Source organism: Carcharodon carcharias, chromosome 20 (assembly GCF_017639515.1).
Source record: "Carcharodon carcharias isolate sCarCar2 chromosome 20, sCarCar2.pri, whole genome shotgun sequence".
Lineage (NCBI taxonomy): Eukaryota > Metazoa > Chordata > Chondrichthyes > Lamniformes > Lamnidae > Carcharodon > Carcharodon carcharias.
The window spans coordinates 86,686,832-86,758,920 of NC_054486.1; the positions used below are offsets into that span (position 1 = coordinate 86,686,832).

Consider the following 72,089-nt stretch of genomic DNA (forward strand, 5'->3'; position numbering starts at 1 on the left):
CCGTACCTTTGGACCCTTCATTCAAGTAATTTATATAAATTGTAAGAAGTTGAGGGCCCAGCACTGATCCCTTTGGCACACCACTTGTTAAATCCTATCAACCAGAAAAAGTCCCAGTTATGCCTACTCACTGTTTCCTGTTCTATCCGTGCCAATATGTTCCCTCTACAACACGAGCTTTCATTTTCTGCAACTATTCTAACTAAATAGTTTAGGGTAGACCAGGGGTCAAAATTTCAATTTATTTAAGGCCAGATCCAGGTTCGATGTCAGGAGGTGGCTCTGGACCTCTGGAACATGTTGCCTTCTCATGTGATACATGCTGATTTGAAGAATACCTTCAGGTGAGAGCTGGACCTGTTTCTGGCTGGTGTAGCAATTACCTTGCACAAAATGTAGAATTGCAAAGAATTATCAGAGCCACAGTGATTTCCTAGATTAATTTTGATAACCTAGATGTGTTAGGGAGGAACTTTCAAGATTTTTTGTCGCCCTTCTCCCCCCCCCCCCCCATTCCTCCCCTCAAATTAGCTTGGGTTTTTACCTTGTTTATCATCTCTCCCAGGATATCACGGGGAGGGGATGTGGGGTGGAGAGTTTGTATATTGTGATGCACAAGGCATCACAGTTATATGGGGCAAACTGGCTTGAGTGGAATGACTTTTCTTGTCTGTCATTGTTTGTCTGTTTGTATCTGGAGGAAGAATCTTGGCTGATCTTCCTTGCTCTAGCTCCAGGTCACCAAGTCAATTATCGAATAATGATTGATGGTTTGGCAAATGTAATCCGAATAATCACATACCAGTGATCTATCCTGGGATCTTTTTGGTCTGTATGAATCACTTCCGCACCGGTCAGCATAAATTATCAACTGAACCCCTTTAGGGAAGGAACCCAAGGGGTCTTCATATAATTAATTTTAATAGGTAGCCAAACTTAAAAAAAAATCTAAATCGCTGATTAATCACAATTCCAGCTGCAACCAGCCTTTTTACACATAAATAAAACCAGAAAATTCTGGAAAATCTCAGTAGGTCAGGAAGCATCTGTGGAGAGAAACAGAGTTAATGTTTCAAATCTGTATGACACTTCTTCAGAGCTGAAGACGGGGAGAAATGTGATGGGTTTTATAATATTGTAGAGAGAGGGTGGAGCAAAATAGAAGTTCATGGATAGGTAGGTGCTCAGGAGAGATTTAACAAAGATATTATGGACACAAGACAAAGGGAGTGTCGGTCATTCAGTGCCACTCAGTTGTAACAAACTGCTACAAAGACACAGAAAAGGAATGAAACCGGACGGACCACCCAGCATTGACCTAGGCACCGGAAACGACAACAGCAATCTCAGTCCTGTCGGTCCTGCAAAACGCTCCTTACTAACATCTGGGGTTTGTGCCAAAAGCGGGAGAGCTATCTCACAGGCTAGTCAAGCAACTGCGTAACATAGTCATCCTCGGAATCATACCTTACAGATAATGCCCCAGATTCCACCATAATCATCCCTGGGTATGTCCTGTCCCACCGACAGGACAGGACCTGCAGGGGTGGCAGCACAGTGGTATACAGTCGGGAGGGAGTTGCCCTGGGAGTCCTCATCGACTCTGGACCCCATAAAGTCTCATTGCATCAGGTCAAACATATGCAAGGAAACCTCCTGCTGATTACCACAGTCCCCCCTCAGCTGATGAATCAATGCTGCTCCATGTTGAACATCACTTGGAGGAAGCACTGAGGGTGGCAAGGGCGCAAAATGTACTCCAGGTGGGGGATTTCAATGTCCATCACCAAGAGTGTCTCAGTGACACCACTACTGATTGAGCTGGCCAAGTCCTAAATGACATAGCTGCTACACTAGGTCTGCGACAGTTGGTGAGGGAAACAACAAGAAGGAAAAACATACTTGACCTCATCTTCACCAACCTGCCTGCCACAGATGCATCTGCCCATGACAGTATCCGTAGGAGTATCCGCAGCACAGTCATTGTGGAGACGCAGTACCGCCTTCACATTGAGGATACCCTCCATCGTGTTGTGTGGCACTACCTCCGTGCTAAATGGGATAGATTTCGAACAGATCTAGCAACTCAAGACTGGGCATCCATGAAGTGCTGTGGACCATCAGCAGCAGCAGAATTGTACTTGAACACAATCTGTAACATCATGGCCCGGCATATCCCTCACTCTACCATTACCATCAAGCCAGGGGATCAGCCCTGGTTCAATGAAAAATGCAGGAGGGCATACCAGGAGCAGCACCAGCTATACCTAAAAATGAGGTGTCCACCATGTGAAGCTATAAAATGGGACTACTTGCATGCCAACAGCATGTGCAACAAGTGATAGACAGAAGTAGGGATGTTCGCTGATGATTGCACAATGTTCAGCGCCATTCGCAATTCCTCAGATACTGAAGCAGTCCATGTCTAAACGCAGCAAGACCTGGACAATATTCAGGATTGGGCTGACAAGTGGCAAGTAACATTCGCGCCACACAAGTGCCAGGCAATGACCATCTCCAACAAGAGAGAATCCAACCATTACCCCTTGATGTTCAATGGCATTACCAACACTGAATCCCCCACTATTAACATCCTGGGGGTTACCATTGACCAGGAACTGAACTGGACCAACCATATAAAAACTGTGGCTACAAGAGCAGGTCAGAGGCTAGGAATTGTGCGACAAGTAACTCACCTCCTGACTCCCCAAAACCTGTCCACCATCTACAAGGCACAAGTCAGGAGTGTAATGGAATACTCTCCACTTGCCTGGATGAGTGCAGCTCCCACAATACTGAAAGAGCTGGACACCGTCCAGGACAAAGCAGCCCACTTGATTGGGACCACATCCACAAACATTCACTCCCTCCACCACCGACGCACAGTAGCAGCAGTCTGTACCATCTACAAGATGCACTGCAGGAATTCACTGAGGCTCCTTAGACAGCACCTTCCAAACCCACGACCACTACCAGCTAGAACGACAAGGGCAGCAGATAGATGGGAACACCACCACCTGGAAATTCCCATCCAAGTCACTCACCATCCTGACTTGGAAATATATCACCGTTCCTTCACTGTCACTGGGTCAAAATCCTAGAAATCCCTTCCGAGCAGACAGCACCCTGGGTGCTCACCACCACTTTCTCAAGAGGAACTAGGGATGGGCAATAAATGCTGGCCCAGCCAGCGAAGCCCACATCCCGTGAATAAAAAAAAAAATGAATGATAATGTTAAAGACTAAGGCAGATGTTAACAGTGGCGTAAAGATCAGTTAGCAAAATGTGTTAATAGCAGAACAAGGGTCAGCATTCTCTGAAAGCAAAACATGAGAACAAATTACCGATGGCCTTTGTGTGGGGAGGAGGTTGAAAAAAAAAATTAAAATATCAAAAGAGTTCGTGCCTGAAGCTGTTGAACTCAATGTTAAGCCCAGAAGGCATTAAAGTGTCTAGTCGAAAGGTGAGGTGCTGTTCCTCCAGTTTGCTTTGGGTTTCACTGGAACGTTGTAGCAGGCTGAGGACAGAAATGTGAGGATGAGAGCAAGCTGGTGAATTGAAATGGCAAGCAACAGGAAGGCAGGTGTCATGCTTGTGGACTGAGTAAAGGTATTCCGCAAAGTGGTCACCCAGTCTGTATTTAGCCTTCCCATTGTAGAGGAGACTGCATTGTAAGCAGCGAATGCAGTAGACTAACTTAAAAGAAGTTCAAGTAAATTGCCTGAAAAAAGTGTTTGGGATCTTGGACTGTGTGGAGGGAGGAGGTAAAGGGGCAGGTGTTACACCTCCTGCGATTGCATGGGAAGGTGCCATGGGAGGGGGATAAGGTGTTGGGGATGATAGAGGAGTGGAGGGAATGGTTCCTAAGGAATGCTGACAGGGGAGCTGAGAAGATGTGTTTGGTGATGGCATCATGCTTGAGTTGGCTGAAATGGCAAAGGGTGTTCCTTTGAATGCGAAGGCTGGTGGGGTGAGAAGTGATGACAAGGGGAATTTATCATGGTTCTGGGAGGGAGGGGAAGATGTGAGGGCAGAATTGCAGGAAATGAGTCGGATCTGGTTGAAGGCCTTGTCAACCACAGTTGTGGGGGATTGTCAGCTCAGGAAAAAGGAAGGCATATCAGAAGCGCCATTTTGAATGTAGCATCATTGGAATGATGGAAGCAGAGAAACTGAAAGAATGGGATGGAGTCCTTACAGAAAGCAGGGTGTAAGGAGGTGTAATCAAGGTAGCTGTGGGAGTTGGTGGGCTTGTAATGAATATTGGTAGAGAGTCTATTACCAGGAATGGTGGTAGCCCCATAATACATCTTGAAATAGATGTATTTGGGGTTGAAATAGAATCCTTTGTGATTTTGGTTGAAAAGTGCAGCATTTCACTTGCTGATTTCCAGAATCTTATTTTACTTTGTCTAAACAAAGATACTAACGTGCTGCAAGTATCTTGTAACATAGCACCTGTCGCCACTTGAGGGAGCCCTTGCTTCTCTTTGCTTTAAAAGTAAGACTTTCCTTTGCAAATTGTTTTTTACATGATCTCAGGATGTGCCAGAATGCTTTACAAACCAAGAAAGTACTTCTTAATGTGTAGTAATTGTTGTAATGTTGGAGCTCATATCAATTTCTCACAAACAGCAATGAAATAAATTGCCAGATCATCTGTTTTAGATTAAAAACAGAATTACCTGGAAAAACTCAGCAGGTCTGGCAGCATCGGTGGAGAAGAAAAGAGTTGACATTTCGAGTCCTCATGACCCTTCCACAGAACTGAGCGAATATAAGGAAAGGGGTGAAATATAAGCTGATTTAAGGTGGGGGGGGGGGGAGAAGAGAAGTTGGGGGGGGGGGGGGGGGTTGGTGTGGTTGTAGGGACAAACAAGCAGTGATAGGAGCAGATCATCAAAAGATTTCACAGACAAAAGAACAAAAGAACACAGAGGTGTTGAAGGTAGTGATATTATCTAAACAAATGTGCTAATTAAGAATGGATGGTAGGGCACTCAAGGTACAGCTCTAGTGGGGGTGGGGTGGAAAGACTAGCCAGGCATAAAAGATTTAAAAATAATGGAAATAGGTGGGAAAAGAAAAATCTATATAAATTATTGGAAAAAACAAAAGGAAGGGGAAAGAAACAGAAAGGGGTGGGGATGGAGGAGGGAGTTCAAGATCTAAAGTTGTTGAATTCAATATTCAGTCCGGAAGGCTGTAAAGTGCCTAGTTTTGTGTGACTGGTAGACTATTTCCAGTGGGGTTTGGCAGAGTTCAGATCTAGGTCCCTTGCTTTTTGTGGTATATATGTGTATATATATATATATATATATATATATAAATGATTTAAACTCAAATATAGGAGGTATGATTAAGAAATTTGCAGATGATGCAAAATTGGCCATGTGGTTGATAGTGAGGGAGAAAGTTGTAGGCTGCAGGAAAATATCAATAAACTGGACAGGTAGGCCAGTAGTAAGTGGAATTCAATCTGGAGAAGTGTGAGGTAATGCATTTAGGGAGGGCAAACAAGGCAAGGGAATACATAGAAAATGGTAGGTTACTAAGAAGTCTGAAGTAACAGAAGGATTTTGGAGTGCACATGCACAAATTCCTGAAGGTGGCAGGACAGGTACATAATCTGGTTACAAAGGGATATGGAATACTTTCCTTTAATAGGCGAGGCACAGAATATAAGAAACTGGCCGTTATGCTGAGAACTAAAAATAAAAAGAAAGATTTGCATTTGTGTAAAGCTTTTCATGACCACCAGACATCTCAAAGTGCTTTATAACCAATTAAATACTTTTTTGAAGTTTAGCCACTGTGGTCATTTGGGAAATGCAGCAGTCAATCTGCGCTCAGAAAGGTCCTACAAACAGCAACGTGATAATGACCAGGCTTTTGTATGTCGATTGGGGGATAAACATTGGCCAGGACACCATGGATAGTTCCCCCGCCCTTCCTCAAAATAGTGCCATGGGATTTTTTACACCCACCCAAGTAGGCAGGTTTCACAACTCACCCAAAAGACAGTATTTCCAACAGTCCAGCACTCCCTTAGTACTGCACTGTAGTGGAAGACTTGATTTTTGCGCTCAAGTCCTGGAGTAGAGCTTGAATCCAGATTCTTGTAATTCAAGGGTGAGAGTGCTACCAACAGAGCCACGGCTAACACATTTGTATAAAACACTAACTCAACCATAGCTAGAGTACCTGTATGGTCCTGATCATTGCATTACAGAAAGGATAGGATCACTTTAGAAAGGATACAGAGGATATTTATGACAATGTTGCCAGCACTGGTGCCTTTTCGGTATGTGGGAAGTTTGAATAGGCATGAGGTTGCTTTCTTTGAGAAGGAGGAGGCTGAAGGGAGATTTAAGTGTATAAAATGTGAGTTCTAAATAGAGTGGGGAGGACGAGAATGTTCAGATCAGAGAAGGTTTTCTAGACTAGGACTTGGAATGGGGGATGGGGGGGGCGGGTAGTAATGAGGAAAGGTTGGACAGGCTAGGCTTGTATCTGTTGGAATTTGGAAGAATGATTGAAACATATAACTTCCTGAGGAGTCTTGACATGTTGAAAGCATTCTTCCTCTTATGGGAAAGTCTAGAACTAAGGGCCACTGTTTAAAAATAAGGCGTCTCCCATTAAGATAGAGATGAGTAGAATTTTTTTTCTTTGAGGGTCATGAATCTTTGGAACTCTCTTCCTCAAAAGGTGGCGGGAGTAGGGTCTTTGAATATTTTTAAGCCAGAGGTAGATATATTCTTGATAAGCAAGGGGGTGAAAGATTATCGGGGCTAGACAAGAATGTGGAGTTAAGGTTACAATCAGATCAGTCATGACCTTATTGAATGACGGAGCAGGCTTGAGGGGCTGAGTGGTCGACTCCTGCTCCTAATTCGTATGTTTGTCTGGAGGACCTTTATCCTTGGCAGAGAGGTCAATGACCAAAGTTAAAGTAATTGATAGAAGGATTAGAAGTGTGTTGAGGCAAATTTCTTTCTATCCGGAGTATAGAACTCCCTGGTTGAAAGGATGGTAAAGGCAAAAATCCTCATAGCATAACAACCCTCATAAAAAAAAATCACACAGATATGTGGTTGAAGTGCCATAGCCTACAGACAAAGAGCTGGAAAGCAGGATTAGGTTGGAAATTTTTTTTTGGCCAGCACAGACACGATGGGTAGAATGGTCTGCTTCCGTGCTATTAATTTCTATGATTCTATGGCTTTTGTGCAATTGAATAATGGTTTGTACTACAGTCATTAGGGAACCAGATCTTATTTATTCAATTTTTTTTTCCAAAATATAATGAACTCCCAACTAAGTATTAAACTTCATAAATTTTAAATGTCTGCTGAATAAAAATCCACACAGATAATTTGCTACAACAATTATTACTTAAAACAAGGACATTAAATAGGCAGATCTTGCACATGTTGTGGTTTATCAATGAACTTATTTTACCATTATGAGATTGGAAAGCCTCCTCAACACCTCCAATGGACAACTCTCATTCATTACAACAAAAGCAGAAAATGCTGGAAAAACTCAGCAGGTCTAGCAGCATCTGTGAACAGAAAGAGAGTTAACTTTTTGAGTCTGTATGATGCTTCTTCAGAGCTAAAGAGAAGGAAAAAATGGGATGGAATTTATAATGTTTAAGAGGGATGGAGCAGATGAAGCTGGATAGAAGGCCAGCGATAGGTGGAGGCAAAGGAGAGGTTGACATTTGTCATGAAAACAAAGGAGAAAGGGGTGTTAATGTTAATAGTAATGGCTAAAGAAGATGCTCGTAGTGGCATTAAGATCAGAAAACAGAATGTGATAGTAGAAGGACAATATTCATTTTTAAAATTTTTATCCACTTATTTTTATTTATTTTCATTGTTTTATCGCCACCTTTTATCCTATTTTTGATCTTTTTTCCCACCACTGTTCCCTCCCCCCATCCCACCCCGACTAGGGCCATCTGTCACTTGTTCATGTTGTTCTTTCCAGAGTGCTTGCACTTGTCCTGCTATTATCACATTCTGCTTTCTGACCTTAACGCCACCATCAGCATCTCCTTCAACCAGTACCACTATCATTCACACCCTTTTATCCTTTTGTTCATGACATCTTTGTCAATTTCTCCTTTGCCTCCACCTATTGCTGGACTTCTATCCAGCTTCACCTCCCTTAAACAGTATAAATTTCATCACATTTTTATTTTCTCTTTAACTCTGAAGAAGTCATACAGACTCAAAACGTTAACTCTGTCTTTCTCTTCACAGATGCTGTTAGACCTGCTGTGTTTTTCCAGCATTTTCTGTTTGTTTCAGATTTCCAGCATCCACAGTATTTTGCTTTTATCTTATTTATTACACTTTTTAAAAAAATGATTCATGGGATGTGGCTGTACCTACCAAGACCAGTGTTTCTTGCATCCTGAATAGCCCTTAAAAAAATGATAGCGAGCCACTTTCTTAAACTGCTGCAGTCCGTGTGCCATAGGTACCTGAACTTGTTACGTAGAGAATTTCAGGATTTTGGCTCAATGATGATCTTGAAGAGATATAAATGAAAATAATTTTCATTGATATTTTATGTTTTTGTAGAGTTAAATTTGTATTTATGGAAAATTGTCATTGTTAATTATTACACAGATGATAAAACTGTAGGATCAGTACTGATGTTAGTGTTACTTTTAGCAATGCACCAATGTTCAAAGGGCTGTTCAGCTTTGTGAAGAATGCAGCACGTGAGGAATTACAAGTGATGTGTGTATGTCATAAATGTTTATATTCACTCTTGCACAATAGCAGACAACACTATCTGTTCAGAAACCTTATAACCTTTTGTTGAGGAGTCTAGGTGAAAAGTTATTAAAGACTAAATATCTTTCATTACCCCAGAAACATACATTCTGAAGAAATATTCAAAAGGCATTCTATCTGAATTAGACCAAAAATATTCATTTTAATTAAAATTCCTCACAAATTTAATACTCAGTCAACTCTTCTAAATATATTGTTAATATGATGCAAAGAAATTCAGTTCCGTTCATTGAGCATGTCCATCTTTGAAGTGTGCTGGAATTGAGGATCTGTCCTGTTTCAAATTATAAATCATTTTCTCATTGCATTTTTTATTTGAATTGTGAGTAAACCCGAGCACTGAGATATATAAAAAAGTAACCATGCTTGCTGTTTCGGAACAAAATATCCTCTGCTCTTTGTCTTGACATGACATCCTGTGTATGAGTGAATATGCATATTGTCTGAATTTAACAAAGATGTGGGTCCACCATTGTTCATGTCTTTACAAATGGTCCCTTATCAGGTCTGATGAAGGGTCATGAAACTGAAAGGTTAACTGATTCCCTCCAGAGATGCTGCCTGACTTGCTGAGTGCTTCCAGCACTTTTCTGTTTTATTTATTTGTTTTATTTCTCATCAGGTCAAGCTTGGCTGGAAAGGCACCTGAGGCTTATGTACAGAATCATGGATGTGGCTTTGGAAGCAGCCCTATCACAGTAATCGTGAGCAAAGGTGTTTGGACAAGAGCCTGAATTGTAATCAATTCTTTAAATCAAGGCAATTTGCAGACACAAACAAGACAATGGGACCATTAAGCATGTGCCTGGGTTTGTAGTTTCATTTTTCGTCTCCCCAGAGTTTTGATCGTTAACCTAGGCGCTGTGATATCACCTCTTTCCTCTGAGTCAGAAGGTTGTGGATTTAAGGCCTACTCCAGAGCGCTCAGGACTTAATCTAGACTGAAAATGCTGCAGCTAGAGGGAATATTGTACTGTTAAACTTGCTACCTTTTAGTGAGATGTTAAACCTAGGACCTGGCTACCTAATCAGATGGATGTGAAAGATCCCATGGCACTATTTGAAGGAGGAGGAGTTTATACTGGTGTTTGTGGGATCTTGCTGTAGTTCAAATTGATGCCCACATAACAGTAGATAATCCCTGAAGTATTTTTTAAGGTTGTGAAATACATTAGCATATGTTCAGGACGTGCAAGATGCAAGTTTATTTGTTCTAGTGAGGAAGTACTACCAATGTATTTTGTGGCCCAGTGGAAATTCCCTCTTTAGTAAAGAGATGACAACAGAATTAAGTACAATAACACAAATATCCTTTTCTCTCTCAACTGATTTCAGCTGTGGTTCTGTGTAAAGTTTAAGTGTACTTGGTGTTGGCTCTTTACAAATACAAAACACCACACATATAGGTTAAATATCATATGTCAGAGTTTGGCTCATTTCCCCATGTATATCCAATTCTGCTTGCAGCAACTTATTCTCCTCCAGAGTTGAACACTCACGCAACTTTGTCACCCACAACCAACTCAATTCCTATATTCATTTATTTACGGGAAGAATAAAAAGCAGTCACCCTAACTCTAATTCCTGCAGGACACCACCGATAACCAACCGCCAAATCCAATAATAATTTTCTGCCTATGGGAGTGTAGCCAATCCTTAAACCATTTCAGAAACTGCCCACCAAATTGACAGGGATCCGCTGAGTAGAGTAACCTGTTATGAGGTAGCTTATTAAAGACATTGAAAAGTCAAGGCAACAATGGAAAAGGACTTGCTGTCAAAATAATGGCAAGGTGCTTGGTGTTATTGAAGGATAAACCACACAGCAACTTCAGGCGAGTAGATGGACGGTTAAATGTTAATACATGAAAACTGCAATGAATCAAAACCAGAGGGTGAATTCTTCAAGTGAGACCTAGGCTGAATACAATTTCCCCGGAGTGGCAGAGTCAGATTGCCACTCCACTCCTATTTTTCTACCTTGAAATCTTTCTGATCCTTTCTTGCCTGACCTTCCGACTCAGGCTGGGTGAGAATTGTGCAGGGCGACGTGTTTCCGGAGCCTTCTATCAAGGGATTCTGATTCAGCTGCAAGGGGGCCGTGATTTTATGGCACCAGCTGCCATAAATCAGGTGTGTTTCAAGCCAGGGAGAAAGGGAGCTTGTGAGGTAATTTGCAGGGGGGGCAGGGGGTAGTCAGGGTGGGTTGGGGGTGAGAAAGAGTCCCCTGGGATTCGGGGAGGGTGTTGTGTCCCATTTGGGGATGTGGGGGAATCCGGGGGGGGGGGGGGGAACGGAAAGAGTACTTTGTGGGGGATAGTCTGGTGGGGGAGTGGGGGGCCGGTGTGGGTCTGTACAATAATTACCCAGAAGCTATAAGTGGTTTTAATTCTTCTAACTTTTTCTGGAAGTATTGATGTAACACAATCAGATTTAAATCACATTTTTGGATGCTTCCCAGTGCAGGGCAGTTCCCAGAGGAAGTTTGCACTACCTGTGGTGTTAACCTTAGCTGGGAACATCCAGTGGGTGGGGGTGTGGGGCGGAGAGGAGAATTTCACCTTTGGGGTGTCCCTTAGTTACACTGCCCTGGACCTCGGAAGTTACAGTCCATAAGAAGTTGAGAGGGAAAGTAGAGACTAAAATAAGACTGGCAAAGAGTGAATATGAAAATAGACTGATAGTTAACATAAAAGATAATCTAAAAATCTTCTGTTCTTGTGTCTAATGACACAGGAGGCAGACAAGCAAACATGCTTGTGTCTGTTTCCATAACTAGTCGCACCTGGAACAGATTTCCAGCCTATGAGCAGGGGTTATAGCCTGAGGGGGGCCACTGCACATCGAGCATGGAGAATGAAAAGACTCTCCCACTTTTACCCCCTGCTGTATCAGAAAAATGTACAGGTTGATAATCAACCTGATTGGCCACAATATGAACACATTCCGTGGCCATCAAATCCTGGACTAGGTCTTGAACCCAGAGCTTCTGGTTCAGAGACAGGGACACTACCCACTGTGCAACTAGACATCCCCTCAAAAATCTTCTACTGGTAGTAAGAGGCAGGGTGTGGCTGATTAGGGGGCAAAGAGGGTGATTACATACTGAAAGCTGACGGGAAGGCCAGAATACTTAATGGCCCATAGCCCCACCCTGCACCCTCCCAACACCCGAAGACCCCTACACAAAGACTGTACGGGAATTGTCCGTAAGTTCAAACTACCGATAGGCAATTACCCTGCAGTGGGAAACCATCCGATATTCCCATTTAAACTGGAGACCAGCTGATTCCAATTGTCTTACCAGAATGCCAGGAAAAGTTAGAACAATTAAAAACACTTTAATTCTTGGCTAACTGTAGTACTAACACACCACTCCCCTCCCACCCCTTACTGGACCATGCCCCCCACCCCCAAATACGCTCCCACCCCCCAATTATCCCCCCACCATCCTGAATCTTCAACTAGACCCCACACCACCCCCACCCCTCCTGACCATCTGACCCCCTCCATCCTATCTACCTACATACTTAGCTTCTTCCGGGTTTCCCAAAGTGACGTTAAGACTTAGCTGGCTTATAGCAGCTAATGATGTAAAATAAAAAGGGAACGTGGCTTCCTCTCCCCCAAATCTGCTGTGGTCAACAGAAGGCCCTGGGAACCCGCTCCACCGCGCTTTTCTCTTTTCTCACCTGGCCCGATGGTTTGTATCCCAGGCTGCTAAAGGAAGTGAGGATAGAGATATTGGAAGAGCCTCCAATGTTCCCTAGATACAGGGGAGGTGCTAGGGATTGGAGGGTGGCAAATGTGATAAGTAAGTTACTATGGATGCCCTTGCAACCTAAACACTGGCCAGTTTAAAATCAGTGCTGGATTCAGAAACAATAATCATAAAAAAAATCAACAGGCACTTGGAGAGGTTTGAATTAAGTACAGATAGCATTGATTTGTAATAGGCAGATTGTGTTTGACTGATCTAATTGAATCATTTTTGATGAGGTAACAAAGGATGGTGATATAGACTTGGATATTGGAATACAGAATAAAATTTCAAAATTTCCCTCTGATACCAAACAGTGAGGATGATACTATTTGACTGTGAAAAGACTTAGGTAGGTAGCAGAATGGGTAGATAAGTGGCAGTTGGCATTTAATACATAGAAGAGCGAGATGATACATTTTGGAAGAAGCGATAGGGAGAGGCAATATGGACTTATTGACAAGGTTCTAAAAATAGTGCACAGGGACAGAGGAACTAGGGGTCTTGCATCTGGATCTTTGAAAGTGGCAGGATATGTTGAAAGAGTAGTTAGTGAAACAGGGATCATGACCTTCATAAATAAGAGATGGAGAACAAAAAACAGCGATGTTATATTGAATGCTTATAAAACTCTCATTAGGCCATAACTATAGTATTACGACCAGAAGCCTCTGCCAAGTAGTACCTTCCCACTAGTACTGATCCTTGCAAAATTGAGATCAATGTAAATCAGGGGCAATCTCGCCACATGTTGGAGTCAGACCTCACACAAAGGAAGATAGTTGTGGATATTGAAGGCCAATCATCTCAGCCCCAGGACTTTGCTGCAGGAGCTCCTCAGGGTACTGAAGCAGCTCATGACTGTATGTAGCAAGATCTAGACAACCAGAGTCTGAACTTATTAATGGCAAGTAACACTTGTGCCACACTGTCAGACACTGATGATCTCCAACAAACAAGAATCTAACCACTTCAGCTCGACATTCAATGGTATTATCATCGCTGAATTCCCCATCAACATGGTGGGGCTTACCATTGACCATTAACTGGGCCAGCCATATGAATACAATGGCTACATGAGCAGATCAAAAGTTGGAAATTCTGCAGTAACTCACCTCCTGACTCCTCAAAGGCAGGAGTGTGATGGATTGTTCTCTACTTCCTTAGGTGGGTGCAGCTCCAAAGCTACAAGTGCAACATCATCCAGGACAAGGTCAGGCGGCTTGGTCAACACCCTACCATTACCTTAAACATTCACTCCCTCCATCACTGACACACAGTGGCAGTAGTGGGTACCATCCACAAGATGCACTGCAGCAGCTCCCCAAGGCTGCAACAACACTATCCAAATCTGCGACCTCTACCACCTAGAAGAACAGGAAGCAGCAGATGCATGGGAACACTAACACCCGCAAATTCACCCCCAAGCCACACAACATCCTGATTTGGAACTATATGGCTGTTCCTTCAGTTGCTGGGTCAAAATCCATAACCCCCTTCCTGACAGTATTATGCGCACACCTATACCACATGGACTGCTGCAGTTCAAGGCAGCAGCTCACCACCAACTTCCTAAGGGAAATTAGGTATGGGCAATAAATGCTGGCCTTGCCAGTGAAACACACCCCATGAACAAATAAAAAAATTCAGAAATATATATATGTGTTTGGTCTGATTAAATGTACGAGTTGGAATGCCTCAATATTGCAAAGTTTATAATTTTCAGTTAAGAAATTAAAAACTCAAATGTTTTAAAAACCAATGGTGGGAAGTGACTGGCAAAACATTATCCATGGCAAACAATCAAGGTCCCATGTGCAGGTGTACACTAATCTAACCCCATTCTAACCTCTAAATTACAGGCAGCCATTGTTACTCTAACAGGCTATGTAATATTTATAGTACTCTGCCTACTTACCCCACTGCTTGGCTACTTTGAAGAAGGCTAACTATATGGACTTTGATCAATTTACTTTCTTCCAGAAATTCCTCAAATTCCTTTAAGAACGTGACTCGGGTTCAGGATAGTGCATAAATGCACCGTCAAATGTAATCCAACGAGATGAAGTTGAAGGAGAACTAATAGCCTTCACACTTCCAACCAGAGAGTTGAGTCTTTGGAACGCTTCCTCAAAAAGCAGTGGAAGCAGAGTCTTTGAATATTTTTAAGGCAGAGCTAGATAGATTCTTGATTAACAAGGGGGTGAAAGGTTTTAAGGGGTAGGCAGGAATGTGGGGTTGAGGTTACATTCAGATCAGCCATGATCTTATTGAATGGTGGAGCAGGCTCAAGGGGCCGAGTGGCCTACTTCTACTTCATATGTTCATATGTATGTAACGCTCAACATTACTGATCAAATATTGAACTATATTGCTAATTACTTGTAGCTCCAGTGTGAGTGAAATTTCATTTACTATCCATGCTGGTTCCATAATAAAATTACTGTTGATGGCTACTTGCTGTCTGCACTGTTGGGCAATTCTGCTGAGAGACGATAAAAAATTAAAAGGTAAACAGCTGACTGTAAGTCCTATTATGGAAGTCATTGCCACATAAGGCTGTGGAGACCAGGTCATTGAGTGTATTTAAGACCGAGATAGATAGGTTCTTGATTGGTAAGGGGATCAAAGGTTACGGGGAGAAGGCGGGAGAATGGGGTTGAGAAACTTATCAGCCATGATTGAATGGCGGAGTAGACTCGATGGGCCGACTGGCCTAATTTCTGCTCCTGGGTCTTATGGTCTATTATCAGGAACCATTGTCCAAGGAGTACTTTTGCCAACACTTTACTGTTCTACAAAATATATTTACAAAAAACCCACACACATTCAGTCAAGTTCATTGGACTTTTTATTTTAAGCTCAGTGCAAACTGCAATGATGTAAGTGAATTGTGAACTGTGTCGCATACAAGACATTGCTGACCAGCAGAGCTAACACTGTTGGAGGATGGGGAGGAAAACCAATGATTAACACACAAACTGTTACAATATTTAAAGCCACAGAGTTCAAGGCAAGATAGTGATCTGAAAACCAACATTTAAAAGATCTGGAAAGTTTGAGAAAAAACAAACGCATGCTTGTGACAAAAAAAATACTGTCCTGGTGCTACCAACATAACTTTGTAAAAACATATTTTGTTCTACATTTCATTAACTTCAGTAAAAGAATGCAATGCATCTTTATTCACAACTGTTCAACATTCAAATAATAATTAAACATATTTAATTACCAGTACATTTACTCTTCAGTCACTTCATATACCTGTGACAATTGTTTGTCTTTGTTTTTTTTTTCCAAGTTCTGCTGTGGATATATGCCAGCCAAGAATCGTACCATGTGTTTAGATATGGACTTTGAGCCCCTTTCATCCCCTCGCATCTCTCATCCTAAAATATCCTTTGAGCAGATAATTTATTGCAATGTAAATTACACTGAAAATTGCAGAAAACAGACCAAATTTCCACAATCAGGACATACCACACTCTCCAATTTGCTCTAAGTATAGGTTGTGCTCATCGGTGACAACCTGCTCAGCTGGGCTAAAGGACTTTCTGTCCATCCCCCAGATTTTGGCCTAAAACGGACCATCTCAAATCGCATTGCTAGCACTTCCAATAGCTTGAATTGCTTTATAAAAAAACCAGAAACCAGACAGAGAAAACAAACAAAAAACTTCCATTTTTAGCAGATTAAAACTAAATTAGTTTAGAGGTTAATGGCTAAGAGCAAAAGCACAAAAGCTGTGTCAGCGAATAGGGGAAAGGTCATCAGGAGTAGGTTTAACTTTCTTGGTGGAGGAGCAAAAATAGAGATCAAGAAGTTCAACAATGAGCAAAGAGCAAAGAGGAAACAATTATTTAAAAAAAAGTAAAGGAAGCAAATACTGTAGTTAATTTTAATCACCATGGATCCTGTTCAGTTTGAAGAATCCCATACAGTATATAGATGTTCTGGCAGTGAACACAGAAGGATTGTTATCATGCATTTTTGTTGCTTTTGAGTGGTCTCACATGAACTTACAAATCCATTTACAGTCAATAACATCCATATGATTACATTACAATTTGAAACATGTGCCACAATGAATGCATCTATTTAAGTCCACAGCCTTTGTGAATTATTCAAATGAAGATTAAAAAGGCAATTGTATATTTTGAAAACAGCCAATTCCTACAATCACTGCAATTCGAGGCAATTGCTAGACTTTGTTATTTTATCAGGACTCCACAAATAATTCCACAACTATGTATCCTCTTCTCTGCATTTTAAGTGGCCAGTTGAAATGATAGAGGCTCTTATTAATGAGTTACAAGGACAGTCTGCAAAAAGGTGGGGAAATATTCTTTAACAGAACTTTTTACAGGAATTCACTGTTTGCCAGCATGATCCCAACCCAGGACTAAACTTCCCCACAGGACACTCCCATTTATGGCTTTGCTTTCTGATCTCCTGTGTCTGCCATTCCCACATGTGCATAATTTGCAAGGAGCAGATTTATCTCAGCAAACCAATCAGCTGCCCATGCAGCTTCAACACACAGGCAACTCCCCTGTGTGTGCACATGCACAAGGAAATGAGGCAAGTTACTGGATGAACAGTCAGATCTTGCAAACTGTTATGGTCAATAGATTTATTAACTTCAGAAAAACTGTATAGCATGATGAATCTTTATTCAGTTAGCAGTAAAGCAAAGGAATTGCATTTAATGCTTTAATAAATAACCTGTTTCACCCAAAATATTCTTTCAGCCCTTTAAGGATTGCAATATTTCTGAGTAAAATTTTAAATACAAGTTTCCAATGTTTTTTTTGTTTATTTCCAGAACGGGTTAAGAAACTCTCTTTGGCTTCAATCAGTTCTACTTTACTACATACACTATTGGAAAGTGAAAAGAAAACCTTTTTATGATGCACAGAAAAGCGCATTGGATCTATTAGCACTGAAAAAAAATAATGCTTGTTGTTAACGTGCAACTGTGAGAATTCTATTCTGCTTCTGCTTTCATAAAGTATCCCCATTCCAGAAAGCACATTTCGTAAGGGATGCAGGAACCTGCTTTGGTTATAACATTCAAAAATGTGGCCCAAATTCTAACAAGCCTCATTTACAGACATGTGGAATAAATAGGAAGGGAGTATCCCAAAAGAGTCATTGTGCATTAGCACCAATAAGATTATTGGACCACAATAATCTGAGAAGTTCCAGATTTAGAACGGATGAATATATTATTCATATAGACTCAAATGTAGTTTGAAATGACTATAGAACTTACTTACATTAAATCACTAGTGCAAATTTAAACATTTTCCATGACCCAATCACCATAAACACCAAGAGCTGAAACAAAAAAAAATGCATTCCTACGAAGGAACACACACCTTCTTATAAAAACAATCTATCCTTATTTATATTTCATACAACAGACTCACAACACTATTTTAATGTTGTTATGAGTTGACAGAAGTGCTCAGCACTCAACAATCCCCACATGCCCAGGGTCTCTGGTTAAAAAGCTTTAGCTCTTACAGCACTGATTCAAACATAATAATAATTTGAGCGCCCTTTGCCCTTTAGGCTTTCTTTATGAGCATCAGGATAGTAGGGGGAAAGATGTAATGTTTGGGCTTGGGCACAGTATCAACAGATTACTCCATGGTACAGTGGCCTCCATTACAGCCGGGCCTGATCATGCCCAAGCTCCAGGCATTCATTCAACTGGAGCTCACTGGATGGCAAGATCAATAGATTAAATTTAAGCCTCAGCGATGTCAAAACCATTGGTAGTGGCCTTGCTGCCATTCCAACTCAAATAATTAACTTGTTACAGTGCACGGATTGAACCAGAGGCCTTTCTAGCTCCTATGGCACAGTGACATAGCACATTGTGTGTTTAACCACCAACTGTCATTGGGAAAGGAAGGGCAAATCATTGTCAAAATCCAGGGAAATTCAGGTGCTTTTACACTAGAAATAATTCATTGTCTTCCTACATTTTGCAGATGTCTATTTAATAGTAATGTAGGAAGACAATATTAATTTATACATAATGATATATATATGTTACTGTAGGTTTGAAGCTTCTAAATAAATCTGTTTAAGTCTCCTATCTCTCCCCACAAGCAGCAAAAACTTAAGAGAGTGCATAATCAATAAAACGCAGGTTCACATTTTTAAAGATGAAAGGCTGCTCAGGACAAAACAGCCTTACAGCTTTCCAATTAAGAGACATTATTGAAAGGTGGTGTGGTGGCGGGGGGAGAAAAGAGAAGAGGGCTAATAAACAAACCAATATGCTAATTCATCAAACTTTTACACTGGAACCCAAATACTTTCTAATTCACATGTCCTACGCTATCAAAAAATATTGCAGCATAGTTGGTGAGTCCAGTGTCAATGTACAGCACAGCATCTATAACATTACCTTCAGTCATACTCGTTTAAATATTTTCCTTATGGTTTTAGCCAAGTTCTAAAATCTAAGGGATAGTTTTGTTTCTACAAGGTAGTGTATTCGTGAACAGATGTTCTAATTAATCCCCCCCAACCCTACTCCATGCTACACCCTTCAATATTTTACCTCAGGAGTACAGTGCTACCAATGATAATGAGTTCCTTAGCCACACGTATAGAATGCAATGGAATAGTGCAGAAAGAAAATAAACTACTTTGTCAACTTTGTTTTGCAAACAACACTCCAGAAGTTTAGCACACAAGTTCAATCTGCACATCAACGTGATCCTGCAAGCAGAAAACCCAATGGGAGGAGTATTCAGAGGCCCTTTGATGGATTTTCCAATGGAACCCTTCATGGTCATTCATAAGATGCACAGGATGCTTCTCCTCTAGCACGGCATAAACTTGCCTACAAGACATTATGGAACTCTGCATCAATGGAATTAGTGAAAATCGAGCTTACTGCCATTTCAGACAAGTGTGAAGTATGGTACAGGCGAGTTTAGGCGAGAGGGGCAACAAAACTCTGGCTACCCTTAAAATCCAAGATTTTAAAAAAAATCAAGTGAGATTTTTGCAGTGAGTGGTCAACTAGGTAGCAATTGTCAACAGCACATACCACAGCAGCAGGTATAGTTAATACAAAAAGTTTTTGTGGAGGTGAAACTAGGGCACCTGATTTTTAAGGTGAGAATGAAATCAGAATCCATGGCCAGTTCAAAAGTAGAGTTATAGTCAGTCTGTCTTCAGAGTGACATGCAATACTGCAGGCTAACTAAAAACCTTATTGGACTTTCTGCTACGGGGACTAATGCCATGGGTGCGACAAAAGCTGGAACAAAAGCAGAAATGTTCATACTTCAGATGAAAAATAGAACTTTTTTCAATTTAACGACAATGTGGTTATGATTAATACTGTGTACTGACAAACACAGCTTCAGTTCCTGTTTCTGTAAGGATGATCAGTGGTTATGCAAGTCACCCAAGCCACCTTCACAAACTAATAATAACAAGGGAAAATGTTGTGAAACACTGAGGCTGAGAAATAGATTACATTGAAAAAGTGCATTTTTTTGTGAGAGCATGGTATTCCCACTGGGAAATGTTTAAATTGTGCAGCAAATAAGATTCTTGTATCAAGCTCCCCCTCCTAGAAAGATAAGATTGTCCAGTTTCTACTGAGTAGCCTTCAAATGAAAGCAGCTTTCACATCTTTCATGATACACATGCCACAGGATAGGGAAGTCAAGGGCATCATCCATTAGAAGAGATTTTTAGATTAACAGTCTCCCCAGATGGCAGCAGATTCATGACATCCTGTATTACATATAGCGCAAGACTGCAAAGCCATGCAGGAAAAAGCCATTACCATGGTGTATTTCAGTGAGGGAAATCACCAGCATCTTTATCATTGTATGTAAAGTGGCTACCATTGTAGGAAGCCATGCATACATTAGTCCCAAATCCTATGTGGACTCTAAAATGTGGGACATAAGCAATACAAGTTTAACTAGAAGGTCTCAGGCTGAAAATTTAAACATAAGGGGCAATCTTGCATATCAAAAGGCATTGAATCCAGTGTTAGTGATTCCAAAATATCAAAGCTAATGACATCTTGTATCCTAATACTCCAGAGCTTGCATTTAAAAACAGGTCTGATTAATCAAAACTGAAAAAATACGCACTTAAAAAAGAATTCAAGTGCCCAGATGAAACACTGCACAATTGCAGTACTTGGAAGGTACATTTCAGTTGTAAATTAGGAGTGTGGTCTAAGCTTAAACAATTAACGGGACTACAACCCCAACATGGTGGAAGGGAATGTCAGAGAAAATTGTTGCAACTCATCATTTGAGGCAGTTAAAATTTATGATATCACTGCTGAAATTACAGCAATTCTTATGCAATAAACTAAAAGGCACAATTGAATAAGCTGTTAGGTACCTGAAATTTGAGTCTTTGTTATTACTAAATTACATTTGTACTCATTCTGCACATATTTAATCAGCTTTTGCAGGAACTTAATACAAACTTTCATAACCATTATGAGTTCCTTCTCCTCATATGCTCTTCAGAAGGCTAGTCTCAGAAATCTTCCGTCTAGATATAGGAAAAATAACCAACTTCTTAAATTTGTAGTCACATCTCAGCGTTCTCTTCCAGACAACTACAGGCTTCATATGTGGCCAAACAGATGCCTGCTCAGGGGCATGGACAGAACAGGTAACTGATCTGGAAGATTTCCATTCAAAACTTTGCATTCCTGCTTCCAATTAATAGCTGTGTCAAAAAGACTTTGTCCTCCCATCAAGAGAGATTCAGGTAATTAAATAAGGAGGGAACCAGAAACAGGGCCACAAATCCTACCATTCCATATGTCATGTAACGATAGGGAAGTTCCACCTCCATTCTCTTCCGTGCCTGGCGGATGTCAGTGCATGGAATACGAAATATCTTGCAGGCCAGAGGGATAGTGCATGCTTTCAGCACTGCTCTGGTTAGTAACAGGACCACCACCCCAAGTGCAAAACGCAGAAAAGCTCTTGTAATGAGATTAAATGTGATTGCTGGGGGAGAAAATGGCAGAGCATCAAGGGGAGGGTCTGGCAATATGCCAAACATGTGATTAAAATGAGATGCACAAGCGATACCTGCGCCTGAGCCTAGAATTTCGGCCGTGTCACCACGCGATGTGCTCCATGTGTCGAGGGTAAATGAAAAGAGTCCCATTCCTAGGTGAAGGCTGATGATGAATAAAGGGGCATACTTGTAGGTTAAGTTGAAGTTGTCAATTATGTCCAAAGCTGGGTGGAAGATGATTAAGATTAGGATGCTGTAAAGCACACCAGCGATGATATCCTGTTAGAGATGAAACAAAGAGTCAATATGAGTATGAATAATGCATCAGAACATAGTCCAAACACTACATTCACTTCAAAATTAGATGATGTCAACCTATGACCTAATGTGCTTTAATAGCTATGTATACCAGAAATTGCTCCACTATTGCTGACTGTGCCTTCAGCTGCCAAGAATCTAAGCTCTGGAGTTCCTCCCTAAACCTCTCTGCTTCTCCACCACTTTTTTCTCCTTTATGAAGATCCTTAAACCTACTTCTGATCAAGCTATTGGTCATTTGCCCTATTATCTCCGTATGTGGCTTAGTGTCAAGTTGCTGGCTTTGCAACACTCCTGTGAAGCACCTTGGGATGTTATATTTGTTAGAAAGTGTTATATAAAAGTTGTACTTAGTGACTCAAAAGGTCAACTGTGCTCTCCTCTGCCGATGCTGCCAGACCTGCTGAGTTTTTCCAAGTATTTCTGTTTCTGTTTTTGATATAAAAGTTGTTGTTGTAAACAGATTCCACTTAGAAACAATTAGGCCAAGTGGGACAGAGGAATAATTTGAAACAGTTCACAATTGAAGTCCCAGAACTAACCCCCCGCAGATTGAAATTGGCAGGTAAGATGTGGTGGGTATCATGGAGACATGGCTGCAAGGGGATCAGGACTGGGAGCTAAATACCCAAGGATATACATCCTATCAAAAAGATAGGCAGGTTGGCAGAGGGGGCCTTGTTGCTTTGTTAGTAAGAAATGAAATTAAATCGATAGCAAGAAATGACATAGGGTCAGATGATGTAGAATCTGTGTGGGTAGAGTTGAGGAATTGCAAAGGTAAAAAAACCATAATGGGAGTTATGTACAGGCCTCCGAATAGTAGTCAGGATGTGGGGCACAAGATACACCAGGAGATAGAAAAGGCATGTAATAAAAGTAAGGTTACAGTGATCATGGGGGGATTTCAATATGCAGGTAGATTGGAAAAATCAGGTTGGTAGTGGATCCCAAGAAAAGGAATTTGTGGAATGTCTACGAGATGGCTTTTTGGAGCAGCTTGTGGTGGAGCCCACTAGGGAACAGGCAATTCTAGATTTAGTGATGTGTAATGAGGCAGATTTGATAAGGGAGCTTATGGTGAAGGAACCCTTAGGAGGAAGTGACCATAATATGATAGAATTTACCCTGCAATTTGGGAGGAAAAAGCTGGAATCAGATGTAACGGTATTACAATTGAATAAAGGCAACTACAGAAGCACGAGGGAGGAGCTGGTCAGAATTGACTGGGAGATGAGCCTAGCAGGAAAGATAGTGGAACAGCAATGGCAGGAGTTTCTGGGAGTAATTTGGGAGACACAGCAAAAATTCATCCCTAGGAAGAAGAAGCATACTAAAGGGAGGACAAGGCAACCATGGCTGACGTAAAAGCTAAAGAGAAAGCATACAATGCAGCGAAGAGCAGTGGGAAACCAGGGGATTGGGAAGCCTACAAAGACCAACAGAGGACAACTAAATAAGAAATAAGGAGGGAGAAGATTAAATATGAGGGTAAACTAGCCAGTAATATAAAAGAAGATTGCAAGAGTTTTTTTTAAGATATAAAGAGTAAGAGAGAGGCAATAGTGGACACTAGGCCGCTGGAAAATGACGCTGGAGAAGTAGTAGTGGGGAACAAAGAAATGGCGGAGGAACTGAATAGGTACTTTGCATCAGCCTTCACGGTGGAAGACACGAGTAACATCCCCAAAGTTCAAGAGTGTCGTGGGGCAGAGGTGATTATGGTGGCCCTTACCAAGGAGAAGGTGCTAGGAAAACTGAAAGGTCTGAAGGTGGATAAATCACCTGGACCAGATGGATTACATCCCAGAGTTCTGAAGGAGATAGCTGAAGAGATAGTGGAGGCGTTAATGGTGATCTTTCAGGAATCACTCAAGTCAGGGAGGGTCCCGGAGGACTGGAAAATCGCTAATGTAACCCCCCTGTTTAAGAAGGGAGTGAGGCAAAAGTCAGGAAATTACAGGCTGATTAGACTGACCTCGGTTGTTGGTAAGATTTTAGAGTCCATTATTAAGGATGAGATTTCAGAATACTTGGAAGTGCATGGTAAAATAGGGCAAAGTCAGCATGGTTTCATCAAGGGGAGGTCATGCCTGCAAAATCTGTTAGAATTCTTTGAGGAGGTAACAAGTAGGTTAGACAAAGGAGAGCCAATGGATGTTATCTACTTGGACTTCCAGAAGGCCTTTGACAAGGTGCCGCACAGGACGCTGCTCAGTAAGATAAGAGCCCATGGTGTTAGAAGCAAGTCCATGGATAGAAGATTGGCTGTCTGGCAGGAGGCAGGGAGTGGGGATAAGGGGGTCCTTCTCAGGATGGCGGCCAGTGACTAGTGTCAGGGGTCAGTGTTGGGGCCAACACTTTTCACTTTGTACATTAATGATTTAGATGAAGAAACTGAGGGAATCCTGGCTAAGTTTGCAGGTGATACAAATATAGGTGGAGGCGGCGGGGAGGCTGCAGAAGGATTTGGACAGGTTAGGAGAATGGGCAAAGAAGTGGCAGATGGAATACAACGTGGGCAAGTGTGAGGTCTTGCACTTTGGTAGGAAGAATAGAGGCATAGACTATTTTCTAAATGGGGAGAGAATTCAGAAATCTGGAGTGCAAAGGGACTTGGGAATCCTAGTCCAGGATTCTCAGAAGGTTAACTTGCAGGTTGAGTCGGTAGTTAGGAAGGCAAATGCAATGTTGGCATTTATTTCGAAAGGACTAGAATATAAAAGCAGGGATGTGCTGCTGAGGCTTTATAAGGCTCTAGTCAGACCACGTTTAGAATATTGTGAGCAATTTTGGGCCCCGTATCTCAGGAAGGATGTTCTGGCCCTGGAGAGGGTCCAAAGGAGGTTCACGAGAACGATCCCAGGAATGAAAGGCTTAACATATGAGGATCGTTTGAGGGCTCTGGGTCTATAGTCGATGGAGGGGGGATCTGATTGAAATGTACAGAATACTGAAAGGCCTGGATAGGGTGGACGTGGGGAAGATGTTTCCATTAGTAGGAGAGACTAGGACCCGAGGGCACAGCCTCAGAGAAAAGGGAAGACCTTGTAGAACAGAAATGAGGAGAAACTTCTTTAGCCAGAGAGTGGTGAATTTATGGAATTCATTGCCACAGAGGGCTGTGGAGGCCAGGTCATTGAGTGTATTTAAGATGGATAGATAGATAGGTTCTTGATTGGTAAGGGGATCAAAGGGTACAGAGAGAAGGCAGGAGAATGGGGTTGAGAAACTTATCAGCCACGACTGAATGGCGGAGCAGACTCGATGGGCCGAACGGCTTAATTTCTGCTCCTATGTCTTATGGTCTTATAATTTCCTTCAGATTTACCCCAGTAGGAAAACCTTTTGGATCCTAGTTAACTGACAAACCATGTTTTAAAAACACTTTGCATGAACTCACAGAAACCTTAATAAACTAACCCTCAAGATCAATAAGAACATGCAAAATATAAGTAGGAGAAGTAGGCCATTCAGCCCCTTGAGCCTACTCTGCCATTCAGTAATATCACAACTGATCTGATCTTGGCCTTAACTCTACTTTCTAGATGAAAAACACAGGTATGTTAAATATGAACTCAGGATGCACTTTATTTAATGTCAGTATCACTGTGTCATTGGAGATTATAGCTCATCTACATGTGTTCTTAACCACGGTGAGTGTGCATAGTGCAGAGAAAAAAGAGTCCCATTCTCCAGTAAAGGAACAATGGGGAATGGGAGGAAATGCATTCATGCACATATGTTTTTGTTAGAATAACAGTTTTAAGTAAATACAATCATGAAGAGACTGAACTCCCAAATCTACACTATACATTCTATTCCTCACTACTTTTTGTGCAATTCTCCATAACGTCCCTAACTGTGTGTATTAAATTACACAACTGGTTCTCTGGTGGGCTAAAATCTTAGAACTAGACTCCAAGTAACCAGTAAGCAAACTGAAATAATTAGTGGTGTCAGGAACAGATGACTACAAAAGGCAATTTGGCAATGATGCAAGGAAAGTTACCTCTAAAGTACTTGCTGCCCAACCCAAGTGAAAGACAAACACTGCAAAATACTATTTACATTACAACACTGGGCCTCATGTAAATACCATTTTAACCTACAATATCACAGTGGAGTCAAAGGGATATTTCCATTTCACAATATCTGTTATGTTAAAGGGAAGAGCGTATATGGGACAGTACTAGAAGCAAGTTAATAATGTAAAATTGTAGGGCGCATCACAGATATTCTTCACTGCTGTTCCTCCAGAATGACTAAGTTTTATCCGTATAAAAACAAAAAAACTGCGGATGCTGGAAATCCAAAACAAAAACAGAATTACCTGGAAAAACTCAGCAGGTCTGGCAGCATCAGCGGAGAAGAAAAGAGTTGACGTTTCGAGTCCTCATGACCCTTCGACAGAACTTGAGTTCGAGTCCAGGAAAGCTGAAATATAAGCTGGTTTAAGGTGTGTGTGTGGGGGGCGGAGAGATAGAGAGACAGAGAGGTGGAGGGGGGGGGGTGTGTGGTTGTAACACTCCACCCTGCTCTCTTGCCCACATGTCTGTCCTTGGCTTGCTGCATTGTTCCAGTGAAGCCCAACGCAAACTGGAGGAACAACACCTCATCTTCCGACTAGGGACTTTACAGCCTTCTGGACTGAATATTGAATTCAACAACTTTAGGTCGTGAGCTCCCTCCCCCATCCCCACCCCCTTTCTGTTTCCCCCTTCCTTTTTTTCCAATAAATTATAAAGATTTTCCTTTTCCCACCTATTTCCATTATAAAAAAAACCTCACTAGAGCTATATCTTGAGTGCCCTACCATCCATTCTTAATTAGCACATTCGTTTAGATAATATCACCAACTTTAACTTTAACACCTATGTGTTCTATTGTACTATTGTCGTTGACATCTTTTGATGATCTGCTTCTATCACTGCTTGTTTGTCCCTACAACCACACCCCCACCTCCACCTCTCTGTCTCTCTATCTCTCCGCCCCCCACACACACACCTTAAACCAGCTTATATTTCAGCTCTTTCCTGGACTCGAACTCAAGTTCTGTCGAAGGGTCATGAGGACTCGAAACGTCAACTCTTTTCTTCTCCGCCGATGCTGCCAGACCTGCTGAGTTTTTCCAGGTAATTCTGTTTTTGTTTTAAGTTTTATCCGTATGCTTTTTTAAAAAAAAAAGTGCTAGAATTGTTATCAGACTATCACTTTGTCACAGCAGGAATACCTCCATGGGTGCATCAAAGCAAGTGACAGTGTTGTGGCCCTAGGGATCAGCATTCTTCAACCATCTTTATTGCGCTGATTTACTGTTCTATTCACATCTTCATGATTTTCACCCTCGGGGGAAGGAACATTACTCTGCTCTATACTTATTTAAATGTTCTGTCATTTGTTGGATTGGTGGTTTCCTTGTGGAACGTGATGGTTCATTGTGTGGCAGCTCTGAAAGTTATTTGATTTTACCTTGGGCTGTATTTGGAAGCCTCTTACTTGGCATTCTGTATATGCTACCTGCATGGATAGTCCGACTATAATTAGCTTTGGCTTTAAGTCCTTACTGTTTGATTCCCTATGCCTCCAGGTGCCCTTGTCCTGTCACATAGACCAGGCAAAGGTAAGGTTTTCTCATCCCCATCCACCCCCACCCTCTCGTGTCTTTTCCAAGTTCATCCTGTCCATCACCCCAACCATCTATTGTGACTCCTTTCCTAGTAAACTGTTGACTTCCCAACTTCCCTTCCTGGCCCTCACAGAAGCTGATATTGTAAATGGTCCCCTAATCTCAGTTACTGTCCCCCTTCCTTTCAAATTGCTGGCATCACACACCTTTGCAAAACTATTGCTCCAGCTCCAACCTCCCTTGCCTCTCCAAAGTCTTAGAAATCTAAAATCTAATTCTTATTATTACTGCAGCATTATAGTTCTCTGCATTCTCTTCAATCCTCTCCAGCCCCTCGAAAGTTCAAGTCCCATTCTGTACTGCAATTCAGATAGAGAGGAGAGAAATCCAGCAAGGTAGACCGAGATAAAGGTAGAGAGATGGAGATGAAGAAAAATGGAATGAGAAAGAGAAAAACAAGACAATAACAGTAAGAAAAAAAAGAAACAGAAAGGAGAGAGAAGAAAAAGGCAGGAAAGAAAAAAAATTGACATGTTCGATCTCATTCACTGCACAAGCTCAGTTCTATCCTTTCATTTGCCTGTGTACTGTGCTCCCAAAGAAAATTCATCAAGCAAGAAATGTCAAAAATTTACTAAAATTTTGTAAACACTAAACCTATAAATTGAGAACATACTTAGCCATATCATATAAAATTCTGCCACTTTTAATATCAAATCTGTTCACTAAAATTTACCTTGTCAATGATGTCCAATTGTTAATTATTGCCAAAAAGGTTCTATACTATGTTCATGCTGGCCTTTTCACAAACTACAGCAAGATTCAAACCTTAGAAAGCAGACACTGCATCCATGAAGGACAATATTTAAATCAGACACAGTTGGACAAAATGGTTCACGTACTCCAAATCACAGAATTAGAAGGTGTGTAACTTCAACAGTTAGGTTTCTTCTTGCTCCTGCACCATTACCATGGGAGCACTGAGCTCTGTCCATTGACTCTTATGTAGTCAAACTACTTGTCTTGGATGAGCTGTAATTTCTGCTAGTTAAATATTGGCAAGATTAAAACATTCACCTTGGCACCCACTACTAACTTTGTACCATCATGGCAGATACCAGCTCTTTCCCAAGCACCGACTCAGGCTGAATCAGATTGCAAACTCAATATCCTATTCAGCACTAAGCTGAGCTTTCGACACCATATATTCTCCATTACAAAGACTGCCTACTTGCACCTTCGCTGATGCCCAGCTCTGCTCCTTCTTCAGCCCGTCTGAAACCCTTTTATCACTTTCAAACTGGATGATTTCAATGCTTTTTTGCCGACTTCCATCTTTTGTAAACTTCAGCTCATCCAAAACTCTGCTGCCTATATTTTACTCTGAATTGGTGCTTGCTCGCCAATCAGCTCGCTGCTTGCTTGCCTACATCAGCGCCCAAGACTCCTAAAGCCTCAAGTTACAAGTCATCCTCATGCTTAAATCCCCTAAATGGTCTCACCCCACTTTACGTAACTTGTTCTAGCTCAACAACCAAACCATTAGTCCATTTTCCCCAATGTAAAATGCTGTTGTATATAGCTAGTATTTGCCACAGCACCACCATCCTATTACCAAGTCCTATATCATTATCCAGGCAAGAAAATCAGTAGGAAATCTTAAATCATTGCTTATGCTAGTTTTCACATGAATGGAACTATTATCCAGCACTAAGAAACATGCATTTCCAGGTTGTGTGTCAATTGGAGGAATGACGATTTCCTGTGGGTGAAAATGTCAGACTGCCAAGCAACCAAACTCACAACCTTGTCTACCCAGGCAAGCAAAGGTGGCAATTTTAAAATTAAGTTATTCCTAGTTTTGAACTAAAAGTTTTGGCCTAAAAGGCATATTTTGTGCACTTATTTTTAATATGTTTGTTGTTCAGTGTAACAGCAACAGAACAATTCCACAGCTATATTGCCAAGACAATATCGACAACATAGTGACCTAATGAATGTCTTTTTAACAGTCAGTGCACTAATGGTTAAAGAATTAATTCCAGTTGTGAGAAGGGATGATATCCTAAATAGGTCAACAAACAAGGCTTTATGGATTGAGCTTAGAAATAAAAAAGGGACAGTCACACTACTGGGAGTATACTACAGACCCCCAAATAGTGAAAGGGAGATAGAAGAACAAATATGCAGGCAAATTTCTGCTTGTAAGAACAAGAGGGCAATAATAGTAGGAGACTTCGACTATCCTAACATCAACTGGGATTCAAACAGTATAAGGGGCACTGAGGGAGAAAAGTTCATGGTCTGTCCAGGAAAATCTTTTCAGCCAGTTAGTGACAAACCCAATGAGAGGAGATGCAATTCTAGACCTAATCTTGGGGAACGAAGAAGGGCAAGTGGGTGAAGTGACAGTTGGCGACCATATCAGGGACAGTGATCACAATTCAGTTAGATTTAGCATTACCATGGAAAAGGACAGAGATAAGGCAGAAGTAAAATTCTTGAACTAGGGAAGGCAAATTTTGCAGAAATGAGAAGGACTTGGCTGAGGTGGACTGGACAGCACTGCTGGAAGATAAAAGTGGAAAACCAGTGGGAAGCACTAAAAAGCAAGATCCTAATTGTACAAAGTAGACATGCCCCCTACAAAAATAAGAGTGGTACTGCCAAATCTAGACCTCCCTGGTTGTCTAGAGGAATACAGGGGAAGATCAAACAGATAAAGAAAGCGTATGATAGGCACAAAGAACTAAGCACTACAGATAGCCTAGACAAATATAAGAATGCAGGGACAAAGTAAAAAAGGGAATAAGGAAATCAAAGAGAGGGCATGAAAAAAGATTAGCAAGTTAAAGATAACCCAAAGATATTTTACCAATACATTAATGCTAAAAGGTTAGCTAAGGAAAAAGTGGGGCCTATCAGAGACGAAGATGAAAACTTGTGTGTAGATGCAGAGGCTGTGGGAAGGGTTTTGAATGAATATTTTGTCTCTGTGTTTACAAAGGAAAGGGAGGATGTAGATATAGTAGGCCAGAAGGAACACTGCGAGATATTGGACGGGATAGTCATAAAGAGAGAGGAAGTACTTGAAGGGTTGAAATCCTTGAAAGTTGATATGTCACCAGGGCCAGGTGGATTGTTTCCGAGGCTGAAGGAAGTCAGAGAGGAGATAGCAGATGCTCTGAGGATGATTTTCCAATCTTCACTAGATGCAGGGGAGGTACCGGAGGACTGAAGAAATGCAAACATAGTTCCATTGTTTAAAAAGGATCAAAGGAAATGCCAAATAATTATGGGCCAGTTAGTGTTACATCAGTGGTGAACAAATTAGTAGAATCAATCCTGAGAGATAGAATTAACTGTCATGTGGAAAGGCATGGTCAGCATGGATTTGTTAAAGGAAGGTCTTGCCTCACAAATTTGATTGAATTCTTTGAGGAAGTGACAAGAAGGGTTGATGAAGGTAGTGTGGTGGATGTTGTGTACATGGATTTTAGCAAGGCCTTTGACAAGGTCCCACATGGCAGATTGCTCAGGAAAGTAAAAGCCCATGGGATTCAGGGTAATGTGGCAAACTGAATAAAAGGTTGGCTTTGTAACAGGTAACGGCCAATGGATGCCCTTGCGAATGGAAAGTTGCCCCAAGTGGTGTTCCACAGGGCTCGGTGTTGGGACCCTTGCTGTTTGTGTTATATATCAACGATTTGGATGTGAACGTGGGGGGGCACGATTGGGAAATTTGCAGATGACACAAAGATTGGCCGAGTAGTGGATAGTGTAGAAGATAGTCAATCTCCAAAACGATATAGGTGGGTTGGTAGAGTGGGCGGTAAGGTGGCAGATGGATTTTAACATAGAGAAGTGTGAGGTCATACATTTAGGGAGGTCAAACAGTTACAGGGATTACAAAATAAATGGGAATATACTAAGAGGGGTAGATGAAGTGAGGGATCTTGGCGTACAAGTACACAGGTCCATGAAGGCAGCAGTTCAAGTAGACAAGGTTGTAAAGAAGACATTTGGGATGCTCTCCTTCACTGGCAGAGGTATAGAATATAAAAGTAAAGAAATAATGTTGGAATTGTATAAAACACTGGTGAGGCCACAACTGGAGTAGTGTGTGCAGTTCTGGTCACCACATTACAGGAAGGATGTAATAGCTCTGGAGAGAGTGCAGAGGAGGTTTACAAGAATGTGCCAGGGTTAGAAAAGTGTAGCTACAAGGAGAGATTGGATAGGTTGGGGTTATTTTCCCTGGAACAAAGAAGGCTGAGAGGTGACTTGATTGAGGTGTATAAAATTATGAGGGGAATAGATAGAGTGGACAGGATAAAATTGTTTCCCTTGATGGAGAATTCTAGAACCGGGGACATAGCTTCAAGATAAGTGGCAGAAGATGTACATGAGGAAGAACTTTTTTTACGCAGAGGGTAGTGGATGTCTGGAATTCGCTGCCCAAGTTGGTGGTAGAGGCATAAACTTTAAACTCTTTTAAAAAGTACCTGGTTCTGCACCTAAAGTGCTGTAAGCTGCAGGGCTATGGGCCGGGTGCAGGAAGGTGGGATTAAGAAAGGGCACCTGGGTGTCCTCGGGCTGGCATGCACAAGATGGGCTGAAATGGCCTCCTTCTGTGCTGTAACTTTTCTATGGTTCTATGTATGCTAAGTCTTTGATGGTTCAATGATTACAGGCAACAACAGTGAATCATGTAGCCCATAAAGTTGCCCAGACTCAAACCCCAGCCAATGCTGAGCTTTTCAGTTCAGAAGCAGCAATAAAAGTTTCATGTTGTAACTAGCTTCAATGCCCTATGGCTAGAAGTTTACATGCATACACAGAACAGGCAAGGACATGATTAGTCTCAATTGTGATTTTCCAAGAGGACAGAAAGTGGGGAGGGAAGTATTATGTCAAATTAGAGAGATAAGTTTTTGTTATAGGCATGATAAAAGACTGTCAATTTCTACCTCAACTGCATTAACAAGGGTGCCAACATTACAGTCTTGCTGACAAACAATAGGCATATGCGTTCAATGTGTGCATTTCCAAGGGCACAGTATATCTCAGCACTAATGTGCGACTATAAACAAAGTTGTGCCTACAAGTTTCTGGCATGCTTTCATACCACTGTTGCATTGCCAGGGTGTCACTTTTGCTAGGTGCTAATGATAAAGAGATTTTCAGGCACATTAAATATCGACTTGAAAACAGCTGACAGAACATCCAGAATTCCTCACAGTCCCACAATTTTTTTTTAAACACAATGGCTATGTCAAAGCAACAATACCTGCAGTGCTAATCAGAGACCCATTGTAATTTAAAATGGGGGATATTTGGTAATGAATTTATGGGAATGCTCCTGACACTACTTATCCCACACCATCAGACATGGAAAACCTGTGACACCACCACTGGAGAGGAAAGGGAAGAATTAACTCAGACCATTTAATAGAGTTAATATTAAGGAAATAAAATTTACCTTATTGGATATCCCTTAGGTTGCATGTGAGAGGAGTGCAGTTTATCCAGAACTCCACTGGCAATTGCAGATTCAAGTAAGTGGCAGTTGGCAGGTAGCAATACCTGCAATGTGTGCGTGTGCCTAATAATTGATATATTATACTTCAAGTCCATTAAATTAGCGAGTAGTCCTAATCAAAAGCAGTATAGTTAAAATCTTGTGATTCACTCACCAGAATAGAATGCATCCCCATGTAGAGTCGACTGAGGCAAACAAGGATACACCAGCTTGAAGCCAGGAGTAGTCCAAATGCATATGGATACTGACAAAGAAATTTTAAAAAATTAGCAATGAACAACTTAACAACTAGATGATCGTTTTGCTGTTGCTTGGATAAATACACTTCTATTTGAGCACACAAATCTGCACAGACTTCTAAACATGTGATGTACAGAATGAGTTCAGTTGTTTCTAATTGATATAAAGCACTTTCTAAAGAATGTTCACCTTCTATAATGTTTCTCAAAGCAGAGTTTCACATTAGTTCTATTGGAAGTTAATCCATTCTGACATTGTCCTCTTTACAAGAGGGTGGGAAGTTGGGAAAAGAAAGGGTGACGTAGAAGTGTTAGTTGTGTCATGTGTTATTTACAACATCAGTAACAGTGCAACACCAGCACTTACAGATTAAATGCATCAGTAATGCTTTTCTAGTCCTTCAAATACAAGGGTACATCTGTCCATCTGCACCTGTCTCCCACAAAATCACACTACATTTCTCAGCTCACTGGTTACAATGTGAATTACAAGGTGACAAAACCACCATTTGCCATTTATGCGCTCCATGCATATAGAAAAGTACAACTAAGTATTCAGAAAAAAAGTTGGCTGCACATACACAAATTATTTAATTACATTGTAGTATAATTAAAGTTGTAAAATTAAAACCAATCTCAAGTTTGTGGTTATGATGCACTGTTAATTTGTACCCACTATGGATCATGTTGAGAAAATAATGGCACACCACTGATTTATGATTCCATAGCCCATTAATACTAAGTCACTCAACAGTGAAGCAAATTTGTGCTTTGGTATGCTTGAACATTTATCTTACATTTGTTTTGAGAAATAGGAGGAATGTTTTAATAGAAATTACAGCAAGGAGGCTATGCAGCCATCATACCTGCACTAGTGAGCACTTTTTAATAGGATCATCAATTCAAATCACATTTCTCTGCCCTTGTTTTGTATTCTTCCTTTGCAAATACAATGCAGTTAAAGTCTCTGCCTGAAAAAGGAAAATGGAGACTCAGCCTGCTCATTTCTTCCCTGATAGGTAATATCTCATTTCTGGTATCATCCTTGTATATTTTTGGCACCCTCTCAAGTGCCTCTGTATCCTCTTTTATAATCGGATGACCAGAACTGCACACCGCACTCTTAAGTGTGGGGTAATTAATGTTCAATACAAGTTTAGCATAGCTTCTCTACTTTTCAATTCTATCGCTCTAGAAATACTCATTTTGCTTTTCCTTTTAAAAAATGGCCTTTTTACCCATATTGTTATATTTAGTGATTTGTGTATTTGTACGCCCAGATCTCTTTGCTCCTCTTCCCTATTTAGATTTTTATTTTCCAAGTAAAATGTGGCCTCATTTTTATTTTCAAAATGTAATGCCTCATACTGGTGTGTTGCGATTCATTTTCCAGTTACATGGCCAATCAGCAAGTTTATTAATGTCTTCTTGTCATTTGTTGCAGTCGTCCTCAGTATTGATTAATGCCATTGCACACTTCCACAATTTGGTGTGATCTGCAAACTTAGCAATAGAATCGACTCCAAAGTCTAAACTGTTACTATAAATTCTGGCATCCCCACCTTCCACCACTCTGAATATCTATTTATCCTTACTCTCTGCTTTTGGTTTTGCAGCCATAATAATTATCTATTCTGATACTTATCCCCTGACTCTATTTACTCTGATTTTATTCATTCATCTATTATGTGATACCCAAATTACATCTACTGCATTACCCATCTCCACTGTATTACTTCTTCAGTTTGAAATTCATGCTGACTTATATTTTACTTTCTTGATGTTTTTCCATTTTTTACTTTAGTGGGACTTCTATTATTTTTCCTACCACTGATGTTCAACTGACAGGATTGAGGGTTATCAACCACATATCAATATTTGAATGTTTGCTGTCATTCAAGATTCCATAAATGCTCCTTATATAAAACAGCAAAACTAACATATAGAAGAGGCAGTTAAAAGCCAATGGTAAACTTTCAGCAATAGTGAAGATAAAATTGGCATTCACACCGTGGCACATTTTCACTGGAGTGCAGAAACAAAGTTGGACTTGATGCAACCTCATCAGTTTTACAAACAACTGCCCTGCATTGATATTCCCCCATGACTGGATTTTACTGGTTCTAGATAAGGAGAAAATAGTTTATTGGTCAAGAGCATTCTGATCCACCCCTGTTGTATAAACACAAGCTTTAAAATCAGAACTTTTCCACATTGCAATGTGTTTATAGATAGACTAAATAATCACCGGGCACACTTAAAAAAAAGAGTTCTAGTCACGTAACTACTCAAAGCCAGTGGTTTATTTATCTCTTTCTGCTACCAACTTCTGTTAAGATTTGTGGCTTTTAGCAAAACATATCAGCAGCTTTTGGGCACATTCTGGCACTGCCCTAAGGGATACACATGTCTTGTTCTAACTGAGGGAACCCAGGCTGTAATTGTATGACTATTTTTTACAGTTTGAAATGCAACATTGTCACATGCAAAAGATTTGAGTTGACTAGAAAATATAAAATAACATTAATTGGGAAATCAAAATTCAGAAAAAATATGCATAGGGAATAAACAGAAGCACACAGTTGACATTCAGACTCCACACCTTTGTGCTGACACACACTTCTGAAAGAGCAGATTTTAAAAAAGAAACACTTGTAGAAGAACACTAGCAGATAGGACTCCTTTCAGGAGCACCACAGGAATTCTATATCTAAATTAGGCTTTGCACAAGTTAGATTCTGATGTTTGAAAACAAGTTCCTAGAACAACATGCTAATATTAACCAGTTTTTAGAAATGAACAAACAAACCAAAGAGCAATCATCTCTTAAAAAGCATCCTTAAACAGAAGATTACTCTGAGCAAGTTTTTAAAAAACATGTTTGAAAGGGATTTATTTTTAAATTAAATGGATGTGCCTAACAGATATCCAGCCTAGTAAATCTGCAATTGTATATTTGTAGTTAAAATTTTATTTGTGCCACATTAGTGCTCATGCTGATTTGTTTTTACAAAGTAGGAAAACACATTTCACCAAATGGCATGATGTAAAATGAAGCATTATCACCTAACCTTCACCTAAGTGCAATTCTGCTGCTGTTTTATAGCTAACACCATCAACTTCCAGGAACAGCAAGGAACACTTCAACAGATAAAACCATAAACCAAATAACTGAACTACCAGACAAGCATCTCTTCAAATCAAGAAGGACTCCTAAAACCACAAATATATTTTGTGAGCACTGTACAAGAAGCTTATGATTTGATTCCCAAACCTGAAGACAACAGTGGCAACAGCACTGTGCAATGGCTAAACTTGGCATTTTTAATGTTGCCATGCACCAAATATAACCACTACAGTCTGGTTTAGTTTCACACTGTACAGTCCATTTATCAACAAAGCCATGCACTGATCTCTGATGAAACGTTAACTCTGTTTCTCTCTCCACAGATGCTATCTGACCTGCTGAGTATTGCTAGCATTCTCTGCTTTTGTTTATTATATTAGTCCAGGCCTTTGGATTACTAGTCCAGTAACATAGCCACAATACTTCTTTACCCATTGATGTTGAATAAACAAGGTTGGGCTGCATAGTCCTGGACATGCAAGAGAGCTTGCTTCCAAAGGTTTGATAGTATTAGAATTCTAGTGAAAAGAAAAGCTGCCTACATGCATTTAAATTACAATTATTTCCACTGTTTTTTATTGGTCTACATTGAAGACTAGTTTGTCCGACTGCTGCTGCAATGTATTGGTAATCCTAACACCAGTGTGGGAATTCTATGATCAGAATAACAGACTGGGGATCCTGTGAAATTCTCTCCCTTGTGGATGATTCTAGGTGAAAATCAGATGGCGCATTTCACTGCATACAGCAACTAAACACTGTAGAGCCATCTCTTGCAAAGCTGCTAGGATCACCACATGCAGAACAGGTTGATTAGAAGTATATAACACTGCAAACATTTTGATAATTTCTCACAACGGAACTGCTAAATCATCCCTCCTCTAGTTTGACAGAGGAATTTAAAAATGTATTTTTTCTGTGAAGCTACTTACGATAAAATTCAATCCCTTGATCACACTAGTGTCTTCTATGCCAACAAATGCTCAATTATATTATAATCCAGCTGTTCAGCCAAATTATAAAAAGTGACTCAAAATGCTAGCAAACTTAAATTCTCTTTCAGAGACTTTCAAACTATTCTGCAGAATTAACCTGACTCCTTTTAACAAATGCATTCCACACTGATAACATGTATTGCTTAAAATATTTTAAAAAACAGAAGATTATTCTGAGCCAGAGATAAAATGCCATTTTGGAGACTCTGAGCGGGTATGAAACACTGATTAACTTGTGACCTGCAATTGATGACGCAGAGGTAGATTTCCAGTCCATGCTGAGTTTGCTAATCTTAACCTTAAATCGGTCACAGGGTTAAGAATGGAGAATCTGTAATATCTAGGACTGACTTTTCTTTGACAGGTTATATTTGAAAAACAGCCTTCAGTAAGTCAGATTTGAACCCAAACATTTTGAGTTTCTCAGATACCTATAGCATTTCTATATCCTAATTACACTGAAATTTCTCAAATGCTTTCGTTGCTCACCCTTACAAATCAATAGGCATAGGAAAACATTACCAACAGTGAAGCTTCTCAATAGATGCTGGAAATGGACAGTGTTACTGCATTACAATTAAAATGTTAGACATAACAACCTATATTTATATAGCCCCTTTAACATAATAAAATGTCCTGAAGTGCTTCACATGAGCGTTATAAAACAAAGTATGACACCAAGCCACATAAGGTGATATGTCAGAATACCAAAAGCTTTGTCAAAGAGGAAGGTTTTAAAAAGTATTTCAAAGAAGTAAAGTGAGGGCTTTTCAGAGCTTACAGCCTATGTAACTGAAGGCGCAGCCACCAATGGTGGAGTGATTAAAGTCAAGGATGCATATGAGGCCAGAATTAGGTGAGCACAGATATCTTGGAGGGTCGAGGGGCTGGAGGAGATTACACAGATAGTGAGGGCGAAGCCATTTTGGAATTTGAGAGAAAGGATGAGCGTTTTAAAAATCAAAATACTGCTTGACTGGGAGCCAATTTAGGTCAGCGACCACAGGAGTAATAGGGGAACAGGATATGGGGTTAATTAATACACAAAAAGTAGAGCTTTGGATGACCTCAAGTTTACAGAGGGTAGAACACAGGAGCCTGGAATGCTTTAGAATAGTCAAGTCTGAAGGTAATGAAGGCATGAATGAAGGTTTAACTTTCATATAGTGCCTAGTTTCAAACTAACCACCAATAACAGAAATTTTGTAAAATTTACAAAAGGAAAAAAGTTCAGATTGCAGGAAATCTTAAATAAAAGAGGAAATACTGAAAATACACTATCTGAAAAATGAAGATAGGTCAACAGCAGCCTAGGTAGCCATTCAGCTCACTATGCTTGTGCCAGCTCTTTGAAAGAGTCACCTCCCCAGTCTTCCCCATGGCTCTGCAAATTTTCCTTTAGAAATGGAAGTGGATATATACTTAAAGTTACTATTGCACCTGTTTCTATCACTCTACCATGCAATTCATTCCATATTAATGCAACTAGCTGAATGAAAAAAAAAGTCCTCATCTTCCCTTGGTTTTGTCAATCTTTGTCCTCTGGTCACTGACCCTTCTCAGTGGTAACAGCTTCTCGTAATGATTTGAACGGCCTCCTTCTGTGCTGTTACTATTCTGTGATTCTTTACTCTATCAAAACAACTATTAAATCTCCTCATAACCTTCTTTGCTCCAAACAGATTGATCCCAGCTTCTTCCTTTTCCATCTGTCGCCTCCTGCAGTCTCTTCACTCCTCCAATTCTGACCTCTTAAGCATCCCCAATTTTAATCTTTCCAACATCACAATTGTACCTTCAGTCCTAAACTCTGGCATTCACCCCCCACCCCCAACATCTCCATCTCTCTCTCTTCCTTTAAAACACTTTGCCCCAAATCTTCAGTCATCTGTCCTAAAATCAGTGACTTGGTGTCAGGTTTTATTTGGCAACTCTCCTGTGAAGTACCTTAGGACATTTTAAAGGTGCTATAGGAATACAAAGTTGTTGCTCTCTAGTCTCACTACTGGTTTGAGATACTACATCAGAACTGTAGCTCTAATGCATCACACTTGCTCTCAAAACAATGATTGATCTGCTACACATGTCCATTATAAAAGAATTGCACTTGTAGCTTTCTGGTATGTTACAAAATCCTATTTAGTATTTAGAGGCCAACCTCAAATAAAAACTGCTCGGAGATTCTTAATCATGAATTCCTAGATGAAGAGTCATATTGGACTCAAAACATTAACTCTTTTCCTCTCTCCACAGATGCTGCCAGAGCTTTTTTGGCACTGTTTTTATTTTTAGCACTCTTTTTAAGTTGGTGAACAGGATTTATGGCATCTATTTCAAAGGTTGCAAAACCACAAAAGGCAGAAAATGTAAAAACCAAAGGGTACTAAAAGTTTCAAAATGTCAGCATACATTTTACCATTATTGAAGAGAGGTCAATGAGAACATTGAGAAATAATACAGCATTAGAGCCTCTCTAGGCCAATATATTAGCCATTACCTACACATAGTGAAATGGGAATCCTGATATGGATAACTGCATTTTTGGTTAGAAATAAAAACATAAGAGCTTAAGAAATAAGAGGAGTAAGCCAATCAACCCCTCAAGTCTGCTTCTTTTTGTGTATATTGGTTAATATTTTAAGATGGAAAGCAGTGTATGACAGTGTTTTATTGATTCTTACTTCCTTGTTTATTGCCTATTGGTTCTCTAAAATGGTGTGCAATTCGAGCGAAAACATCATACTTCAGTGCCAAAGGAACACCAGTAATATTGTGTGGGGAGGGGAACTATTGACCTAGTCAGCAATACCAATCATACACAACCAATCAGAATAACCACTCCCAACATGAAAGCAGGCTCAACCAACAACCAGACAATCCGAATGGTCACGTCATGGCAAAGGGTAAGGAGCATCTAACCACATTCTGAATGAAAAACAGGGCTAGGTCTGACATGTCTCATTTTGCAAGTCAACATTCCCAGCAATCACTCTGAAGTCAAAGTGTTACTTGCAACTGTTGCACAACAACCTAGAAGCTGCACAAAGTTGCTGTGTCTGATAAATTCATGTAGAATTCCAAATGTTGAGGCAAAATTAAGAGTGCAAGGTTCGCACTCAATGCTGGTAGATGTTTGTTAAATAAATAATCGAAGTACAGCCACTTGGACTGCATTTAAAATGTCTTCTACTAAAATTAGTGCATGCAGCCAGAATTGTTGTAGTAATCAACAATTTTTATTGAATAACAGATCTGGCCACAGCTCCCATCATAATCACCTACCCCTGAAAGTTCCCAAAATTAGTTAAATTAGTGCCAGATCTTTCCATGTTTGGATTGGTGCTTAGTCTTAAAGCCAACTAACAACTTTAAGAACGAATAGGCAAAATTTGTACAACTCCCTTTCCTCACTTCTGCAATCAGGGCTTTAAAGGGATCGCCCCTAATCCTTTTTGGCCATTTGTTTTGATAACAAAATATAAAATCAAATTCCAAAGGGTTTCACATATAATAAAACTAAACTATGTAATAAATAAATATTTAATGACTTACCATCTTGACAGCAAGGCTGTATATTAGATTAGACCAGAAGCTGAAAAGAGTGGCTAAGTCTTTTCTGTTCCCAATAAAAAGAACCTCATCTCCTAAATTATTAAATATGGTATGTATATGTTAATGAGCACCTCTTAATGGGAACCCTGATCGAATGTTACCTTGCACAAGTTTAAAAAAGGTAGTCCGGACAATATTGAGTGACTTAAACTGTCGACTTTTTCCACTTACACACCCAAGTATACATTAGCGAACAACAGAGATATCTCTGTGGGAGAGATGCAGCGTACACAAGTCATTCCATCAGTCTTGAAACATCACTACACTGTTGGTTACTGTCCATTCACAATGTTGGGATATCGCCATCAGAACTTTAGAGTATGGTATACATTGCAGGTTATTTCCTTGAAATTATTTGTATATTAAGTTGATATCAAACCACATTTGACTGAGTGTGGCATCAAGGAGCCCCAGCAAAACTGGAGTCAATGGGAATCAGGGGGAAAACTCTCCATTGGTTGGAGTCATACCTAGCACAAAGGAAGATGGTTGTGGTTGTTGGCAATCATTCATCTCAGTTCCAGGACATCACTGCAGGAGTTCCTCAGGATGTCCTCAGCCCAACCATCTTCAGCTGCTTCACCACCGACCTTCCTTCCATCAGGTGGTCAGAAGTGGGGATGTTCACTGATGACTGCACAATGTTCAGCACCATTCGTGATTCCTCACATACTGAAACAGTCCATGTCCAAATGCAGCAAGACCTGAGCAATATCCAGGCTTGGACTGACAAGTGGCAAGTAACATTCGCGCCACACAAGTGCTGGGCAATGACCATCTCCAACAGGGGAGAATCTAAGCATCGCCCTTTGACGTTCAATGGCGTTACCATCATTGAATCCCCCATTATCAACATCCTGGGGGTTACCATTGACCAGAAACTGAACTGGATTAGCCATATAAATACTGTGGCTACAAGAGCAGGTAAGAGGTTAGGAATTCTGCAATGGGTAACTCACCTCCTGACTCCCCAAAGCCTGTCCACTATCTACAAGGCACAAGTCAGGAGTGTGATGGAATACTCCCCACTTGCTTGGATGAGTGCAGCTCCCACAACACTCAAGAAGCTTGACACTGTTTGATTAGCAACACATCTACAAACATTGACTCCCTCCACCACTGGCGCACAGTAGCAGCAGTGTGTACGATCTACAAGATGCAGTGCAGGGATTCACCAAGGCTCCTTAGACAGCATCTTCCAAACCCACGGCCACTACCATCTAGAAGGACAAGGGCAGCATATAAATGGAAACACCACCAGCTGGAAGTTCCCCTCCAAGTCACTCAACATCCTGACTTGGAAATATATCGCTGTTCCTTCACTGTCGCTGGGTCAAAATCCTGGAACTCCATTCCTAACAGCACTGTGAGTGTACCTACACTACATGGACTGCAACGGTTCAAGAAGGCACCACATTCTCAAGGGTAACTAGGTATTGGGAATAAATGCTGGCCCATAAAAGCAAATCCCACAATCCATGAATGAATAAAAAAAAGAGACTGGAACCTACAGTCATAATGGAAGCTGGCCTTTGATGGATGGGTTATATAGAATTTGGACAGTAGCTGGCTTTCCAATAAACACAGCACATTCTTGCTATAATGTCTTGTTATAATCTCCAATTTTCTAACAATAGTGTGACAATGATACAGAAGTCACACTGTCGGGGCAAGGGCAAAAGCCAATGCAAGTCCAAATAACTGCTACAAACAGGACCATATTAATAAAGCACAATAACTTATATTTGTCTAATGCCTTTCATATAAAATTGATTTTGAAATCAGATGGGGAATGGCATAACAGAAGGATTTACGGAGACAAGGATGGAGATGCAGAGACTTAAAACTCTAGCAGACCAAATATCTGGCAATTGTGGAGTACATACGAGACAATATTAATTTACTATGTTTCATTGAAGGAAAGCTAAAGTATCAGTCCACACTTTTTGCAGAGATAGAAGTGTATGATGATTGAAACTGAGCATGCAATGTAGGCTGATATTTCAGCACATTACTGGAGGAGGGGTCTAACAGGAGTGTCAGAGGTGCTGCTGCTGGAATGAGATAGGATCTGACATTCTGAATAACTATTAAAGTGGGAATAGATAGATCCTATGGCACCACTCAAGGTGCAGAATCTATTCAACATATTAGTCAACATTATTCTTTCAACTAAAACCACAAAAATCAGGTTATCTGGTAATCTACTCCCTTAGCTGTTCTCACACTTCCGTCCAACACAAAAGTGGCTACGATTAATTGGCTTCGAATTGTTTTAGGATATCCTGAGAATAGAAATGTATTATATCAGTGCAAGTTCCTTCGTTTATTAACACACTGCATGGAAAGCACTTTGGGGGAAAAAAAAAGAATCACTGTATATTTTCAGGCAGAGCAAGTTAGAAGTTGGTAGGGGACACAGTGCAAGGACCCTTGACTCAATAAGAAAAAACACTTATTTAGCATTCTTAAGCTCGATACAGGATTTTACCAAGAACCCCACTCTCCAAACATGGGTGCCAGGTCCTGTATTACCTCTGTTTCTGGCATTTAAGCCTACCCTCCAAAAACTCCAAACTCTGGCCTCTGTTAAAAGTCCCTTACATTTAAAATACCCAAGAGAGCAGAACTAAAAGGAACAAAGTACTATATAAGATTAATAATTAGTGTTTAATTACTGTCTTGCTAAACATATACACTATACAACGCTAGATTGCTCACAAGTAAACTTAACGCTTGCAGTAATGAAATACTAGCAATCTGTTGGACTCTGCTCCCTGAAACTAATGACTGAACTCCTAGGATTTATTTTACATAATAATGCTCAACTGCAACGGTTAAAGATACAAAAAAGGATTAAAATTTCTGTCGAAGGGTCATGAGGACTCGAAACGTCAACTCTTCTTCTCCGCCGATGCTGCCAGACCTGCTGAGTTTTTCCAGGTAATTCTGTTTTTGTTTTAAAATTTCAATTGTTTATTATGTGACACTGATGCAAAAATTTAGTTAGAAAAATAATTGATTTACGTCCTTGAATCAATTAACCGCATAAAGCAGTAAAAGTTGTGTATTTGATTTCTGAAGCTGATGTAATTATAAAACTTTAAAATTCACATGGCTGAATTGCAGGTCTTAGCATTGTTACATTTTATATTTGCTGCCAAGGACCCCCCCCACCCCCAGACTGCATTTACTCACTATGAAGGCAAGGAAAGAAAATAAAATCACCTGAACTGAACAAACTCAATGTTTAAAGTGATTGTGTGCCAAAGTCAAATAATGGAGAAGTAACAATGGAACTTCTGGAACCCAGCACGAATGCTGGAGCACAAAGGTTCCTGTGTGGTTCAACAGAAAACTGTTGTCCACTAAAAGTCTTCATTACAGCTTTAAATATATATAGTATTTACAGGATTATCCAGGCTATTTATATGCAGTCAGTTAGCTGCATATTACTCATACTGAGGTTAGAAGAACATATATTTCTGCTGAAGTTCAGACAACAGTTTTAATATTTCAAGGAGGTTGATTCATGTGCTAACATGCTTAGAGGGAAAAAATAAACTCGTATTTAAATACCACTTTTCACAATCTCAGGACGCTCCAAAGAGCTTTACAGCCAAAGTACTTTTGTGGTGTAGCCAATGTTGTAATGTCAGAAATACAGCAGTCAATTTGTGCACAGCAAGCTCCCGCAAACAATAGTGATTATGACCAGATAATTATTTTTCGAAAGTGATGTCAATCAAGTGGTACATATTGACTAGGGCACCGGCTATTAACTCCACTGCTTTGCTTCAAAGTCTTTATGCCCACCTGAGAGAACAGTCCTTGAATCAATTAACCACATAAAGCAGTAAAAGTTGTGTATTTGATTTCTGAAGCTGATGTAATTATAAAACTTTAAAATTCACATGGCTGAATTGCAGGTCTTGGCATTGTTACATTTCATATTTGCTGCCAAAGATCCCCCCCAGACTGCATTAACTCACTAACATCTCATCTGAACTAAGACACCTCAGGTAGTGCTGCAATTCTACAACATTGCACTGGAACGTCAGCCTAGATTTTTTGCGCTCAAATCTCTGGAGTGGAACTTGAACCCAGAGTCAGAGGCAAGAGTGCTACAACTGAGCCATGACTAACACAGCATCCAATTGGGGGGAAAAAAAAATCAAATTTATGAGGTGGAAGCCAACAAATGTTACCCAAGTGAATGCTGAGTGTTTGGATGCATTGCTACTCAAATGGCCAGCAGGTGCAATTGCAGAAGTGAAGTAACCATGTGCAGACTCTTTTCAGACAGGAAAAGAGGGCTCCTGTGCCTTGGCAGCAACATGTTAAGCCATAATTTTTTTGTACTGTCAGCTATGGCTGAGTTGGTAACACTCCTGCTGGAGTCGCAATGTTCTGGGTTCAAGTCTCATTCTGGGGCTTCAGCATGAAAACTCAAGGCTGACACTCCAGACTAGTATGGAGGGAATGTGGCACTGTCAAAGGCGCCTTCTTTCTAATGAGATGCTAAACCAAGGTCCCACCTGCTTGTTTGAGTGGTTGTAAAATATCCCCATGGCACTATTTTAAAAAAGAGCAAAGGGAATTATCTCCAGTGTTCTGGCCAATACTTATCCCTCAGTCAACATCATAAAAAATTATATGGTCAGTATCACATTGCTGTTTGTGGCCGTTTACTGTGTGCAAATTGGCTACCACATGTCCTACTTTACAACAGTCACTACAATTCATATATATTTCCTTGAATGCAAAGCACTTTGAGAAGTACAATGGTTTTGGTAACTGCTATATAAACGCCATGACGTGGCAGATGATGTGTGTCAGGCGCATCGAATCCACGAGGGAAACATGTTCATGCTATCACAAAGGTTTTGCAATTTGTGTTTATTTCGAGGTGCATGCCCTGAATTCAGAAGTAATAAGTCCACCACAGCTTCAGAGATTTTTAAAAAAAAACTAAATTAAACATTTATTAACAAAAGAAAAGATTTCAAGCCCGCACATAGGTCTGCAAATTACTACCATAATAATTCCTAAAACCCCTAATTAATCTAAATCCCTAATAAATCTTTTTTTTATTTCTAACCTCCATTGATTGGTCTTATGGATTTCCAAAATCAAAAGAAATTAGAGGATGCTGGTTTTTTTGGAGTTCCTTTCACTTTTAACTTTAGAACCATAAAAAAATGGTCCCATATTGTACACTGTGAAAACTGAAATGAGAAATTAATATCCACTGTGTGCATTTTCTACAACACAAGCATTCATAGAAGGTATTTTTTTCTATAAATCTCATACAGCAGTTATTATCTATAGGCTCCAAGAACCTCGATTCTAATAAAAACAAATTAACAGTGCATTTAAAGCTGATAATGTTATTGGAAGAAACGACAGTTCAGGCATTTATATGGAATCTTTCATGACCTCAGTGCATCCCTAAATACTTTATATCCAATGAAGTACTTTAAAACTATGGTCACTGCTATAACATAGGAAACGCAGCAGGACTTTTCCTACTATTTAGTAATCTCACCAGATGATTTGACTATATTTTAATAACAAATTTCTTGGAAGTTACTTCATCTTCTTTCCCCAACAGGGTCTCTACCCATGGCTGAAGGAGCAGAAGATCTATATGCTCCCAAGTTGCATCCCAAATCAAATCAGAAATGTAGTGTTATATTGCACAAAATGATTTCAGAGATTATTCCAAATGTGGAAGAATCTGTTTTGCCATGATGGCTCAGTGTATAAAAACTCATATCACTCCACTCAGGTACGCAAACATAAGAATTGTTAATACAGAGATAGGCTTATAGTGCCTAAAGGCCTGTGTTTAGAAAAATATTCTTCAGTATTATGCACCAGAAATTTACAACAATGCATTGTGTATACAGCTCATGACAGAAAACATTGTTGTAATTGAAATCACAAGGTGCATTCCACCTGCAAAAGGCTTACCTTAAATGAGAGGTTACTGTAATAGATATGCCAACTAAAATAGATCTTTTTTAAAAAATTCATTTGTGGGATGTGGGCTTCGCTGGCTGGGCCAGCATTTATTGCCCCATCCCTAGTTGCTCGAGAAGGTGATGGTGAGCTGCCTTCTCGAACCGCTGCAGTCCATGTGGTGTAGGTACACCCACAGTGCTGTTAGGAAGGGAGTTCCAGGATTTTGACTCAGCGACAGTGAAGGAACAGCGATGTATTTCCATGTCAGAATGTTGAGTGACTTTGAGGGGAACCTCCAGGTGGTGGTGTTCCCATCTCTCTGCTGCCCTCGTCCTTCTAGGTGGTAGTGGTCATGGGTTTCGAAAGTGCTGTCTAAGGAGCCTTAGTGAATTCCTCCAGTGCATCTTGTAGATGATACACTGCTGTCTGCCATGATCTTACTGAATGGCGAAGCAGGCATGAAGGGCCGAGTGACCTATTGCTTTTAATTCATACCTAACCAGCTTTAGCTGCAGTTAGTAAGCAGACATCATGCTATGCAAGGGATTGAAACTACACATCCCTAACACCTCTGACATCAAGCTAGTCACAAAAAGTTCAACAAATTTTAAGCTCAAGTTTTACCAGCACTTTAAAGAAAGGTAGAGCGTAAATCATTCTAATTATGTTTGAATTTTAAATCTAGTTATAAAGTGGCTACATATTTATAATGCAAAAAATGGAAACAGCCATTTACAAGCAACCATAAGTGTGGATCAGTCTTATCCACTGCCCAGCTTCAGGACAACATAACGTTGCAGCCCCATTATTTTGCACAATGTGCACACTAAATTGATTCCTTGGACGAGAGGGTCATCTTATGAGGAGAGACTGAGTAGAATATGTATTCACTGGAGTTTGGAAGAATGGAGGGTGGCTTCATTGAAACAGGCAAGATTTGGAGAGGGGTTGACAGGGCAGCTGCTGCTTCCCAAGGGTCTAGAACTGTGGTTGGGATAAAGTCTTGGGATAATGGGTGGTCCATTTCGGACCGAGATGAGGAGAAATTTCTCCTCTTAGACAGTGGTGAACCTTTGGAATTCCTTATCCCAGAGGGCTGTGGATGCTCAAATCACTGAGCACATTCAAGACTGATAGATTTTTGAACTATAAAGGGAATCAAGGAATATGGGGAACTCAGGTCAAGGATCAGCCATTATATTAAATGGTGGAGCAGATTCAAGGGGCCGTATGACCTGCTCCGTTTTCTTCTGAAGAATAATGGTAATTCTATAGCACAGAGGAAACTGCTCAGTACACTTCCAATGAATAAAAGACATATGAAGGAAAAGTGGAGGAGAAAAAATGGAGGAAAGTGACAGTTGAGTCAAGGATGGATCAAAAAGGTTCACAGCAGTTAGGATGAGAAATTAAATTATTTTGTTGCTAATGGAAGACAATTCTCAATTCAGGGAATAAAAACTAAATGAGTTGATGTTACAATAGTTCATCAGTATTGCAATAGCTAGGAACTTGCAAGAAAGTTGCCTTTTTTTTAAGGAAATGGTGCGTGCTGGTTACCCAAGAGGCAAACAGGAAGGGAGGGCAACAGGAAATTAAAAGGTATTCCGATGAACTAATTGTCCCTAAAAATCCCTACATGTTAAACTTTAACAGCCTCTAGGTTGCATATAGTAATTACTAAAATACACTGTATAAAACTTTGAAATAGCCACTGGCGTTCCAATGTGTGCAGCAATTTATGAGACAGTACCTGTCATCCAGCTTTGAAGCTCTTAACCTCTGGAAATAAATGTGTTTTCATAGAGTCACTTGAAACCAATTGGCTACAATGTTACTCTGTAGCCCTTAAGGAGCCAATTTTTACTAATTCGCTCAGCTTTTGCCCACACATCATTAACTGGTTACGTAATTGCAGGTCATTACGTAATTCCTGCCAGAAACTGAATTCTTGATTATTTCCCAGTGGGAATGGATACAGCTGCTTCTGACAGCTTTGGATACAGAAACAAACTGATCATGCTGTAGCTGAGGCACAACATAAAGTGAATGTTACTTCTCTAACTGGGGGTTGAAATTAAGCAGCACCCAAGAGACTGTGCTAAAATAAATTGGTATTAAGCTTTCACAATAGTCGAACCAGGAGATCATGTTTATCACAATACATTGTTAAATAAAATTATATAGCTCAGGCATCCTTGATTTCTTGTGAGGCTGTCCCCATGCAGGTACTTATTGACTCTCTTAGAGGCTGCAAGGAGAAAGTAAATGAAGACACACTGGTCAGGTGATGGCAAACTTTGTTTTTAAAAGCTTAGATATTGTAACAGGAAAGTCTTGGCAGAAGTGGGTAAATTATAAATCATGCTAAGACACCTTACAGTGAGTTGCGACTTGAACAGCAAGGGTGAGGGTCAAGCCAGAGCCTGTAGGATGGTGCAACTGAAGCCTTGGAAAAACATGAGGGGGAATTTCAGAGAAGGATTGCAAAAGAGAAAAAAGACTAGAGACCACAAAGGACAGAAGGATCACCATTAACAAAAAGGAGATAGGAAGAAAACTAACGTAAACATACGAACCAAGAGCAGTCAGCTACTCGGCCCTTCATGCTTGCTCCACCATTCAATAAGATCATGATGGATCTAATTTCAACTTCAACACTGCATTCCCACCTACCTGATAATCTTTCATCCCCTTGCTTATCAAGAATCTATCTAGCTGTGCCTTAAAATGCCCAAAGACTCTTCTTCACCACCTTTTGATGAAGAGAGTCCCAAAGACTCTGAGGGAAAAAATTCTCATCTTTGCCTTAAATGAGTGACTCATTTTTTAAACAGTGGCCCCTAGTACTAGATTCTCCCACAAGAGGAAACATCCTCTCCACATTAAGAATCCTCTGTATCTTATATGTTTCAATTAAGTCACCTCTTACTCTTAACTCAAGAGAGATTGCATAACGATTCAAACCACATCTGCTTAGGCCATTGGAAACAGGAAATGTTGAAACAAAAATGTCAAAAGGTTTGACTGATGTAAGTCAAAGTTACACAAACTTAATTGCTAAAAACAGACTTGTGGGTAGGAGGGTGAATAGGTTCTACATTTACTCATGACAGGCCACTGTTGCAGTGGGCATCACTAATCTCATATCATTCATAATGCAGAGACCAGTGTACAATGATACACAAGGTGTCACTGTTCATGGAAATACAGCACTCAGTGCACAGCAACCATATAGGAGAATTAATTTCAATTCAGGCCTGAATGTTTCTTCTGAAAAGATTAAAAAAAAATTATGAAGCCACAGTCAATTCCAATGAGATAGGATTAATTTATATGACAAGTCTTTTGTTTTGAATTGAAAAGCCATTACAAATCACTGTTGGAATATTGTGCTGAATGAGTTTTACTTTTACTTTAAAGTATCAGTGGGCCCTCTGAGCTTTGCTCACAGCAAGCTGGATGGCACAGGTTTGTGTAGATAGTATTACCTTATAATGCACAATGCATTATGCTGCTTCTAAGATCGACAGATGTAGCATAAAATCTAATCGCTGTTAAGAAAATGCAGGGTGAGATCAGATTGGTAGGTTTTTATTATTCTGGCTTCAGAAAAACGGGGGAATGGTAGCATAGTGGTAATGTTACTCGAAGAGGAATCCAGGGGCCTGGGCTAATGCGGTGGGAATGAGTTCAAATTCAACCAAAGCAACTGGGGGAATTTAAATTTTATTAACAAATCTGGAAGCTAGTCTTATTAATGATCATGAAGCTACAACACAGAACTATGTGCATTTGAACAGCAGAAGCAGCATGCTACAGACAGAGCTAAGTAATCCCACAACTAACAGATCAGTCAAAGCTTTGCAATTCTGTTACATCCAGTTGTAAATGGTGATGGACAATAAACAATCAACTGGAGGAGATGGTTCCACAAACCTCCCCATCCTCAATGATAATGGAGCCTAACACAGTGCAAAAGACAAGGCTGAAGCATTTGCAACCACCTTCAGTCAGAAGTGTCGAGTGGATGATCTATCATGGCTTCCTCCCAAGGTCCCAAGCATCACAGATGCCAGTCATTAGCCAATTCAATTCACTATGCGGTATCAAGAAACGCCATGGGCTCTGGCAATACCCCGACTGTAGCAATGAACACTGCTTGAGGACTAGCCACACATGTAGCCAAGCAGTTCCAGTACAGCTACCTGTCTGGCAATGTAAAAAATTCCCAAAACCAATAATAACCTGCTCACCAATGCTCTGTTTTTGTTCAGCCAGGGTCAATCAGCTCCAGACCTCGTTACAGGCTTGGGGCTTGGTCTGAACATGGACAAAAGAGCTGCATGCCAGAGGAGGGGGGAAAGTGACTGCCAGCATTTGACCAAGCAAAACTGAAGTCAATGGAAACTGGTGGGAAACTCTCCATTAATTGAAATCATACCTAGCACAAAGGAATATCAATGTGGTTGTTGGTGACAAATCATCTCAGTTCTAGGACATCAATACAGGAGTTCCTCAGGGTAGTGTCCCAAGCCCAACCATCTTCAGCTGCTTCATCAATGGCCTTCCTTCCATCATGAGGTCAGAAGTGGGGATATTTGCTAATGATTGTACAGTGTTCAGTACCATTTGCATCTCTTCAGATAGTGAAGCAGTCCGTATCCGTATGCAACAAGACATGAGCAACCTTTAGGCTTGGGCTGATAAATGGCAAATAACATTTGCACCACAAAAGCGCCAGGAGAAGACCATCACCAGCAAAAGAAAATTTAACTACCTCCCTTTGACATTTAGTGGTGTTGCCATCGCTGAATCTCCCATCATAAAATCCTGCAAAGGGGGAGGGATCACCAGAAACTTAACTAGACCAGCCATATAAATACTGTGGCTATGTAACAGGTCTGAGATTGGGAATTCTGTGGTTCGTAACTCACCTCCTGACTCTCCACAGCCTGTCCACTATCTATAAGGCAGCATTTAGGGGTATGATAGAATACTGTACACTTGCCTAAATGAGTATATCTGCAAAACACTCAAGGAGCTCAATGCTATTCAGGATAAAGCAGCCTACTTGATCTCATCCACCTTAAATTTTCAAGCCCTCCTCAATCGGATCACAATGGCAGCAGCGTGTACCGTCGAAAAGACGCACTGCAGCGACTCCTCAAGCGTCTTTCAAAAGCGTCTTCCAAACCCACAACTTCCACCATCTCATAGGACAAGGGCAGCCGATGCATGGAAACACCACCAACTGCCAGTACCCCCCCAAGCTGTACACCATCCTGATTTGGAACTATACCACTCTCCTTTGCTAGGTCAAATCCTGGAACTCTTTGCCTAATAGCATTGTAGGTGTACCTACATCATATAGACTGCAATGGTTCATGGCAATGGCTCATCTTTTCAAGGGATAGGCAATAAATCCCCTTGCCAGCGATACTTACATCCGATGAATGTCGCAGCAGGCCATTCTAGCAATCAAAGTATCACTCCCAGGGTGAAGTTCTTCAACCGCATTTCACAAAAATGCAATAACAGCACAGGATCCACAACAAATACCAGATCAAAGAAATTAACTAATTCAATGTTAGTCCCCAAAAAGCAAATTTCCACCTTTACTTAAACCAGGTGCCAACTAGCAGGAGAACCTAGACATTGACATTAATAAACGCCATGGGCTCCGGCAAGTACTGGGCTTTATGCTCTCAGTTTCTTTTACACTGAGGCGCCAAGAGTATGGAGAAAATTATATACGGAGAGTGATGTTCAGCATTAAAATTTGGTCAGGGTTGCCCCAACGGCTGCCAGTGTGTGAATCCAAAGAACAGCTAGGGGTTACATGTTAGGAAAATGTAAGACCTGATTTCTTGACTTGAGATTGACCTTTTCAAGGGCAAATTGGAATGAGCAATAAATGCTGACAAAGCCAGCGATACCCACATCCCATGAAAGAAGAAATCAAGAAAACTGTAATATCTGCCAAGTTATCTGATCTTAGCTGAGACAATGTATGGGTTAAAAATTTGCCTCAGTACCACAAAGTACAGAAAGAGAGAGAGGTAGGAAAGAGAAACAAATGAGCCATGGTTTCACTTCTAATCATTAGCCAATGATCCCTGCTGGAAGTCTGCATGAAGGGTATCAGGTGAGTCCATAATGATCGCATGCAATCCCTGCAGCCACTTATCAAATGGAAATGCTTACACATGAATAATGGAACAAGGTACTGAAGGCAACTACTGATAACGCTTGTGGAAATGTGCAGCAGGGAAGTCCTCCATGGGATGGAAAGGGAAATTGGCAATAAGAAAAAAACTCAATTTTTTTATGCCCAACAACTTATTAATCTAACCTTGGAAAAATGCATTTGATAATAATTGGCACCCAGTTTCAAAGAGACGAGAAGGTTATTTCCTTATTACTGTTATCCCTAACAAATACAGGAAGTAGCATTCATTTAAGAACATTAAAACAAATCTCAAGGTTCACAGCTTTAAAATTAGATTACCCAAAATATTAATTTTATCTCCAACTCCTGCTCACATCATAACATCTCATTCATGACAACCCGATAACAGTTGCAAGTCCCCCTTAACTTTTCCATTTTTAAATCATCTAAGGCTCACTGTTAGATTTTCCACTTGCAAACATTAACTCTGTTTCTCTTCACAAGTGCTGCCCCGACCTGCTGAATATTTCCAGCATTTGTTGTTTTTATTTCATGCTTCCAGCATCTACAGCATGTTGCTTTTGTGTTAGTGGGTAAAACAGAGTAGAGTCAGAGTAGTACCAGGAATTCTAAATTTGACATCAGCATCCATAGGTTAGGGGAGGGAAAGAAGCAACCTGTATTACTATTTCTGATCACTATCCAGTGATTCTGAAAAAAATAGATGCAAAAGAACAATGGTAGATTAGTACAAATTGGGCACAACTGAAATACCCCACAGTATAATTTGTTATCTAGCCTCATGAAAAATCACTAATTGGAATAGGTGTCATACTGCAGTTTCAATATTGCTCATCCAAGACAGGGAAGATAAAATAGAAAGCACTTTTTTTTCAAAGTGTGACAAATATTCTCAGTAGAACAGACATGAAATTTTATTCTATACTTTGTAATATATCCCTCAAGTGTCATTTCAGGATTTTAACGATAACGTTTCCATGTGGAATTCAAAAACTAACAGTGATATTCCTCATAGTTATAGCTTGTTGACTCATCATTCAAATATTGCAAGTATAGTTAGTATTGGAAAGCTAGCTGTAATTTGTCAAGAGTTTTGAACATCAATTAGCAATCTAACTTTTATAGCCAGCAGCCACAAAAGCAAATACATTTCGTAATATTCAAACTTAGTTTCAAGTAGTTACCAAAGTATTGTTAGCGATACATTAATATCCTATGAAGCCTAATTAAAATTAAAATCCAGTAAATTACAGATAAAAAACTTGAAGAGATTAGCCCTAGATTTGCATTAGCATTTTTATTTGCAGTAATGTATTAGTCATAGTTGTTACTAAATGAATGTGTTTCTGGATTACACTACAACATCAGATAGTGAAGGATGTATCTGCATGTGCTCACAAAGCATGCAGTGCTAATGCCTTCTTCCAGCCGAGAAACAATGTTTCCAGTCACCGCACCAAGATATGATGTCATCGCTAACCAGATGGGCTGACCAGTTAATTCTTCCATCTGTTGTACTCCACGAAACATAAGGGGATAAAATAAGCAGTGCTTTTTTAAACGGGTTCTGTCAGAAATGCAAACTGTACAGAGGAATTTTAACTTTAAAAAAATGAGTTTAAAAATCAAAAGACTTCCACCTTTCACGTGCGCCTCCCCAAAAGAAAGCAGAGGCTGTCTGTTTCATTTTTCTGGCTATTACAATTTCCTCTACAAGGCTTTCACAAAAGATTACTGAAGTCATTTAATATCCACATTGCTTTGGAACGAAAGCCAATGATATTTTTCAATAACTGATGTACTGGTTATATCCATATCCTACCTGTGAGGGGAAAGCTTCTGCTTTTATTCATTTCAATTGGATTTCCTGCAAAGTGTTTTTTTTTATTAAGTAAGTTACTTTGACATTTTAGACTTCAGTAAATCTACATAGCACTGGGGCTAAAAATTGGTTTGCACCATTATTTGGGTGGGGGACAGGAGTAACAATTTGCAACCTGCTTGCACCAGTTCCGGTGGATGATATATATACAAGTTGTTGTTAAGGTAAGCAGTATTCACATTTGGTACTTATTTACGTGATTTTAGTGAAGGGCCAAGCATCTGCCATATGGCTGGCTGTCACAATCAGCAGGAAGTTGAGTGGCATTTGCTGACAGCACATGGTACAGCTAGTTTTCTGTTCTTAAAGGCAGTCTGTCCCTCTTAAAGAGCAGCTGTACTGGTTGACAGGAGTCTGCTGCTGAATATTATTGCTCCATTTCTAAATAGGGAAAATGGGTCACCAAGGCACTGAGAGGGCTCCAGATTCATGGATGAGCCACTGGAAACCTTACTGATGAAGATGGACAGCAGCAGAGGTGCCATGGTCCTGCTGGAGGCAGAGGGGCTGCAGCAAGCCATAAACTGCAACTGTCAGAAGAGACTGGGGTCACGTAGACAGGGAGGTAAATACCAAGAGTCTGGACCAGAGGATCTGGCAGCGGTGCTACAAGAAATCTAATGACCTCACGTGAGTGGTCAAGGTCAGTGTATGCACCTTTACATAACATCTCCTAACCACAGTTCCACTCGCCTTTCTCATTGTTCAGTACATCATACCACCAACCCCCTTCATTCAGCAATCAGTAGCATCTGGAACACAGGATTAACACATAGCAGTTCGATACTCCACTTCATGCTCACACACCCACCAATGCTGCCAGCCTCTCCCACCGGCTCCACATACCTCCAGCTATTCAGGCCCATCACCCAAATACAATCACTGACATTCTTCATCTCTCTTTCCAGGACAAGGTGGCACATAACAGAAGGGAGCAAAGCAGAAATGAGACGAGACAAGGACTATTGCATCCCCTGAGCCCTACATGGATGGATCGCAGCACCTTTCTCTCTAATGCTATAAAACTGATTTCTTACTTCATTCTTAGTCCAACAGAACAATTAAAGTCAGAAGTTATAATCCAGTAACAAAATAAAAAAGTTCCAATTAAACATCACTCATGACAAATAACTGACACACACTGCCTATTTTTATGTTCTACTTTGAAATGTTGTAAAGTCCGACGGTAGTACCATCGGTTCTTTGTTAACACTAAAACCTGACAAGCATCTGAATGCTGTTAAGTAGAGAACAGTATATGCTGACTTGCTCTAGTATGCAAAAAATTCGTAACCTCAGGCACAGACTAACACAGAATAGGCAATACAGGTACAGTTTGGGTTTGCTGGCTCTGGTCTCAAACCTTTAACTATAGTGAAAACATGCCTTTAAATCTAAGCAACAAGTATTTATCATTGAAAGGATTACAGTTGTATGAACGTTCAAAACCGCTCTAATTAACTTTTACTAAAACAAAAAATGCTGGAAAAACTCAAGCAGGTCTAACAGCATCTGTGGAGAGAAAGACAGAGTTAACGTTTCGAGTCCCTATGACCTCAAGAATTTCATTGTTTACCCCCGTAGCCATGAAATCAACCAAATCACAAGTATTAGTTGAAAGGTATGACAATGTTGGCGTTTTATTCAGTTTTTCTTAAAAACGCACAAAACAAAGTTGCAGGTTTATCTAAAGCTTGGCACAAATGCTGTACTGCAAAACAATCCTCCTTCACCCTGTGCCCGAAAGATCAGCGTTTAAAAAACACGCTTCATGCGACGATTGCCCAAATCTTTTACTTTTCATTTCAGGTGGCACGCCAACTTGAAAACTAGCCTCCACAAGCCCACGAATGAAGGACGACATCCAACTCTGCGGCCAGCATTGGTACCAACCACAAGCAGGGAGCAAAAAGATAACATTAAAGGGGGGCGGGGGAGGTAGAAATCACGTTCAAACCAAGGACCATGGAGTACCCACCCCAGTCCCTGACCACCCCAGTGACAGGTCCAGGTGATAAGTAAAAGAGTCGAGCCCAAAAGTGATCGCTCATTAGATTTCTGCAGCAACGACAAGGAGGAAAAAAAATTACCTGCCACCGGCCGACGGTTAGGAAGAAAAGCGAGAAGGGGATGGCCGTGCCCGACATGGCGTGTGTGGAGGGCATCCCGTACTCGGAGTCATAGAAGATCTCCACCTTGACAACAGGAGGGGAGCGGGGCCGGGGCCAGCGGATGATGTCCTTGGTGCATTGGCCCAGGTACATGACCCACACCCAGATAACGATGAGCCGGCGGCCGACGTAGGGGTCGATGTTCCAGAGCCAGAAGGGGAAGAAGGTGATGTAGAAGAGCTCGTTGCCCAGCTCGGTGCCGAAGCTGAAGAGGTAATAGAGCAGCCGGTTGCGGACGATGAACTCGGTGCCCGCCGCCTCCTCCTCCTCCTCCCCCCCCTTCCCCCCACCACCGTCGTCGTTCAGCGAGTTCCTCCGCCTCGGCTTGTCCCTGCGATCGGCCGCCGCCGGCGTGTCGCTGCAGGGCCGGGTCGGGCCCGCCGGCTCGCAGGCCACGCCGTTCTTCTTGCCGAGATGCCGCTTGCCGCCGTCACCGCCAGGCTGCGGTTCCTCCCCCCGGTAACTAGCGCCGCTCTCCTCCGGCTCCCCCCCGCCTCCTCCTCCTCCTCCTCCTCCTCCGGCCCCGGGGTGGCGGCAGTCGCCGTTTGAGAGCGGATGATGGGCGGAGCGGACGGCCAACACGCCGCACAGCCGCTGAAATCGGGCCACTTGGTCGGGGTGGTGCAGGTAGCGGACCAGCCCCCACCAGCCGCCCGCTTTCAGCCCCATCTTAACCGCCGGGCGCTCAGTGCCCCACAACCGGCCGCTTAAAATCTCCCAACCGGCGGGTTCTAGAAACTTCTCTCTCGCTCTCTCTCTCTCTCTCTCTGGATTAATTAATTTATCACTTCAAAGCTTCCGAGCTCGGCTCAGCTTTTCTCTCTCTCTTATTTCCCTTCTCTCTCTCCGCTCACTCTATCCGAGCTGAGCAATGATGATATTCTGGGAAAATGGGGCGGGACCGTCCCGGGGGAGGTGGGGACGATGTCTCGATGTCGCGGGAGCGCGCACGTCGCCCGGGCCGGCGCACCGCGCGCATACCGGGCGCGCACCCGTCGCAGTGATGATGCAGCGGCTCATTCAAGTACGAGCTGACTCGAAAGAGAAAAAAAATGTGGAGCCATAGCTTCAAAAGGAAAACCAAGGCTGACAAATGAAGGAAGTCACCGAATGCAAGCCCATGACATGTGGAAGCATCCGTAAGGGATAAACCAAGGAGTAGGTATACTGCCAAGCAGTAGGCATAAGGGCGTCAGCTGTGGCTCAGTTGGTATCGCTTCTGCCTCAGAATCGCAAGGTTCGGGGTTCAGGTCTGCCACCCCAGAGCTTGAGGAGGAAAAATCAAAGCTGACGCTCCATTGCAGTGCTGCGGGAGCACTGCTTTGCCGGATGCTGCTGTCTTTTGGATGAGATCCTAAGGTACCAAAACAAAAACAGAATTACCTGGAAAAACTCAGCAGGTCTGGCAACATCGGCGGAGAAGAAAAGAGTTGATGTTTCGAGTCCTCATGACCCTTCGACAGAACTAGTAATACCATCTGCTTGCTGAGGCGGATGTAAAAGACCCCATGGACTATTCAAAGAAGAGCAGGGGAGTTATCCCTTGTGTTCTAGCCAGTTTCTATCCTTCCACCAACATCACAAAACAAAACAAAAACAGAATTACCTGGAAAAACTCAGCAGGTCTGGCAGCATCGGCGGAGAAGAAAAGAGTTGACGTTTCGAGTTCTCATGACCCTTCAACAGAACTCATTTTAAATTTTTTTTTGGACGTCCATGGTGAAGAGGAAGCGGTTGGGGCCTGGGAACTGGAAATTGTTGATGTGACGTAAGGTGTCAGAGGAATCACAGATGTAGGTGGGAAGGGACTGGACAAGGGGACAGAGAAGGGAGTCAAGATAACGAGAAATGAGTTCCGTGGGGGCAGGAGCAAGCTGACACGATCGGTCTACTGGGACAGTTCTGTTTGTGGATTTCACAAAAAAACAGGTTACCTGGTCATTATCACATTGTTAACCACCTTCATAAAAAATTGGTGGAATACGAATGTTCATCTGTGATGCTGACACAACGAAAGCTGTAGCTCAACATTGCTACATTTGCATTAATGGGGAACTTTGGCATTTGAAAGGGAAACTCCATTTTTAAAAATTTATTCAAGGGATGTGGACTCTGCTGGCTGGGCCAGCATTTATTGCCCATCCCTAACTGTCCTTGAGAAGTTGGTGGTGAACTGCCCTTTTGAACCATTGCAATCCATTTGGTGTAGGTACACCCACAGTGCTGTTAGGGAGAGAGTTCCAGGATTTTGACCCCATGACAGTGAAGGGACGGCGATATATTTCCAAGTCAGGATGGTGAGTGGCTTGGAGGGGAACTTCCAGGTGGTAGTGTTCCCATGTATCTGCAGCCCTTGTCCTTCTAGATGGTAGTGGTTATGGGTTTGGAAGGTGCCTTGTTTAGTTTCTGCATTGCATCTTGTACGCACTGCTGCTACTATGTGCCAATGGTGGAGGGAGTGAATGTTTGTGGAAGGGGTGCCAATCAAGCAGGCTGCTTTGTCTTGGATGGTGTCAAGTTTGAGTGTTGTTGGAGCTGCGCTCATTCAGACAAGGGGAGAGTATTCCATCACATTCTTTACATGGGACTTGTAGATGGTAGACAGGCTTTGGGGAGTCAGGAGGTGAGTTACTCACCTTTGACTTGCTCTTGTAGTCACCCTATGTATTTGGATTGTCTAGTTTTTGGTCAATGGTAAGCCCCAGAACTTTGATCGTGGGAGATTCAGCGATGGTAATGCCATTGAATGTCAAGGGGTGATGGTTCTTGTGTGGCATGATTGTTACTTGCTACTTGTCAGCCCAAGCCTGGATATTGTCCAGGTCTTGCTGCATTTGGACATGGACTGCTTTTGTATATGAGGAGTTGCGAATGGTGCTGAAACATTGTGCAATCATCAGCGAACGTTCCCACTTTTGACGTTATAATGGAAAGAAAGTCATTGATGAAGCAGCTGAAGATGGTTAGACCTAGGAAGCCACCCTAAAGAACTCCTGCGGTGATGTCCTGGAGCTGCAATGACTGACTCCCAACAACCACAACCATCTTCCTTTGTGCTAGGTATGACTTCAACCAGTGGAGAGTTTTCTCCCTGATTACTATTAACAGCAGTTTTGCTAGGGCTCCTTGATGCCACACTCATTCAACTGCAGCCTTGATGTCAAGGGCAATCACTCACACCTCACCTCGGGAGTTCAGCTCTTTTGTCCATATTTGAAGCAAGGCTGCAATGAGGTCTGGAGTGAGTGGCCATGGCAGACCCCAAACTGAGCGTCAGTGAGCAGATTATTGCTAAGCAAATGCCACTTGATAGCCCTGTTGATGATCTGTTCCATCACTTTACTGATGATTGAGAGTAAACTGGTGGGGAGGTAATTGACTGGGTTGGATTTGTCCTGCAGTTTGTGTTCAGGACATACCTGGGCAATTTTTCACATTGCCAGGTAGATGCCAGTGTTGCAGCTGGAGGGAAGAAAGTTGGTGGAGCATCATAGGGGAATCCCTCCATTGGTAAATATTGAAATTTCAGTTTGAGTTGATCCATTTTGGTCGTTTCTAAGGTTCACAATTGATTGAGTTTTAATTTAAAATAAAATTGAAAAACAGTGACACTTGAATATTCTACTGGCTTTTTTTTATTCATTCATGGGATGTCGGCATCGCTGGCTAGGCCAGCATTTATTGTCCATCCCTAATTACACTTGAGAAGGCGGTGATGAACTGCCTTTTTGAAATGCTACAGTCCAGTTCAGGCTGTTCAACCATTTCCCAAAATGATTATGTAAGAATCACTCTCACCCTCAATTCACAAAGACATGAGTTGAACCAACTTTCCACCCTTTCTTGCAGTATGTTTGCCTATGCTCATCTCATTTCATATCAGCAGTCTTTCTGCCCAAAAAATTCAATCAAGTATTCTTCTCCACAAACCATTTCAAACTAACACTTTTTTATTCATCCCCTTCAAGCTGGCACTCTTTTCTCGGGTGCACATGTTCCTCTCCTCAGGCAATGCTGAACTTTCCCTCTCTACTCCCTTTAAGCTAATATTGGCACCATTCTTTCTTTCCACCCCAAAGTACTGAACTCAAATTCTGCCTCTTCCATCTTCTTCATTTCCCCTTACCCCATCTTTTATTGCCGTGCATTTCTTTGCTTCTTTACTTCATTTTCATCTATTTCCCCCTTCTCTATCCGATTCATTGCCATCCATTTCAACTCTTTACCCTCTTCTTCATTACCATAAGAAAACAGGAACATGAGTGGTCCATTCAGCCCCTCGAGCATGTTGAATTGGATCATGACTGATCAACACCTCAACTGTACCCTTGCCCCAATCACTCAATACCCTTACCGAACAAAAATCTATCAATCTCAGTATTCAAAATTTGAATTAATGTAACACCCACAGCTCTTTGGAAGAGAGTTCCAAATTTCCTCTATCCTCTGTGTAAAAAAAAAATGTTAGATTTCACTTCTAACTAGCCTGCATCTACTTTGAAGATTATGCCCTCTTGTTCTGAATTTCCCCAAAAGCGGAAATATTTTCTCCGTATTTATTTTATCAAATCCCTCAATCTTAGGAACATAAGAACAGGAGTAGGACATTCAGCCCCCAAGGGTCATGGCTGATCCGTACCTCAACGTTTACCTGGCTTGGTTCCATATCCCTGAATATCCTTAAAAGGACAGTAATGGTTGCTAAATATTTCTGGATACAAGATGTTCAGGAAAGATAGGAAAGGAAGAAAAGGGAGAGAGGTGGCGGTATTGATTAAGAAAGCATTGCCTGCTGGAGAGAGAGGATGTCTCAGAGAGATCAAGGATTGAATCTATTTGGCTAGAGATAAGGGACAAAAAATGTGTGATTACATTACTCAGGCTGGTCTGTAGCCCACCAACTAGTGGGAAGGAGATAGAAAAACAAATTTGCAAGCAACTTACAGAGAGCTGCAAAAGATATAGAATAGTTATAATGGAGGACTTGAATTATCTGAATATAGACTGGGATAGTAGTAGTGTAAAGAGCAGAGAGGGACACAAGTTCCTGTAGTCCGTTCGAGAAAATTTTCTACAGCAGTATGCTTCCAGTCGAACGAGAAAGGAGGCACTGCTAGACCTGGTTCTTGGGAATGAGATGGACCAGGTGGAGAACATTTAGGAGACAGTGATCATTGTATCATAAGGTTAGGCTGACTATAGAAAGGACTAAAAACAATCCAGAGTAGGAATAATCAACTGGGGGAAAGCCAACTTCAATGGGTTAAGAAGGGGCTGAATGAATTGGAGTCCAGGGTTGCAAGATAAAATGATAGCTGAACAATGGGCTATCTTCAAAGAAGAGAAACGTCAGGCACAGTCAAGGTATATTCCCTCAAAAGAGAGAGGTAGGGCAAACAAAGCCAAAGCTCCCTGGATGATGAAAGAGTTAGACATTGGAATAAGGAAGAAGTGTGCTTTTGACGGGTGTCAGGTACAATTGAGAACAAGGCTGAATATAGAAAATTCAGGGGGGAGGTGAAATAGCAAATAAGAGGGATTGAGGGAGTATAAAAAGAGGCTGGCAGCCAACATAAAAGGGAATGCCAAGGTCTTCTATAGGCATATAAATAGTAAAAGGATGGTAAAGGGAAGAATGGAGACAGAGGGCAATAGCTGGTATATTAAATGAATACTTTGCATAGCAAGGGAGGAGTAGGACCAATTGTGGACCTTAAAGGGGATTTACACATGGAGACACAGGGCATAGCTGGGGTGTTAAATGAATACTTTGCATCTGTCTTTACCAAGGAAGAAGATGCTACCAAGGCCATGGTGCAAGAGGAGGTAATTCAGACACTAGAAGGGTTTAAAATTGATGAGGAGGAGATATTGGATAGGCTCTCTGTTGTTAAAGTTGATAACTTGAAAGTTGATAAGGAACCAAGACCAAATGAGATGCATCCAAGGATACTGAGTGAAATGATAATGGAAATTGCAGCAGCACTGACCATAATTTTCAGTCTTTCTTAGACTTAGGTGTGGAACCAGAGGACTGGAGAATTGTAAGTGTAACACCCTTGTTGAAAAAAAGGTGTAAAAGTAAGCCCAGCAACTACACGCTAGTCAGTTTAACTTAATTGGTGGGGAAAATTCTAGAAATGATTATTCTGGACAAAATAAGCATATGAGCAGGCTAATTAAGGAAATCCAGCATGTGTTTCTTAAGGGAAAGTTTAACAAACTCACTGGAGTTTTTTGAGGAGGTAACAGAGAGGGTTGATGTGGGCAATGCAGTTGATGTGGTGTATATGGACTTCCAAAAGGCATTTGATACAGTGTTGCACAGCAGATTTGTGAGCAAAGTTATAATTCATGGAGTAAAAGCCACAGTAGCAACATGGATACAAAGTTGGCTCAGTGACAGGAAACAGAGAGTAGTGGTTAATGGATGTTTTTCGGGCTGGAGGAAAGTTTGCAGTGGAGCTCCCCAAGAGTCAGTGTTGGGACCTTTGCCTGATATATATCAATGACCTAGACCTTGGTGTACAGGACACATTTTCAAAATTTGTGAATTGTGAAGAGTAAAGCGTGAACTTCAAAGGGACATGGAAAATTGGTGGAATGGGCGGAGAGGTGGCAGATGTAGTTCAACACAGAGAGATGTGAAGTGATTCATTTTGGTAGGAAGAATGCAGGGAGACAATATAAAATAGAGGGTATAATTCTAATGTGGGTGCAGGAGTAGAGGGACCTGGATGCATATGTACATAAGTCATTGAAGGTGGCAGGACAGGTTGATAATATGGTTAATAAAGCATAGTAGCCCAGACTTTATTAATAAGGGCTTGGAGTACAAGAGCAAGGAGGTTATGTTAAACTTAAATACTGATTCAGCCTTAGCTGGAGTATTGCATTCAGTTCTGGTCACCACATTTTAGGAAGGCTGTGAATGCATTGGAGAGTGTGCAAAAAAGATTAACGAGAACGGTTCCAGAAATGAGGAACTTCAGGTATGAAGAAATGTTGAAGAATTTAGGACTGTTTTCCTCATCTCCGCCTGTAAAGGACCCACATTTCTCCTTGTTAATCTTTTCCTATTCACATATCTAAAGAAGCTTTTGCAGTCTGCCTTCATGTTTCTCGCTAGCTTGAATTAATATTCTCTTTTCCCTTTATCAGTTTTTTGGTCAATCTTTGCTGGATTCTAAACTGCTCTCAATCCGCAGGCTTACCACTTTTTCTGGCAACCTTATAAGCCACTTCTTTTGATCTAATGCAATCTTCAACTTCTTTTGTTAGCCAAAGTTGGTTCACCTTTCCTGTTGGGTTTATGTGTCTTAGAGGGATGTATATTTGTACTAGACCATATAATACTTTTTAAAATTCTAGCCTTTGCCTGTCTACTGTCAATTTTTAAAAATGTATTTTCCTAGTCCACCACAACCAACTTGACCTTCATGCTTGCATTTTTTCTTTTTGTTATGAAAGTATAATAATTTTCATATTTTTCTGGTTTGTTGTAAAGTAGGTTTATGGGTGTGAGTGTAGACAGTTCTGTCTGTGTGATTTAATTACGTTTGGAGTCAGGTAAACTGCAAGCCCGAAATTATCAAAAAAAGCTAGGTAGAGAAATGTACTTGAAATGCTAATGAGTAAACATGGATGCTATGTTAACATGTAAGGTGTGAAGGGAATTTGCATTTTTTAGGTAAGTGTTGTTTGGATTTCAAAGGGATGTTAGTATGTTTACAACTAGCCAGGTAAGCAAAGCTAAGTAGTGTGTTTATTTTTCCTACAGGTTACTAGCAATATTGGCAACATGAAAGTTTTTATATTATGAGAAAGATACAGTTCCAAAGTTGTATGGAACAATGGGATTTACATATTAGAGACAGAGAAACATATATAAAGGAGAATGAAAGGCTATGTTGGGGCCCATGTAAGAATCAGCCTTGAAGAAGTCTCCAGACATTTGTGCATACGTCTGTTGTGTCAAGTAACTAAAGTTGGAGAAAACCATTTGGAATTCCACTGTCAAGTGGGTACTGTGTTAACTTGCTGTTTTTAAAAAAAATCTAAAAGCTATTTTGGGCTGTTGCCCGAAAGGGGATGTGTAACTGGGAGTCAGGTTAATTTGGAGCTTCAGGATTTCTTACACTAGTAAGTAATTGTAGTCTTATGTATGCACTTGAAATCTTTTATTTTGTTAATAAATATTTTAATTTAATTTTTAAAATCTCTAAAGGCCTTACTGGACTCATTACTTCTAAATTCAGTGCACATATCTTCTCATAATAAATTCAAATTGCAAAACCGTTGTGATAGCATGCCCAAGCTTCCCTTGTGGACTTGGTCCACCTGGCACATATCATCTGCCAAGTCATAACACTTTGTTCAGATTTAAGACCCTAGTTTCAGAATGAAATATATCACTTTCAAACTAATGTAAAATTCTATCATATTGTGGTCACTATTTCCTAAAGGCTCCTTTATGGCAAGGTTGTTAGCCCTTTCTCATTACATAATACTAAATCTAAAATAGCCCGATCCCTAGTTGGTTCTTCAATATAAACTCCAGAAACCCATCTCGTACGCATTCCAGGAATTCATCCTCCATAGCATTAATGCTGATTAGTTTATCTAGTCAAATGTAAACTGAAGTTGCCCATTATTACTGTATTATCTACGTTACATGCAGCTCTAATTTCCTGATCTATACTGTGCCCAACATTATCAATATAGTTTTGTGGCCTATAAAACACTTGCACCAATTTTTGCTGTCCCTTGCTGTTTCTTAGCTCCATCTAAACTGATTCTACATCTTGATACTTGGACCTAAGATCCTCTCTCACTAATGTACTGGTCTCGTTCCTTATTAACAGCGCTGCTCCACCTACTTTTCCTTTTTACCTATCTTTCCTAAATGATGAATATCCTTGAATATTCAGTTCACAGTTTCAGTCACCCTGTAACCACGCTCCATGATGGCAATTAAATCACACACGTTTACCTCTAATTATGCTTTCAAATCATCCACCTTATTGCGAATGCTGTGTACATTCTGATAGAGTGCCCTTAACTTGGCTTTTCAACATTAGTCTGCTTTCTGCTCCTAACTGATGCCTGCCTTGACTTCATCTGCCTTCTAATTTTGCTTACTACTTTTCTGCTTCCTGTTACCAGTTTTGCTTTCCTCCAATCTCAGCTCCATCTCAGGTTGCTGTCCTGCTTGCCATTCGTGTTTAAACCCGCTCAAACATTCCACTACCAATTTAGTTTAAACCCTACCCAACAGCACTAGCATATCTCCCTGCGAGAATGTTAGTCCCAGTCCTGCTAAGGAGCCACTTGTCCATCTTATACAGTTCCCACCTGTCCCAGAACCTGTCCCAAAGCCTCAGAATTCTGATGCCCTCCTTCCTACACTAATTCTCTAGCCATCTGTTCAATTGCTGCTATTCCTATGCTCAATGGCACATGGCACTGGAAGTAATCCTGAGATTACTGCTTTTGAGGCCCTGCTTTTTAATTTCTTTCCCAACGTCCTAAATCTGCTTTCAGGACCGGATCCCTCTTCCTACCTGTATCGCTGGTACCATTGTGGATCATGATCTCCGGCTGTTCACCCTCACCCAGAAGAATGTCCTGCAGCCATTCTTTAATGTCCTTGACCCTGGCACCAGGGAGGTAACATACCATCCTGGGATTCACATCTACAACCACAGAAATGCCTGTCTATTCCTCTAACTAAAGAATCCCCTACTGCTGTTGCTCTTCCACTCTTCTTTCTCCCCTGCTGTGCAACTGAGCCACTCATGGTGCCACGGACTTGACTTTTGCTGCACTCCTCCAAGGAACCATTGCCCTCACTATCATCCAAAATGAAAAAAATAGTTAGTGAACAAGATTGACTCAGGGGACTCCTGTACTACCTGCCTGGTCCTCTTATGCTGCCAGACTGTCACTCATTCCTCTGCTAGCCTGTGGTGCGACCACCTCCCTAAACATGGTATCCACATAGTTCTCACAATGCACCACAGTGACTCTAGCCACTGCTTCAGTTCCGAAACACAGAGTTCAAGCTTCTGCAGCCAGTGACACTTCCTGCAGAACACATGGTGCGTCATGACTGGCCATATTCCACAAGATGCACAATCCACTTGGCTAAGCTGCCCAGAAATACCTTAATTTTTACAAACTATTGTAAGTGGAAGTAAAATAATTTACCAGTTACTCACCAATCAACATCTTACTCTGTACCAAAGAAAGAAGCAAATACTGGAGGCTGAACATGGTAGAAAAATAAATTAACATCTCCCTGTCCAAAATACTGCAGATGCTGGAAATCTGAAACAAAAACAAAAATTGCTGGAAAAACTCAGCAGGTCTGATAACATCTGTGGAGAGAAGGACAGAGTTAATGTTTCGAGTCCAGATGACTCTTTTACAGACCAAGGACAACCTGGAATGCCAGCTAGAATATTGGTTACTTCATAGACACAAATAGAAGATTTAGGAGTGTGAAACAACAACTGGACTAGGAAAATGCAGCAAGAAATTCTTAAAGATCATTTTAGTTGTATGATTTACCAAAGTGACTTGGAGTGTGCCATTTGTTGACAGGTTGTGAGCTTAGCATTAAATATTTAAATTAATAAAATGTTAACAACTTCTAGTAAACCATTGGATTTGATTACCATGGATGATTAGAAGAGAGTTTCCATAGGCATCTCTGAACATGGAAAGAGGAAAAACAACAAAAAGGAATATTAAGAAATTAGGCCTCGCAAAGGCAGTGTTTTCTACAATTGCAAAATCAGTATCACTAAGCATGAAATAAGCAGATGTCAACTGCAACTAGGCATTGTCACAAACTATATTTGTGTTGAATATACTAAATAATGAAATTAAACATTATACAAGGACCTAGGATCTGCAATATATTGGATTTTATTAAAATATTGCTCATCTTTTTTAGAAGTAGTTGCTTGTCTGAGAAAATGTTTTTTCAAAGCACTTCCATTTTAATTCAATATTTCTTTGGCTTGTTAACTGCTTGAAATAACTAGTTGGTTTGCTGCATTTCATGTGTTGTCAATGAGTAGTTTTCAAATCTGGACTTCCCAGTTTTCTGTTACCTAATTCTATTCACAGTTGCACTGAAAACTGTCTCAGTGCACCAGACAGTTGGATTTCAGACAACTCATTATCTCTAAAAGATTGAATTGTACAATTAACCAGCAAAAGCACAAACACATGCCAGAAGTGCTTATCAGCTCACTACATCACTCTCACCTCCTGACTGCACAGAAAATGACTCATTCAGTAGTTCACTTTGTAATGTCAAATAAACACACACATTCAACTCCAAAGCTGTGGCTGTATTTGATAAATAAGGACATGGAAACTATTTTAGAGACCAAAACTTCTAATCTCCAGTGTGCACACATAAAAAAGACATTGCAAAACACAATTAATCTTACTTTACGTCATTTGTCTCCTTGGCAAAGTGAAACAAGATAGCAAAGGGCTCTTGTTTCTTCCAAAATTCTTTACTATCTTTGTTTTTTTTAAAAAACATAAAAGAAGCTGAATTTAAAAAGTGATATTTATTTCTGTAGGCAACTTCTAATACATAGCTAAATTAAAAGCCAAATTTGAGTAAACACAATGAACATTAAAGTGTTGCAAATGTTTCAGGAAATTGTTCTCACTAGAGGGACGGAGATTGGGGGGCCAATTATTTAGAAGTTTACAAAATTATGAGTGGCAGGGACAGAGTAGATAGTCAGAAGCTTTTTCCCAGGGTGGAAGAGTCAATTACTAGGGGACATAGATTTAAGGTGAGAGGAGAAAACTATAGAAGAGATGTGCGGGGCAAGTTTTTTTACGCAGAGGGTAGTGAGTGTCTGGAATTCGCTGCCAGAGGAGGTGGTGGAAGCAGATGCGATAGTGGTGTTTAAGAGGCAGCTTGACAAATACATGAATAGGATGGGAATAGAGGGATATGGACCCCGCAAGTGCAACATGTTTTAGTTTGACGGGCAATGTGATCGGTGCAGGCTTGGAGGGCCGAAGGGCCTGTTCCTGTGCTGTACTTTTCTTTGTTCTTTGTTCTTTGTTCTTTGTTCTTAAACCCTTAAAGTAAAATTGCTGCTTTTTGTAAAAAAATAAATAGTATAAACATTCAGAATTGCTGTGCATTGAGATTGTTTTATTGCTTACACTACATATTAATGTCTGGATGAAGTTCATGGTCAGAATTTTACAGCCCCGTTTTGGCGGGGACAGGGCTGTAAAATGCGGCGGGGCGTTCTAAACCTCATTGGCTTTGGCGGTAACGTAAAATCCCGCTGCTGTGAAATTTCCCCATTAATCCTGATAGAATTAAACAAAAGCAAAATACTGCAGGTACTGAAAATATGAAATAAAAACAAAAAATGCTGAAATTGCTCAGCAGGTCAGGCGGCATCTGCGGAGAGAGAAACAAAATTAATGTTTCAGTTCCTTTCTCTTCCCCAAAGGTCATTGGTGAACTAGTTGTGTTTTTATGGCGGCTTTCATGGTCAATTCTTCCTGTTAGAAACCAACTTACAATCTGACTTATTGAATTCAGTTTCAGTACCCGCCCTATCAGGATTGAACCCCTGACTTCTAGGGCCAGTACTTATAACCATGACGCCACCGTAGCTACAGTATTATGCAGAAGGCCTTCCTATTTGAGTCGTGGACAAGTTACCACTCTGATCTGCTGAAGGTTAAGAAATAAGAGCATGTTGAAGAAAGGATACAGATTGCAACAAATTATACTATTTTGTCTTGATCCATAGTCAAACACATGGGGGGAAATTTTACAACAGCGGGACTTTACATTACCGTTGAAGCCAATGAGGTTTAAAATGTCTTGCAGCGTTTTATGACCCTGTCCCCGCCGAAATGGGGCCATAAAATTCTGCCCATGAACTTCATCCAGACATTAATACATAGTGTAAGCAATAAAAAATTCTCAATGCACAGCAATTCTGAATGCTTATACTATTTAATCTTAGAAGTACAGCATACAAATCAATAAAGTACACACAGTTACCGGCTGCTCCCTTTTATTTTCCAGTGAAAATCTTGATTATTTTTATTCTTTTAAGGGGGATGTGAGCATTGCTGGCAAGGCCACCCATTTGTTGCTCATTTCTAATTGCCCTTGATATAAAGCCATAACCAGATGATAAAAGACTGAGCTGACCTCATATTGTAATTGCTTTATTCCATGTAATTCCATTTTATACGTTTATGTTCCCTGCTACGATCTTCTCAAAGTGAGATTAACAGAATAAAGTGCAAATTCAAAGACTGAAACAAGAATCTGCATGATTCTACACTACAACTTAAAATATATATACGAATTAATTGTGTTAGAGCCATTGTACAGTATGTAAATACCAAGACAAGGTCAACATCCGAACAAAAACAATTCTGTAAACTAATATTGGCTATACCCATTAAACCATGAAATATCTGACCACTAAGCTGTTGCCAATAAAGAAATACTAATTGCCAAAACCCAAGGTTTATTTGGGTGTAAAATCTTTCAACTCTTCCCTGTAATTTATCTAACTAGGCTGTGCATAAAGAGGGCTTTTCAGAAGATAAGGTGCTACAATTACAGACCATAAACACAAAATCTTCTACCACAAATGATCCTATAAGATGGCTTCAAATAGTCTTTGCATCACAAACGAACATAATTTTTGCTCTGTCTCAGGACATAGGTATATTTCTCGTCATGTCTGAATTACAAGGGAAGTGCAATACAAACAAAGTAGCATTGAGAGTACAGTTGTTACTGGAACATTATTTTTTAAAATCAGCTTCCTTCCCTTTTTGAATTACCATTGGCACCAGCTTCCAGTGACACTGATAAATCAGTTTGAGGCAATTCTCATTCAGTCACCACTTGGTATTGAGTTCTATACCAGCCAATTGAAGTGAATGGCAGGCGATGCATGTAATGGGCGACAAATTCAAAACCACCCATTTTGCGTGACTGCCCAAAATAATTTTTACTCCTTGGTTCTAAATGTCACAACTTTTTAAAGTCAGGTGAAGAAAGCATGTCCTCATAAACTGGGGTTACTCATTTTATCATTCATTTTTAGGTTTCTTTTGTAAACTTTTCCTGCTACGTGTGTGGTATGTGGCAGAAATATTTCAGGCTAATGTATATCAGAAGATGGATCAGTATCAACTCTATAAAGATAATACACACCTGCATCTCTGCTGCTCAAGAATTCCTTATGGACTGTATTCTTTTTATTTATTCACGTACCAATGGGGGCATTGCTGGCTAGACCAGCATTTACTGCCCTAATTTGCCCTTGAAAATGTGGTGGTGTGCTGCCTTCTTGAACCACTGCTGTACACTCACAGTGCTGTTAGGAAGAGAGGTCCAGGATTTTGACCCAGCGATAGTGAACGAATGGCAAAATATTTCCAAGTCAGGATGCTGAGTGGCTTGCAGGGGAACTTCCAGGTGGTGGTCTTCCCATGCATCTGCTGCCCATGTCCTTCTAGATGGTAATGGTTGTGTGTTTGGAAGGTGTTGCCTAAGGAGCCTTGGTGAGTTTCTACAGTGCATCTTGTAGATGGTACACACTGCTGCCACTGTTCGTTGGTGGTGGAGGGAGTGAATGTTTGTGGAAGAAGTGCCAATTAAGTGGGTTACTTTGTCTTGAATGGTGTCAAGCTTCTTGAGTGTTGTAGGAGCTGCACTCATCCAAGCAAGTGAAGGGTATACCATCATACTCCTGACTTGTGCCTTGTAG

At 40.9% G+C, this 72,089-nt stretch overlaps 1 protein-coding gene across 1 annotated transcript; it reads right to left on the bottom strand.

Moving 5' to 3' along the window:
• Nucleotides 1–15,410: 15,410 nt before the first annotated feature.
• sgpp1b (sphingosine-1-phosphate phosphatase 1b) lies at nt 15,411–58,154 on the bottom strand. The gene is made up of 3 exons (XM_041214561.1): nt 57,208–58,154; nt 33,257–33,346; nt 15,411–21,892 (listed from the first exon to the last, which is right to left on the bottom strand). Exons 1-3 carry the CDS (start codon nt 57,955–57,957, stop codon nt 21,341–21,343), a joined length of 1,392 nt encoding a protein of 463 aa, XP_041070495.1. The 5' UTR covers nt 57,958–58,154; the 3' UTR covers nt 15,411–21,340.
• Between the last annotated feature and the right edge of the window lie 13,935 nt (nt 58,155–72,089).

Bases quoted from the DNA above. Each gene is read 5' to 3' on its own strand.
- sgpp1b (XM_041214561.1), bottom strand. From the start codon at position 57,957: ATGGGGCTGAAAGCGGGCGGCTGGTGGGGGCTGGTCCGCTACCTGCAC. The intron at 33,347-57,207 runs GTAATTTTTTTT...TTTCTTTGTCAG, and splicing joins TAACCGTCGGCCGGTGGCAG to TATCCATATGCATTTGGACT. The intron at 21,893-33,256 runs GTGAGTGAATCA...CATCTCTAACAG, and splicing joins TGGGGATGCATTCTATTCTG to GATATCATCGCTGGTGTGCT.